Here is a 60,948-nt window from a genome sequence, read left to right as displayed (position 1 = left end):
GCTCCATGCTGCCTTCTCTAAACAGTTTACGCTAGGCATCCCCAGCACACACACACACACACACACACACACACACACACACACACACACACACACACACACACACACACGTTCTCTATAAAACTCACGCAGACATGCTGACAAGCAAACTCAGACATGTTGACAAAAATGTGAAAACTTGCTGTAATAAATGGGACATATTACATAATGGACTTTGTTATGTACACAGAAACCTACTCAGCACACACACTTCTTTTTACTGATGCAGATCGCCTCTCTAGTCCCTCTTGTGGTGATTAGAAATATCAGTACACCATGGTGTACCTTATGTGTGTACCATGAGACTTCAGCTGTTCCAGCAAAATCTGAATATATAAAACAATGAAGACTAGACCTCAGGAGCATGACCTCGCTGGGTCAAACCATTTGGATGGAAGTCAGTACCTGCTTAAAACATCTCATGTCTTTTTATTCAAGCTTGTATGTGACGAAACATCAGACAGCAACCGCAGCACCATCAGCTGTTTGCTCTCACAACATTTATGGAGGACGTTTGGACTAAATTGGGTGACTCAGCACTTCTTTGGGATTATGACCCAACGAGCTGCTGGCCAGTTTCTTCAAAGGTCCGGCCCAAAGTAAACCATCTCAAGTACCAGAGAAACCAAGAAGGCAAATCCTAAAAGATTTTGTAACATTTATCAGACTCCATATTTGTATTTGCTTCCAGCTTTTTGACAAAGCTGATAGCTGTAACGTTGATAAATTAAGAGTTGTTTTCATTTTTAAAAAGAAGAGAATGTACTACCCTTTTCATGAAGTTTTGTGATTAATATGTGAATTATTACATTACAATTTGATGACTTTGTCATTTTAAAATTTGTATTATTCTTAACGTATATTGGAATCTGTGCTGGCCCATATAACAGTCTCCTTCCATACTCACTTTCTGTGACCCACATATTAAATACAGATATGCTAAAGACTTTTATTTGTAAGCAATAAAAAGTAAAACAACATTTACATTTTAATCAAGAATAAGAAAATATAGTACATCAACAAATTTCATATATGAAAGATTTTCAAACCAAATCACAAAGATATGAAACACCCTATATAGCATATATATATATATATATATATATATATATATATATATATATATATGTGTGTGTGTGTGTGTGTGTGTGTGTGTGTGTGTGTGTGTGTGTGTGTGTGTGTGTGTGTGTGTATATATATATAAATACATGTATATATATGTATATTTGACTAGTGTCAGTGACTTTACAGCAATCTTCATACTAAGCAAGCATTTTGTGACAGTGGAAAGAAAAACTCCCTTTTAACAGGAAGAAACCTCCAGAGGATCCTGACTCAGTACAAGCAGCCAACACACACACACACACACACACACACACGAAAGCACGCATGCACGCGCACACACACACACACACACACACACACACACACACACACACACACACACACACACACACACACACACACACACTAATTCAAAGATGAACAATACCATTTAAGAATTCTTTGTACATGTAATCATGCTGTTGTTTTTTATCTCCTACTTTCTTTTTCATTCTTTTTTAGACTACATAACAGTTATCAGTGTCATGCCTGTATTTGTTATCTGTTGTCTACTTGTTGTGCACTGTTGTCCCTCCACTCCTCCCTCCCTCTCTTTGTCTATTTGTTTTGTAGCTCCCTTTTCTCCCTGCCTGTCCACTCTGGCATAAGCGAATACAATCTGACATGCCACTAATATAATAAAGGCTACTGTGCAACAGGAGTAATATCACACATCCCTCTTGCTGCAGGGTAAAACTGCTCTGGTACAACCATTCTGTCTTCACTGCCAGGACAGGACAGGGTAAAAAAAAAAAAAAAAAAAGAAAAAAAAAAGGAAATTAAAGGGCCTGCCCATTTCTTTATTTATGCAGCTCAAACAGCAGTGTGCACCCCCACAAATGTTATAACAAAATGACCGGCTTGACCGTAGGAGGTGTGGTGTATCACTTGATCACATCATATAATTTGATCATCAGATGGTTTTGATTTGCTTACCCCAGTGTCACCTTAAAATCATGATTTTGGGCCTTTTAATCACACGGCTACTAACTTGTGCTAGCCGGCAGGCCCCTTTCAAAACTTCCCCAGGTATTTTCTAGTTATTATTAATGTAGGTTCTTCATTAATACAACCCATGCTTCATTTTAATGAAACCATCATGTTTTTGAGAAGAGATTTAAGACAATTCTTGTCAAATGGAAAAGAAGTTAGTAAGCCTAGTATCTCTTGAGAGTTTTTGTTTTGACAACGAACAAATATTTGTGTATATATTTGGAATTTATTGACAAAAAAATAACAATTTTCACCTGAAACCTTTTTCATCTTATAAGCCGATGAGAAACCAACAACTAAAGCTAAGAAACAAACTCTTAACGAAAAACAGTTACAATAAGAATGCCTGAAAGTGGAATCGAAACTTTACCAGAAATGATAAACATCCATAATTTAAAGTGACTCTGTGTGGAATTAGTTCGTTCTAGCACGATAGTAAAAAAAAAAAAGTTAAATGTTAGATTATCAGACCACTGGGCATCTATTCTGATTTGCCTGCATCTTTTCTAACTCTGTAAAAACAGTCAGGAGTTCATTGCTTTTGTAAATCTAAATATGTTGCAGGGGAAATAAACTGAAACTCAACATGCCACTGATGAAAATAACATATTAAAAAGGCATATTGGCAAAATAATGGTGAACCTGAGCTCATTTCTGGGTGTGATTTTGGTAACACTTTAGTTTAGAGAACACAAATTAACCATTAATTAGCTGCCAATTAACATGCATATCAGTGGACTACTAAGTCTGAACTAGTCATTATTAAGCACTTATTAACAGCGTATTAGTAGTGACATAATTCTAACATTAACATGCCATAAATTAAGAGTTTTATCAAAATAAGTCATTCATAATACTTTGTTAACTGAAAGTAAATGGTTTGTTGCTGATTAACGCACATACTAATTAGCTCAAATCAAAATTCTTAATTTCTGGCCTGTTAATATTAGAAATACAACACTGGTAATCAGCACCTAACAATAGCTTACAATAATGACTAATTCAGACTTAGTAGTCCACTAATATGCATATTAATTGGCAGCTAATTAATGGTTAATTTGTGTTCACTAAACCAAAGTGTTCCCATGATTTCTAAAGCAGACACTGCGTAGAGCCTTGCTTAAGCAGAGCTTTGAAAGACAGAAAATCATTTTTGCATAAACAAAAAGGGATTCCACACAAAGTTTTGTTAATTATTCAGCTGGTATTTTTTTGTGTGGGGCCTTCTGACAACCCTGCAGTGCCCCTCCCCATAGCCACGCTCACATCAAGGGTAGAGGGTAAAAAATGAGGACATTATCTAACTTGACCACATCATCAGAGTCCAGTAGACGTAAATGTGTTCAGTCATGAAAGTCATTAAAATACTTTTTCCAGACATCAAGTTTTTCAGGTGTTTTTTTTTTCTGTTGAAATAGCAGTAAAGTTCAGCAGTCAGCCTCAGTATCTGTAGTCACATTAAGGCTGTTTTGATGCATTCTCTCCAGAATCCGATATATGCTGCTGAAGCTCGGTCTGTCCGATGGGTGTGTGCTCCAACAAAGCCTCATCAGGTTGTACAGCTCCATCGGACAGTTTTCTGGACAAGACAGGATGTGACCATCCCTCACATAGTAAATGACTTCCTCGTGACCCATTCCGTAGTATGGCTGCATGCCGTGGGAGAAAATCTCCCATAACACCACACCATAAGCCCACACGTCGGATTCTGTGGTGTAGCGGTTGTAGAAAATGGACTCAGGAGGCATCCAGCGAATGGGGATAGCATCATTCTCATTTGCTTTGTAATAGTCAGCTGAGTAGATATTTCTAGAAAGGCCAAAATCTGCAATTTTCACCACCATTTCCTCTCTGACCAGGCAGTTACGCGTTGCCAGGTCACGGTGGACAAACTTGCGCTCTGATAAGTAGGCCATTCCTGCAGCAATCTGCTTGGAGATGGATAACTGTTCTGCACAGGAGAGAGGTCCCACTTCCACATCGGAGGAGAAGCTCCGACCTGAGAGGCTCGCACAACTCAGTGTGCGCACAGATTGGGTTGGAGATCTGCGACGCAGGAACTCATTGAGGTCGCCGTGAGCCATGAACTCAAACAACAGACACATTGGTTTTCCCACAGCACACACACCTGAGGAAACACACACAAATGGGTTATGTCTGTCTTGTAAAGCAATGCTTTTCTGACACATCTAAAATGAAGAAAACAAAATAAACAGTAGTGGTCGCTTAACACCTTAACTTTACGAGTGTGTGTATACACAATGTTCTCGTCTGTTCTCTCAACCATGATATATTTAAGTTCCAGTTTTGTTTTTGTACTCAGAAGCTCAGTGACCTGCTGGCTGCCTCCCAAATGTCTTTAACCCTCTGGAGGCAGGTGTTGCAGATTTGCAACGTTAAAACCTACCTACCTGGTTACTCCACATATGTATTTCATGAGCATTTTTTAGCTCAGCAGTACCCCAGAAGGACTTAGTTGTTCGTCCTTTTATCAAAACTTATTTTGAGCCTGAGAGGGTTAAATGAGTGTCCAACCCTTGAAATAATTATTCTAATTTCTTGTGGAGATTCCAGTATCTTTGAAAATAAGAACATGGCAAGCTGAATTGGCAGCTTCAGACCAGATATATAAAAGTCTGAGTATGTTTGTGACTAAAACAGCATAAAGTTAATGTGAGAATATAATAAACTTGGTAATAAATCATCTTAACATATACAAACTGACAAAAATAAGTTTAGATTATTACTCATTGGTGTTTAAATATTTATTAAGGTTAAAGTAAATTTTATTAGCACATTTAAAACAGCTGTTGCTGACCAAAGTGCTTCACAGCATGAGGCAAAAGATCACAATACAAAATAAAAATTAAATAAAACAAAGCAAATAACTTCAAATATAAAAACAAAGTTAAAATAGGTGAGACAAAATGTAATGATGACTGAAGACGGTTTTAGAACCAATAAATCTTCAGGAACTATATCAGACGGGTAAGAGATGGATTGATGGTGATGATGGTTTGGGTCAAGACGGCCTCAGAAAATGAGAGTCAATGTGAGGCCCATTTTAGGAAAAATCTGTGTGTGTGTGTGTGTGTGTGTGTGTGTGTGTGTGTGTCTGTGTGTGTGCGTGCGTGCGTGCGTGCGTGTGTGTGTGTGTGTGTGTGTGTGTGTGAGAGAGAGAGAGAGAGAGAGAGAGAGTGAGAGAGAGAAAGTGGGAGGGAGTCAATATCAAGGAGTAACTCAACAGTAGCAACCTTGACTGGAGGTCAGAAGGTGGATTAAGGTGCTTCACTCAGACGCTAAATATACGAGATAACCCACTCATGCAACAAAGCCGTGCAGACAAATGGAATCCCTAAATTTGACATGTTCAAATTACAGACACCTATTTTTGCACTTCAAAAGCAGCACTTTATTATTATTAGTGTTTGAGGGTAATTAGATGTTAAGAAAATAATCTAGTCCACACTGGTCCCATGTGCACCAAACATTTAGACACTAACGCTTCAAAGGGCTGGTTGAATGTTAAAAATATTAGACACTGGAGTTCTTTGAGCTGTGAGTGAGAGGATGTTGATTTTAGAGATATTTCATAACTCTGTGTGTGTGTGTGTGTTTGTGTGTGTGTGTGTGTGTGTGTGGGTGTGTGTGTGTGTGTGTGTGTGTGTGTGTGTGGGTGTGTGTGTGTGTGTGTGTGTGTGTGTGTGGGTGTGTGTGTGTGTGTGTGTGTACGTGGATTGCACTACAGTTTGGGGACATTTCTTCATGTTTTCCTTGTAATGTAGGGACATTTTGAAATTGAGGGGGCATTTGGCTGGTCCCTACTTGGGTTTAGGTGAATTAACTTTTAGTTAGGGTTAGGGACAGATCAGTATTGGGTATGGTTAGGGTTAAGCTTAGGCATAATCAAGTTACTATAACAAATGGAAGTCAATGACAGGTCCCCACAAGTGTATCAGTCCAAATGTGTGTGTGTGTGTGAGAAAGGGGGCTTCCCTCATCACAGCCAATGACCGATGGCTCTGTTTACTTTCTGCCAGAGCCAAAAAGAGCATGCTGTCCTGAGTATATTTGGATTTGAACTGTTTGTGTAAGATAAGATAGGCAGCATTAGTGGAGATAAACTTACATAGAGAGCATTTGTTTTACTTGGGCCAACAACAGTAAATAAGTTGCCAAGCTGCTTTTGCTTACTGGCAAGGCAATCTATCTGGAGTTGGTTTATAGTACTTAAAGTCTTTAAAACGTTTTTCTCATTCATTACTGTAGTAGAAACTATAGGAGATAAAACAAGCAGGAAAAAAATCCGTCTACTGTTCTAGGCAGGGTTAAATCTTTTTCAATGCTGACTTTTAGGACTGACAAGAGGGACTGTTGACATTACTGGCAAGTGTATTTGCAAGGGTTTTAGTTGAAAATCATAATAGCTGTAAATGCAGAAAACAACACAAGTACCTGTTCTGATTGTTGCTGATTTCATTCCATGAATGGTAAAGGTAAATGACTTGTATTGTGTAGCACACTGGGAACATCAGCAGTGCAAGCGGCAGCGGAACATCACTGCTTCAAATAGAATAGCAGGCAAGGTGGGTTAAGTGTCTTGCCCAAGGACACAACAGCAGAATTCTTTGGTGGGAGCCAGGATCAAACCTGCAACCTTCCAATTACTGGACAACATGCTGTACCTCCTGAGCTACCGCTGTGCCCAAGTCCTATATTTTAGGTTGGAAAGAGATAGATTTGAGTTCTACGCCACAGCACAATAATACTCACCTAGGAGTCGAACAATGTTGGGATGGTCGAATTCAGCCATGAGTGCTGCCTCTCTCTGGAAGTCGTTCTGCATGTCAGCTGATGCTTCCTCCTTTAGCATCTTCACAGCTACCATAGTAAAAGGCTCTGTGGGCAGCAGGCCTGGTGCTCTGCAGATACCAGAAAATACACAGAAAATCATCATAAACTTTCAAACTACTTATATCAACATACTGAACCTTTTTGTTTTTACTTAAGGTTTCAAAGCTATGACAAAAGACACACATCATTTTCTATTTTAAATTCACACCTGCTGATGTTCACTTATCTAGAGTTCAAGTTCAAGTGTATCTGTAAAGTGTTAAAAACAAAAACCAGGATCGTGAAGAGAACACAACATTTCACTGGTAACCAGTCCAACGCAGCCAGAAGGGGAGTGACATGGTCCCTCTTTCATTCTCCAAATAGAAACCAGCAACAGCATTCAGGACCAGCAGCAGCTGAGTCAATAAGGACTGGCTCAGGCCAGCATACAAGGAGCTGCAATAATCTAATCTAGAGATAATAAAAGCATTGGTCACAATTTTTAATTCCTATTGTGTGCGGATCGACTTAATCTTAGATAAGCGCCTCAACTGGTAAAAACACAAATGGACAACAGAATTTAACTGTCTATCAAATCATAGACTAGAATCTATTTTAACACCCAAATCTGTAATTACAGACTTCTCATAGGGTAGCAGCGATAAAAGGTCCAATCAATGGGGCTGGTGGCTATTCGGGGTAAAAACTACTATTTCAGTTTTGCCCTTGTTCAGAGTCAATAACAAGTGTGTGTGTGTACACACACACACACACACACACACACACACACACACACACACACACACACACACACACACACACACACACACACACACACACACACACACACACACACACACACACAGACACACAGTTATGAAATTACCACACCATCCCATCTTTGACAAAGATTTTGCCAGACAGAGTAGTTTGTTACACGTTAACCAATTCCTTAAAAAGCAGAGTTCATTGATTGTGTTGGTAGAAATGTATTCTAGCGGCACATGGGACAGCGTTGCACCCCTCGGTTGGTCAGAAACAGCACTTGACAGATATAAAAAGTGGGTAGGCACTCTATACCTGCTTATTGGCTGGTAGCTGCTTTCTGTGCCAGTAGCTAATATAATAGCTAGCAGTTAGCTTGTTCAGTTTGCTGACTGTCAATAAAAAACACAAGAAGAAGTTTGCTTTTCAGTCCTGGTGGAGCCTGGAAGTAAAAGTCAGACTAATGTTTTGTCGGTGAAGTAAAGAGCTAAAACCAGAGTGAACATCGACACGGCCTACACTCTTTTGAGGAAGCTTAAAGAGGCTCTGAAATCATGGGCTGATGGTGCCATAGAATTTTTGCCTCAAACATATTTGCTTGCTTCAACCTTTATAAATACACTGCACTGCAAGTCATTGTAACCAGCTCAGTGACCTAGTGGTAGAGGGTCCGCCCTGAGACTGGGAGATCAGGGTTTGATTCCTGGTCGGGTCATACCAAAGACTGAAAAAAATGGGACCCAATGCCTCCCTGCTTGACACTCAGCATTAAGGGGTTGGATTGGGGGGTTAAACCACCAAATGGTTCCTGAGCGTGGCTGTGTCTGCAGCTCACCGCTCCCCCAGGGGATGGGTCAAATGCGGAGAACAAATTTTGCACACACAACAGTGTGTGTGACAACTAATGGGACTTTAACTGTATGCTGTTCTTGTGTGCTAAAATTGTAATATTCTGTAATTTATTTGAAAATTGCTGGTGAAGGTTTTCAGTCATCCAGGTCATGGTAATCCAAAAGGGTTGGAATAAAGGCAACTGAACTTGTTTGGTTTCTTGAAGACGTGACTCTTCTCCCATGAGAAGCGAAACGTCTTCAAGAAACCAAAGAATTCCAGTTGCCTTTATTTGAACCTTTTTGGGTTATTTGAAAACTAGTAGAGTTCAGTGTTTGCACTGGGGGACACCTTTAAATTTATTTAAAGTTCCAAATCTACTCAGGCAAACCTTGAACACTGCTGGGAATCCAGCTGTTGACAGATTAATGACATTTTAACAATAAAATATCCCTATTACCCAGGTTTGCTTTTTATTCAGATGAAAGAATTCAGTGTGTGGCATTTGTGTCCTGCTGTGAGAAGGGTCAAGGGCGTCTGGAATTGACTGCCGTTACAGCTTTCCCTGTGAATTTGTTAATTAGCTCTCAACATGACCAGAGGTCTTGTTTAGCTATGATGTCCTCTCCCCTGTCCTAGGCTTGCCTCTCTTCTCATCATCAGCCCCATCATCATGTTGGCCTTTGACAGAGAATGAAACAGCCTCAATGAACATATTTTTTGAAGGCAGTAAAAATCTCTTCTCCACATCTTGTTTCCCAATGGGACAGATACAGGGCATGTGTAACTTTTTCCATCCAATATTTTCTACGTTCTTTCTCACCTGGCTTGGAAAACCCGTCCAAAGGCACCCTCTCCAATGTCTCTGACATACTGGATGTTATTCCGAGGGTACTCCAGAGCCAGCAGCTTTGAGTTCAACAGCAGGGGAACTCTCTGGTACATGGGATTGGGGTGAAGGCGGTCCAGCAGGAGCTCTGATGGGAGAGCACTCATTGTTGGGGTCTCCATCTCTCTTCTGATGAATAAAACAGTGAAGGGTAGAATGATAAAATTTATATTTAAAAAATGTGTTGCGAATATCTAGCAGTTTTCCTTTTCTATACCTTTTCCGGTTTCTCCACTGCTTCCTCCTCCTAAGGCAGCCAAGGATGATGATAGTGAGGAAGACTGCAGTTGCCATTGAAGTCAGGACAACAACAATTACAGACATCGAGTAACCAGGTGATGAAACTGAGGTTTTGGGAGGGTAATGAGGAACCTGACGATGCACTGTCAACACCGGGTTTGGCACTGGCAGAAACAGTAACAGGAAGTCACCATGTCAAATGCAAAGGCTGGTTTGTCAGTGCAATACTTGAACTTGTTTGTAACAACATTTTCACCTCATCTCATGACTGGCATACCACCACTCATCATATCTAATCTCAACTGAATTATTTCGCCTTCAGCCATCTCATGTCTTTTCACCTCATCCTGCCTTGCCTCATCTCATTTTAAGTAATTTTCTCTACACATCTCAGATTAATACATATACCGTAAATCCTCTAATACAGGCCTGTATTCAATTAACGGACGGGTATCATATTTTGGCCGGTGCCGTAGTCGATGGAGGTGAATAATGGCCGGTCTCTTATTGTGGCCGGGTGGAATGTGGTAACAAGCAAGTAGGGGGGGCGGTTGTGTCATCGTCTCTCTTTTGATTTGCCAGTGATAGACCGCGAGGGTAACTTTAACCGTGCGGAGACGATGAGGAGGCGAGAACGTGCGCTGCAGAACACTGGGGAGCAATAGGGGCTGTATGAACTAGTCGACTTCACTATAGTGACTTTTTATGCCTGTCATCGACTAGTCGCTGTCACGTGATAATGACCGGCAAGATGCAGCCCTCGGAAAAGACAGCAGCCTGCTGTCAGCAGGTGACAAGCTCCTGCGCTCAGGGGGGCAACGCGCTGTGCCAGAGCGTCGGTACTGACACCCGATCGTTCATGTCGGCTCATTTCCTTTAATGTTTTCTGTCTTTTATTTGCGCCTGATGCATTTCGCTGTGGAGCGGGGCGCATCACCTTGTCATCCGGTGACGCACCGATCACTGATGCGGCCACCAAGCAGCGAGCACTCCGCTGTTTTTGCGGTCGGTAGATCTTTTACAACTGCAGTTCAAAGGTAACTCATAAGGTGAATATATATGAACCCAGGTAGCAGTTTTTTCTTTAGGACTGAGAGGAGATGCAGGAAGATAATAAACAGGCAGGACAGAAAAATAGTCAAATAAAAACAAGTTAGTTTTTGTACCTGGTGGTTGCAACAAACAGACACCATTGAAGGTAATCAGAAGTGAGGAACAGAAAATGAAATAATTATTTTAATGTTTAGAGCAGCAGGAACTCCGAGAGGCTGCAGGCGCATCAGTGAGTTTGCGGCCGCTGCGCAGGGGGAGGGGGGAGATGGCTGAAACAGAAACTACCGTTGTTAAAAGAAATGTGTTTAACTTTGAAAATGTGGCGCAATTTTAATTGTCAAAAACTTCAGCGAGCCATTAGTTCATTTTGCTCAAATAGAAATAGAGGCCTGCCTCTAATTCTGGCCCTCCTTCCAATAAAGGCCTGGAGCTTGATGAGCTTGAGTCAAATACAGGCCCGGGCCTGTATTAGAGGATTTACTGTAATCTCACCTCCCCTGACCTTACATTGTCTTGTTCATTCTCATCTCCATCCCTATCTCATCTCATCTCATCTCATCTCTTCTCAATCTCATCTCACCCTATCCCTTCTTATTTCACCTCATCCTGCCCGGATTCATTTAATATAATTGTACTTCTCATAATTGCATCTGAGCCCAACCTTCATTCAATTTGTGAATTAACCGAAATAACAATTCTATAAAAGTTCCAAAAGTCTGTGTTTAGTCATTTGAATGGTGGGTCACACATTTCATTCAATTCCCTGTGCCTTTCTCTGAAATCTATTTACATAATAAATGATTCCCATAAATTTGAATTAAACACAACAAACAAGAACACATAGCACTTGATGCTGCACCTGTTTCCCCACATTGAGGCACAGCACAGTACTCCCAGCGTATGTTGGGATCAGAAGTGTAACACCAGGGCTTGTCACTGATTCCTCCAGGGTTCCTGCAGTGATTCTCCGAGTTCATCAGCTCTGGAATGACATCCACAGAGAGCCGGTGCTGATGAGGAACCTACAGGAGCATGATGGTGATGAGAACCATTGTTTCTCATGAAAAAAGCATGTATATGTATGAGCGTTTAAAAAAAAATTCAGACGACATGTTGGAAAAAAGTCACGTCATGGAACGTGCTCAGTTTTACAGTGTAGTTTGAGCCTAATAGCGAGGTGTGATAAAATGTTCTGTTGTGGACATTAGGGAATTTCTCAACTCAGTCTGCAATTTAGACTGCCAACTTAAATATCCTCTTGTGCCATAATAATCCAAAAGTGATGATCAAATCCATCCTGGGACACATGAGCTGAGAGGGCTGGGTTCAACATGTGTTACTTCAGCTGAGGGTGTCAGGCAAACAGCTCACAGAGCAAACGTCTGATGGATCCCAGACAGCCTGTTGTTAATAACAACAAGTGATCAAAAGAAGATGAAGGGAGTCAGCCTTTTGTCACTGCTTATTAGAATTCACATACTCCTGGGAGGAAGTTAGATTCAAATCTCCTTTTTCACATTTAGCATCCAGCCATGCATTTAACTTGTCTACCTCCAAAGGTTTGGCAGAACCATAAAAATGTTAGAATAATACATATTTACCACATTTCCAAACATTTAGCATATTATCAAAAACTAGAAAGTTGCTTTTGAAGAAAAAAGGAAGTTACAGCTGCTTAAATAAATATTAAATGGGCCAAAAAAAAATCATAGATGATGTAACAAACTAATCTAAAACACTTTGTCACCTTATTACATTAACCAGCTTGGGTTACCTCACCAAAGCTGTAACTAAACTTGATGAGTCACACCTAATGCTGACTCAAACTGAACACTGATAGGACGAGAAACGTGTAAATAAATGTGTCAGCCTCTTTGAAGCAGGATCTGGTGGCTGTTTGACTCATTTGATGAACTTCCTGAATGCAGCTGTGATCTGGGTGGGTCATAAACACATCAAGCTCAGGAATTACTCGTGTAATATTTTCCATTTCTGTGCAGTAAAGCATACATTATCTCATACCAGTTTGTCTTTGTGAGTCAACCTAAAACAGCAAGTCACACTGGACATAAAACATTTGTTTCAACTGTCTTTATTATATATGTGCATTTATGTTTTTAATGTTACAATATAAAAGAAAATTGATAAATAGTATTCAATTAAATCATCCTCTTCTACTCTGTTTCATAGTAATTGTGTCTGCCCTGTCCTCTCAAACCCCAGTGAGTCGTGACAGATGGCTGCTCAGTAGAGGTGTGAATCTTCACTAGTCTCCCAATTTGATTCAATAGCAATTATTGGGTCAACAATTTGATTTCATGTGTCAAAGCATCGCAATTATTTCAACTACATGTTTTCATCGATAAAGAGAAGATGTCAGATATTTTCTTTTAGAATTAAAAATGTGTCTGGCACAACATGCCGTCTCCCCAAAGCTATTAACTCACAACAGTCCATATAGGACAATGTGTAAAAGGGCAAAACATTTTAAACATGTAGGAAGATTTATCAAAGTAAAAAGAACCGTGTCCTCATTTAACAGTCGCACAGGCTGTGAAAAACTCTGCAGATGCTAACAAAATCTTAAAACATACTGAAAACCTACAGGACATGTCCAATAAATCCATAAATTAGCTTTTAATGTATTTGAGCAGCTTTAGAGTCAAATACTTATACCACAGTTCAAGGGTGTAAGAAAATATAACATGAAATGAAATGTTTGGCTTAGTTTTTTTTAGTTTGAACCCAATGGTCTCATGTTAGAAATGTTGGAGAATCAAATGCTCCCTTTAGTCTACCCAGCTAATGGATCTCCTTCGGATAACTACCAACCTTTCCACTAACCTGCCCTGTGGGGCTTTTATCATCTCCTCATGTCATGGTGTCTCTGGAGGAGCAGATGGGAAACAAGACAACTTACAATGAACCAAAGCTTCCTTCAAGTTTTTTTTAAGTTGATTAACATATATTTGTCATTATGAGAGAAAATAATAAAGTGTTAAGTGTCATTTTCTCTTTGACTCTTTCTCTCCTGTTAACTTCTCTGCAACCCTAAATAAACAGATGACTAGATGCTGCAGCCGCTGTCACTCATCCCCACCCCCTCCCCAACACTCAGTCTGACTTAGTTCGACTGAAACTGACCATTTTAAGCACTTCAAAGAGAAATAATAACTCTTGTTTAGAGGTATGTCCTGTGCTCCTCTCTGTGATGTGAGCAGAAACTCTATGCATGTCTCTCTCACTTTTCGAGTGCGCTGTGCAACCCAACCTGCTCTTTTAACATAATTCATCGGCCCAAATCCGACTGAACCCATCGGGCTTGCTCAGTTCAGGTTCATTCTCAGGTAGGAACTCCACATGAAGGCAGACCAATATTTCCTACTCGGTAAATGTGGAGGACACGTCCCAATTTGACAAATTTGGATGCGATGGTGGAGCTGTGGTTAAAAAAAAAATTGCATTCCACTATAATCGATTATGGCATTCTTCTTCTATGATGAGGAGTCATTTATGTCCGCATCTCAATGCATTGATTATTTGATTATATCCACTGGAGGTTTCTTCCTATTAAAGGGAGTTTTACTCTCCACTGTTGCTATGTGCTTTTTTTTAGAATGAGGATTGCTTTAAAGACGCTGGCACTAGTCAGTGACTTGATGCAATCTACTGGGTTTCGTTTTATAGGAACTAAATCACTAATTGGCTTAATGAACTAAACTCAAGTGGAATGTTGGTGTTGTGAAGAGTAGAGACGACTCCTGTCATGATTTGGTGCTATATTAATAAACCGAGTTGAATTTGAAAATAAATGTTTCAGGTTAGCAGATACATTTCAAGTACAAAACACAGCTTACAAATGATTTTATTCCTGAAGAGAAAATCTGTTAAACCAAACTGGAAAAAGTAATTGCCTTCTTAACTTAATAACTGGTTGTAACTCTCCTGGCAGCAAAATTAGCAATGGAGAGTTTGAGAGAACGGGTAATGAGCGTCTCACGTCACCACTGAAGAATTTTTTTGCCTTTTCTTTTTTGTAGAATTGTTTTAATTCAGCCACCCTGACGGTCTTTCCAGCATGAACGGCCTTTTTAAGGCTGAACATTCTCAGAGAGAGCAAAATTAATGTTTCTATTAACTAAAGCAAGTGGTCCAGGTCTCCAGACCACCACACTGCCACCACCATGTCTGCCTGTTAGTATGATGATCTTTCTGAAAAAATGCATTCAAAACATTACACATTTGTCTCCTCGGGGCATTAGGATGAGGTGTTGCTTTTTGAGAGATGTTATAACTGAATTTATGTTTTCAGATCAGTTCTATTGAAATTATTCTAAATCCTCCAGATCTGGTGTTAATCAGGTCTGGGTGCAGCTAGTGAAACCGAACGTAGCTTTCCAAATGAAAATCACTGTTTATTCATGATTTTATTAAAAGAAAGTATTGTTTTTTGTAGAATTGGATTAGTTTATATAGATTTATTTTATCATAATTTTAAAACTGCAGTTTGGAATCATCTATGTTTCTGTAATATGTTTGCTGGCATTAACTACTCAATTGTGACAAAAAACAATAACAGAATGAAATGGGGGTGGGGGGGCATTTACTTTTTCACAGCTCTTTAGAGTTTAGTTTGACTCATCAAGATATGAAATAGATAAATACTGAAGTTTAAGCAAAAATGCCCGCTTGTGGTTGGCTGCTGTTTGAAGTCTGTAAATTAATAAATGGCCATTGTCCTGAATAAATATATAAACATAATTTTTTTGGGTTGTTTTGTTTTCAAAATCAAGTTACGAGTGACAGAATTCAGACTCAGAAGAATGTCAGCCTTTTCTGTCTCACATCAACTCTAACTCACATCTAGTATAGAGTCCGCCAACATCTGAGTTGTGTTAGAGGGCAGTTATTTCCTCAGTTGAGTGAATGTACACCTATAGTGGTGAACTAAATAGTGTTCTCTGGAGTGTGTGCCTGTCTAACATATGCGTGTGAGAGCTAATTGCTTCCAGAGGCAGGATGTGACATGAGGAGCTCCTCCCACTCTGCTGACCTGGCATTAACACACACACACACACACACACACACACACACACACACACACACACACACACACACACACACACACACACACACACACACACACACACACACACACACACTCTGCACAGGAGAGTAGTAACAGCTCACCCAAAAAGACCTTCTCTCTGAGCACAGCCATAAAAACACGAAGAGGCTGTTGGGCAGCAGCAAATGTTTGTTTCTCTCTGTGTGTGTGTGTGTGTGTGTGTGTGTGTGTGTGTGTGTGTGTGTGTGTGTGTGTGTGCGTGCGTGCGTGCATGCGTGCGTGCGCGCGCGCGTGTGTGTGTGTGTGTGTGCGTGTGTGTTCACTTGTCAGCACTTCTACTGTGTGTTTTAGTGGCTGAGTTTGAAGTCAGGGATAGCTGATGAACAGTTTATCATATTTATTTATTTCTAGGATGGCGGCACCGTTTTTATTCATTCCTCAAAGCCAAACACAAACGTTTTAACATCATCTGCATTTCTTTTCAAATGGGTTCATAGATACTGACAAAAAATCAGTTGCCATTTGTGCTTGGGACTTTCTGCTAGCCCTTAACCTTGACATATTTGTAGAAATCTTTATTTTCAGTGCTGATGAAAAAATCAGAAGTAATTTTAAAACTGACATGAGACTTGGGTGATAGTTGGGTGCTGTTACCGCCCACCTAATGCAGAAGTGAAATATGTTAATTTAATATGCGAAATGATTGACAGAGTGTGTGATGTGGGTAATGGGAGATTTTAATATTGACTGGAATAAAACATCATGTGCCATCAGAAGTATATTGTTAGCTAGTACACAAACTTGTAATTTGAAGCAGATGATCAGCAGCCCAACTAGGATAAGTTGCAGGGCTGATGGATCAGTATCAGCCACTTGTATTGATTTAATTTTTACAAACGCACCAGCGAAGTGTTCAAAAGCAATAACAGTACCGGTAGGCTATGGTGATCATAATTTAGTAGCAATAGGCCAAAAGACAAAAATGCCAAAATCTGGTCAGAAGATCATTTTCAAGCGGATCTTAAAGAACTTGAAATGGAATAAGTATTACATGGATGTAAGCTGCATTGATTGGTTGATAATTTTGAAAGAGATTGATCCTAATGAGGATAAGAGTTTTCTGTAAATTATTAACACCTGTCATTGAGAGACATGCACCAATGAGAAAATTAACTGTATTAACCATGAGGAACTCTAAGGCACCCTGGTTGGATGAAGAACTTAGAGAGAAAATGACATTAAGAGAGAAGGCAAAGGCAGAAGTGATAAAATCAGGAGACACAATGAGGTGGGAATCTTATAAGAAACTGAGGAATCAAGTCACCAAATTAAATAGAATAAAAAGAAGAGTGTTTATCAAAGTAAAATTGATTCTGTAAAAGGGGATAATGAAAAAATGTGGAATACGATTAATGAATTAATGGGAAGAAAGGGAAGGCTAACAACATCTTTTTTAGAAGCGGACGGGAAAGTTCTCACCAAGCTGAGAAAAATTGCGAGGAACTTTAGCAACTATTTTAGCAATACAATTCAAAAATATAAGGGAAGGACTTGGTTTTGTGGATAAAGATTCATTTATCTGGTGAATTATTAAGAGAGAAAATTATGGCAAACAAGACACGTAAATTTTCTTTTGTGACTGTAGATGCAGATAAAATAGCAAAATTACTTCAGGATGGTAAAGAAAAAACAGCTGGAGTTGATGAATTGGAGATGAAGTTGTTAAAGTCGGTAGCTGATTTAATTGCAATACCTGTAGCTCACATTATTAATACAAGTCTAGGAGCAGGTGTTTGTCCATTGGAATGGAAAATAGCCTAAATAATTCCCATACCAAAAGAACAATAAAGAACCAGTTTCTGGAGAAAATAGCAGACCCATTAGTTTACTACCAGCTCTTGGTAAGATAATGGAGCAAGTAATATGTGAACAAATTCAAGAATATTTCTGTATAAATGTACTGAATTCATTTATATCAACATGCATACAGGAAAGGGCACTCCATGGCTACTGCTCTTGCACAGATGACTGATGATTGGAAGACAGAAATAGATAATAAAAAATTAGTTGGTGCATTGCTTTTAGACTTAAGTACAGATTTCGATGTACTTGATCATGATGTGTTTTTGGATATGTTGCAGTGCTATGGATTTGAATCGACTGCCAAAACATGGATGAACAGCTTTCTAACAGATAGGAAAAATATAGTATATTTCAATGGAAGTTATTCTGATCAAGTAGTGGTGAGCTGTGGGGTGCCACAAGGGAGCGCTCTGGGACCATTGTTGTTTTCAATCTTCATCAATGACTTACCTCTTAAGTTTACATCAAGCTACTATTACAATGTATGCAGACGACTCCACAATTCATACCTCTGCAGATACAGATATGGATTTAAACAGGATTCTAAATGAGGAGTTAGCAGTAATGGACACATGGATGACAAGAAATAAATTAGTTTTGAATTTAGAAAAAAACAAAGTGTATTATTTTAGGATCTAAATATTCCTTAAAAGAAAACTCAAGGTTAGTGCTGATGGTAGGTGACACAAAAATGGAGCAAGTCACGGATGTTAATTTATTGGGGGTAATAGTAGATAACCAAATGTCATGGAATAATCATGTCGACCAGGTATTGATGAAAATGGGAAGAGGGACTGCTGTAGTTAGATACTGTAGGAAGTCTATGTCTAATCAACTGCTAAAGCAAGTAGTCCAAGTTTTAGTATTGGCATATCTGGATTATGGTTCTGTAGTCTGGTCGAGTACATCGATGGGTAACTTGGCCAGATTACAGGTAGCTCAGAATAAAGTGGCTCGTCTGGCTTTGCAGTGTTCCTATAGTACTAGTATAATTGTAATGAATTCTTGTCTATCATGGTTGTATGTGGAAAATATTATGAAGTATTCACTTTTGTGTTTTGTTAAGAGAGTGGTGATGACCAAAGTACCAGAGTTATTTTACAGAAAATTTCTATTCTTCTCAGATATACATCATCATTCCACTAGGCAAACGTCACTCTATAGGTTTGTGTTACCAAGGTGTCGAACAACTTTAAAACAAAAAACTTTGAGTAACAGAGCAATGGTGGCTTGGAACACGTTACCTAACTTTCTAGTATTGGAGGGTAATTTAATTACTTACAAAAATAAGTTAAATATATTTTTGTTGACACACAAGAGCGTTAGATTTATGTATTAGTTATGGGAATTGTGATTGAACATGTGAAGGAAATGTCCAAAATGGCTGAGGAAGCTTTTGCCATGGTTTGTAATTATTGTGTAATTTGAGCAGATGTTTTTTTGTGTTTTTTGTTTTTGTGATGTGAGAATGTTTGAGTGTATTTTATTGTAAATATTGGTTGCTGTATAGTGGTGTAACGTCACGTAATGGCCTGGTTTTAAGACTCACAGGTCAGATACACAGCCTGGGTCACCTTGCCCTGGCTACTACTCCAATCTGCAATAGAGTCCTTCACAGGAGATTTAAAGTCTGCTACCACCCCTTTAATCTATGCAGCTGTCTGCTTATCTGACTGCTATTCCATCCACAGCAAGAAGAGGACATTTCATGAAAAAAACCATTTAAATAAACTCTCTTTACTACTAATCATCAAGGTTCATTATAACTGTGTTTACTTACTGAAATGAATTATTATTCTTTGGTTAATAATTATTAATGATAATCAGTAATGTGACAAGAATCATGTGCACGTCGTCAGCTCACACAGGTCACAGTAACTAAGTTAAAGGTAACTTGCAATCACATGACTTTTCCCATAACTCCTGAACTTTCTGTCTTCAGGGAGGCGTGTTTCTGAGGGTTTGTTAAATCTTCCTTCTACATGTCAAAACCTGATTCATTAGAAATGATAATAGCCATCTTTTAAACAGAACTCTCGTCATTTGCGAGTGAGTTCTAGAGAAGTTGGGACGGCCACCCACACTCTCTTTAACCAAACAAGTGATTTCTGTCACGGTGGCAAAATTGCTCCAACACAACATAACGATACCTGCAGAACAAAGCTGTTTCTACGAGATTCCTTAAGAATCTGCAGACGCAAACCAATTCCACCTGTGTGCCTGCGGCATCTCTAGGACCGGAACGAGTCGGTACCATCGGTCTTCCCTACCGGACCCAGTACCCTGAGGCTGCTCAACATCCTCCCCTGACCTCCGGATCCACGACGTGGGTCGCCTGACGGTGAGGTAGAACACAGATTACGTCTGAATGCTCTTTAACAAGAACAACTTAGCTTATTGACAAAACCAAATTCTTTCTTCACCCGGAACGCGTCCTCTCTTTAAGATACACGTTCTAATACATGCATCCACCCGCAAACAAACACACTTCACCTTAGATTCATCCAAATAAACAGGGTTGTTTTTATTACCAAAGCTTTTATCAATTGTCTTTTATAAATTGCCTTTTAAATTGTCATGTTTAAATTGTTTAGTAATAAATTTCTTAACCTTTTTAAACTTGACTCTTTCTTGAAATAAACACCGAGTGGGTGTATATTGATCACTGAACAAGTAAAGATCTTTAGATCTTCTGAATTAAAAAATAACTTTTGCTAATATTTAAATCTTTAAAAATAAATAGTATAATCTTTTGATTAACATAGACCAGGCAAGTTGGTGTATTAATTTATATCTATTTCATATATATATATATATATATATATATATGTGTGTGTGTGTGTGTGTGTGTGTGTGTGTGTGTGTGTGTGTGTGTGTGTGTGTGTGTGTGTGTGTAGATTTCATTCGTTAATTTGTTTGATCTTCTTAGGAATTAAAACATAAGCTGATAGCAACAGCCTTTAATTCCTAGATATGTAGCTTATTAACCCTACAGTGGTGTCGGACCCCAGGAAGAATAGTTGCTGTACGAAGCAGCAGCTGATGGGGATCTAATAAATAAATGGAATGAAATGACTCAGTCCTTTTTGTTGAATCTGAAAGTTGTTTTTGACCCAAGGTGCAGTAATAGGGTGAATAAAGTGAAGCCAACAAGGAAGAACAAAACAGAGCTAACTCTCATTGACTTCCATGATAAAAAAGCCAATTTCACAGCAGCAATTAACATGTTTACAGCCTGGTTCAAAAAACCATTTTAGGTTTAATGGATCTAGTTTACGGTCATGACAACTCTGGGGAAGGTGGGTTTTTTGTAACACTTCTGTTTAGGTGTAAATAAATGCTTGAAATTATGAATAATAAGGTTTAATTGGCAGGTAGCATGAGCCGTCAGAGTTAGCGCAAGTAGCTACCTCCGGGAAAAGCCTCAGCCTCATTCTTGCGTTAAAAGTGTTCAGCCATTTCCATTCTCTGAACTTTAGTTGTGTCCTCTGTGTGTTTATGTTTGACGCCCAGCTCCGCCACCCCACCTCTGCCAGAGCCCCATTAATCTCGGACTGTGGAGAAGGAGCAGATCAAGCCTGGGCTCACTCATCCCAGCTTCGATCGATGAGGTCTGAGGCTGTGCTTGTAGTCTGTGGAGCTCTCTGACGGATACCTCAAAAATGCTGGAACTTAGTGAGTTGATGTGTGCTTCACGTTAAAGGTCTCCAATCACTTTTTTGGACTGAAAGCACCCACAAACCTCAGTTAGCTTCGGTTAGCTCAATTAGCTTGGAGCTTGGAGCAAAACTCATATCTTAAGAGCTTCGCTCACAGCTCCAAATCATTGCCCATTTTTGTATTGTCCAGGTGTGTCCAGATGTGTGATCTGGCCAAGATACTTAGCTTCAATTTCAAGCCTCAGACACCTGTAAGTGATGTCACGGAGACTCAGGGGTTAGTAGTTTGCCTTGTAACATCATGTGTGGGTTGCTAGTTGGAAACAAGGTTCCATCAGTCATGTCTTTGGGATAGACACCACTGGTGGTGGTCAAGGAGACCGGTGGCATCGTGTACGACTGCTTCGCCTCGGTCAGTGTGCCCAACTGTGGCTACAATGTGCTCATGTCCATTTTACCTGCTGACTCCAGGGTTGGCATGGTTTCCCAGACCTGGTGTGATTCACACTGCCTTGGTAGAAACGCCCTCGATCATTGTAACAAGTTGCTGTTAAAAACAAAAACAAGAACTTAGATACATTTTATAACGGTCACTGTTGGGTTAATGATTATTAAATCGATGTGTGATATTTGGACCATATTGTTAGGCTTCATTCTACACTTACTTGTTATTTGATCTTTCTTTAAATCTGAAAAAAAAAACAGAGACACTTATAGATATCCATAAGCAGGGTAATAGAGAAATTTGAACAGGTAAGTTTTTCTGTACAACCATATTATCGGTTCTTTCCAAACCAGGAAAAGTTCTTTCAGTTGTTCAATTTTGAGTCAATTATGGTTCAAACAGTGCACATGTATGGTTTAAAATAACTAAAATAACTTCCTCAGTATGATGCAGCTTACCAACAAAAGGAATATACGTGCAAGCACTCGGGCTCGAGCGAAGACTTGGTAAAACCTGACAGCTGGGCAGCAGTGAAACAGACGAGTGGGACCTCGTTACAGAACTCAAGAGCCCAGCATGAATGGATCCAGTTCCCTCCAGAACCAACCACTCCTTATGGCAGTATAGCTCCTTCACTGCCAAGCAATGTTCCCTGTTTAACAAAGGAAAAATCAAAATCATTGAACCCTTGGTTTCTTTGTCATTTCTCCAAAAACTATGGGAATTGTGGTACCTGCAGACGGGTTTAGGGGCAGGTCCTAAACCTGATGGATTGCAGTCAGGAAAAGAGGAGTGACACAGCAGTGAGCGAACAGCAGGGCTGCAAAGCCCACTGAGTCCTTCAAGCTCCGCCCACCAGCTCTGAACCAGGTACTCCTGCATGTCCTCGGGGTCCGAGAGGGAGGAGTTAAAGAAAACTAGAGCATCGTCTCGCAGGATTGTGCGACAAACGTCTCCACGATACGCACTACAGTAGCCAGTAACGTCTTTGTAAAGCCTGTGGAAAGGAGACACACATTAATCGCTCTTAGAACAAGAAGATATTAATTGTTACTTGATAATTAATTTGGTATTTTGATTCAGGTTGTAGTTTGCATTTTATGCAATAGATAAACTAAAAGCTGGAAGGACAAACAAAGCAAAACAAGTCATTTCACCTGAAGTAACCTCTTTAACATGGGCCAGATGTTGATCATGATGACATGGGCTACATCCTGTCCATTGGACTTCCTCTCTGCCTCTTGAATGACCATCTATCCAACAATTTGCATAAACCTGCCTGTTTGTGTAGCGGACTGTGTATTTTTGCCCCTTGGTTTGTCTGCTTCTTTGATTTCCCTTATGTTGCCCGTTTTTCCTCAAGCACGGACAAGCTTTGCATTTTCCCTGTCTGTCATTTTGAAATCATTGTCTACCTTTTTGTTGTACTTCCAGACCAACCTTCTGTGTTGCAACTTTTACAAACTCCAGATGTCACCTCTTGGGGAGACTAATACTTCAAAAGTCAAACCCTTAAACTAAACCTCTGGATGTAATGTTTGCTCTTTCTTTCATTGCCTGTCACTGCGATTGTGCAGCCCAGATGTACTCGTAATATGATGAAATACTGTTAAAGCTAACATTTAAACCTTTGCACGACTTGTAGTGAGTTGTAGTTCACTTTTCATCCAGCATCCAGATGCAAATTTCTTCTGTCCCTCACTCTCTGTGTCTCGTAGATGTCTCTTTTTTATGTTACATAGTCCGGATGTGGTAAATTGAATTGTGTTGTGGTTCACATTCATCATACAGGTCAGTAAAGGACCTGTCTCATTTACAATGTTTCAAGTTTAAAGGCATGACTGTAATGTTTAAATTCAGCAGAACCAGTGAAGGCAGCACAAGTGTGTTTCTTTAAAGTTAAAGAAAAGTAATCGAACCAGACAAACTGGAAATATTTTTTGATTCAGCAAATTTGACTTCACAGAAAAAAGCAACACAAGTGTTTCTGCTTACCTCCACTCTACAGGAAAGTGGCAATCCCCCGAGTAGACCGTGTGAATGAGCACCGGCAGAACATGCAAAAAAAAGAAGAAAGAAAGTTGACACATAAGAATATGTCCGTTAAACAACAGGAAAACAGCCATGGTGCTTCTGTTTGAAGGCACAGACTGTGAGGGGACTGAAGCTCAGTGTACGTGGCCTTTAACGGGTGGCGTGTGTCTGATTGGTCTTTTTGTGTTGTTTTTTGAAAAGACTGTAATTGGGGTGGGTAAGGACCAGCCAACTGGGGATGGCTACAAACAGTTGAAACAGCACAAAAGCTAAACTAAACAACAGCTGGCACAACACAAAGAACGGGTCAAAACAAGTCACCAAGTAAAGAAGCGTGACTATCCTTTAAACATTTGATTCTTATGAGAGAAACAGAATTAAAATTCCACGCTACCTGCAACAGTGACTCTAGCACTTGCTTTAACAGTGTTGGCCCCGGCGCTGTGTTTATTAGAGGCCACACATGTAAACAAAGTTGGTTTGTTTACTTTCACTGTCAAAATGGACAGAATCACCTCTCCTACCAAGGTTTCTTCTACTGAGGCTCCAGAGATCTGAAAACAAAATTACACAAAGATGAAATAAACTTAAGGTACTACATCATTTCAAGTACAAGAACTTTCCCATACAAAGTATTGATGTAAGTACTGATAAATGCACTTTTTTTAAACATTGATTTACCTCTAAGTAGCTGTGATATGTAACTTTCACAGCTGTGTTTGTATCTTATGTTGGATCCAGAAGCACCACTAGATGGCACCTCTCTATTTTATGTCATGTTAATCTTCTGAAGAGTGAAAACACAGAATAATGCTCTGGTATGACACAGTCAAGCACGGATGGCTTCAGTAACGACGTGCAGTCCTATAGAGATAAAACAAATCATCCTTGTGGAATTTACTGGCTTAGTGTCCTTTGACTTTCTCAACAACCCAACTTTTCAACTGAGGAGTGTATTTCTCTTAGTTGCCTCTGTTGCTTCTAACACTCAGATCAGACTGTTATGGCAAAAAAAAAAACATGCTCATGTCTCAACTAGCGTAGGATTCAAAGAATGACATTTTCTATAAGGTGCACTAATTCTTGTTTCCAGGTCTGATACTGACTGTTAGCTAATTTAATTGAAAAACAATATTTAACAGGATGAAAAAATGTTTCACTTGGGTTACTTTATTTTGGTTTAACTTGAAAATTAGTGATCTGGAAGTAAATACTTCTTCATGGAAGATCTGTTACTGATAGGTTTAGGATTAGTTTGAATAAAACCTTAAGTTGCTGAATATTGGCCAAGTCTAGTCACTAATTTTGAAAAGAAATGTTCAGGCAGAAACGGCAACACATTTAAACACAACTGCTACATAACTAAAAAAGTGCCTGGAAGCCTAAAATGTGGGCAAATGTTCTTACGAGAGATAATATTAGCTGTCTACTGTCAATGTCGGCATTTAAATATGATATCGGAGAATATCTGTATTGGTTTTCAGTCTTTTTTATGACACAACTTTTACATATACACATTATACATGAAACTATTCAGCTACTTCTCTCTCTCAACATGTTAAAATACAACAGATCTGAGGTAAATACTCTGAGATGTCTTAGTTTATTTGGCACAACTTGTGAAACAGAAATGTGCCCTGTGTAGTGAACATACGCTATCCTCGCAGCACATAGCTATTAGTAGACGGGTAACAAACAACAAAAGAATCTTCCCTCAAGGCTTGATTTTCTTATCTAAAGATCTTTATAAATGTTTTAACATCATAAATATATTATTAACTAATAAACACATTTTAGCATCATGCTCAGGGAGAACGGCATTCAGCTGCTGTTGGAGATAAAATAAATATGGCACTTTTTCTATTACTAACTTAAATTGAAGTAGTTGTCATTTTGCACAGAAAAGGATTAAAACGTAAACATACATGTTAGGAGATGTGTGCTGTTAGGAACCTCACATGTTTTAGTTAGAGAGGGGGACACAGCATATATCAGTGTTCAAGATCAAGATTCAGACAGTGTATCGGTATATCTGTTATAGGTAAAAACGACAATTAGGAGCATTATTTTACATGAAATTTAGCTTAAAGCATTTAAAAAGAGAGCCCAGTAGAATTTATGGGAACTATCTTGCATCAAGCCTAATATCAAACTAATAAATGAGTGTCTAATATTTAACTTTAAATTTTGATGACATGATAAACTCTAATCCTTTGAAGGACATCAACATTCCCTGACATTCACAGGGTGTAAGTACATCCTATTTAGTTAGTTGTTTTTGGATCCTGGATTCACACTTACATGTATTTATTTATAACAATGAGATATGTGAGCGTCTGAAGTGTGTGTGTGTGTGTGAATGAGTGAGCTAGGCTAGGTGCCGACATGTGACTATGTCTAAATTTGAAGTTGTGTTTCACACAGCCTGTTTTTAGGATGTGCTCACTCCTGCCCCGCTGAAATTAATGACCTTAACAAGCTGTCAGAAAATCAGCTCCCACAGTCATTTTAATCAGCACACACACAGATACAAAAAGCATTTACAAACGATGTGGGCCTGTGATCACATTGTAGCGCTATAAAGCACCAGACATTATGTAGCAAAAATCCACCAAAATAATCATTATAACAACTGTCTGTTTTCTCTATTCTTCCAAAGTTCTAACCAAATACATAGACATGTTGTGCGTTTGTACCAATTCTGTTTTAAGAATTTGAATTAGAATACCTCTGTTGTCCCTCAGTGGGGAAAACCGCATTATTGCAACAGCTCAAGGACAGAGGATAGCAGAGTAACACACAAAAGATATTACACAAGAGAATAATTGTAAATTAAGATAAACAAGATAATTATTGCACATAATAACAATGTCTAGTTATCAATTAGCACTTCATACCCTGGACATAGTTCTGACTTTTTACTAGTGGGGGGACACAACCGGCATGAAGACCTGGGGGGATCTTCACAATAAGTAGGCTATACAAAAATGTAATATGAACTGGGAAACAGGCTTCAACACAAGCAGTTGTTTTCCGCTTGGTTCTAGTGCTCAACCACTGTCTATTTAATTTAGTGCAATATTGCTTTTGGACAGTGCAGGGGACAAAAATTGACTTTGGAAAAAGTAGGGGGACATGTCCCCTCTGTTCTCCCTCAAAACTACGTCCACTACAGCATAGTGGTCATCTTTGGGTTTTCTTTGGTAAAATGATAACGCCAGTCCCCCATTAAATAAAAATAATCCCACTGAGCCTGATAACAATGTGTATTGTGAGCTAATTGCAAAACAATCCTTTCCGTCCTCTCTCACCATGATGAGAGTTCCCTGCTGTTTATGACGCTGACCCCACAGCCAGTCTGAAATCACTTTAACTGGTGTGTGTGTGTGTGTGTGTGTGTGTGTGTGTGTGTGTGTGTGTGTGTGTGTGGATGTGGGGGGGGGGGGGGGGGGGGGTCTGAGTGAAAACAACAGACAGACATAGACAGCTTTGGATGAAGGAGTCACTTCTTTCACCATTATTACAAGATAATGAGGTCATACATTTCAGCCGAAGTAAGTTTCCGAGTGTTTCATATTTTCTGTTCAGGCGCCTTTAACAAACAATCTCTCAACTGGCTAAATCCATGTAATCTTTCTTAGTTAATTTATTTCAGTTTATTAGATTTAGGCATTTCACTCAATATTCAGGCTGCCACAAACAATTATTGTGATAGGCGTGTGATAATCACCAATTATTTTGGCGAGTATTTAACTAATTGGATCATGCATGATTTGTAGCTTATAATACCAGCATACAACTACTTTAATAACTTACCATCATTAGCTTCTAACTTGAAGTGTTATTTCTAAGTGTTATGTGCTGTCTAAAAGTCAAGACAATTAGGATAATAGCTAATTCAACAACTTTAATGAGCTTTCCAACTTGTAGAAAATAAGGGAAGGAAAACAAAGGCTTAAGAAAACAAAAGATAAATGCTAGTGTTGACTTAAGAGAAACAGTTTTTTTTAACAAATGTAACTAATGTAATAAATTAGTTTGAAACGATACAGCAAACAGTACTGCTGTTACAATTATCATTACAAGTAGCTGAATGTTAATGTTAATGTAAGCCGCTAACTAGCAAATTTGCTGAGCAGCAGTTCAGGAGGTCAAGCGGGTTGTCCAGTAATTGGAGGGTTGTAGGACTGATCCTGGTTCCTGCAGAGAATGCTACTGTGTCCTTGGGCAAGACACTTAATCCACCTTGCCTGCTGGTAGTGGTCAGAGGGACCGGTGGCGCCAGTACTCGGCAGCGTTGCCTCTGTCAGTGTGCCCGAGGGCACCTGTGGCTACGATGTAGCTCATCATCACCAGAGTGTGAATGTGTGTGTGAACGGATGAATGATACAGTGTAGTGTATAGTGCCTTGGAGTCTTCTGCCTCTGAAAGGCGTTATACAATTGTGGTTCATTTATCATTACTGTGCTTAAAACAATTCTATCCTGAGATAGTGAGAGTTGTCTTTTTCATAATTACAGTGCCTCCTTGCAGAGGACATGGGTGTCAATGAGCAAATTTGTGATCAATTAAAGATTGTGTTTCAAAGCTATGATGTTGATGGTAACTAGATATCATCCCAGGGGAACCTCCTCAGGGAATATTTACTCATATGATAAATGACCTGTATCTGATTAAGCACCTTCTAAGTTTATTACCCCACCCCAAAAGGTGATTAACAACACAAAGAGTCATCCACCCATGCACACACACATTCACTCACTGCTAGTGATGAGCTACAATGTAGCCACAACTGCCCTGAGGTACACTGACAGAAGCGAGGCTGCCGAGCACTGGCGCCACTGGTCCCTCCGACCACCACCAGGAGTAAGACAGATAAAACCCAAGGAAACTGCAACAGATGGGGCTTTAACCTGCAACCCTCCAGTTATGGGCCAGGCACTTAACTCCTCTTTACTCTTCAGCTTTTCAGTCTTGTCACCAAACCTGCAAGAATTGTATTTTTCAGACCAATAGAGATCCTAAGACTAAAATTAATTTTAATGTGTACAGCTTGTCCATATCTGTCCACTCATACATGTGGTTGCTGGGGGGGGGGGGGGGGGGGTGCTTTTCTCTGGCAGTCCTTGGGCATTTAAGCATGGTACACCCTGGACAGATTGCCAGTCCATCGCAGGACAACACAGAGACACACAGGACAAACAACCAAGTAAAAACAAAATTTAGAAAGACCTATCAACCTGACAGTCATGGGAGGAAGCCGGAGTTCCTGGAGATAACTGGTGCATGCACAGGAAGAACATGCAAACTCTTTGCAGAAAGATATATATATATATATATATATATATATATATATATATATATATATAATTTTTTTCCCAAACCAAAACTACATCTATTGTAGTTAAGTAGGTTTATTTTAGTAGTTGAGTAATGTACTTGGATGCTCACAGTATTTCCATTTTCCAGCCAGGTGATGGTGGGGATTGGATTCCCAGTGGCATTACACTCCAAAGATATCTGACTTCCATATTCTACCCTCTTTTCCTTTGGGACTCGCAGGATTCGAGCTGGAGCTGAGCAAGATACAAAACCACACACAAGCGCAAATAAAACTCAGAGACTGAAACTGCAGTTGGTTAAAATAAAATGAACATGTACGTTTCGAAAATAAACACCTTGCACTTCAATGGTGACAGGTTTGGAAAAGGCTAAACCAAAGCTGTTCCTGGCCACACAGCGGTACTGCCCGGCGTCGTCCTTTTGTATGTTGTTGATTTTCAGCGCCCCATAATCAAGAATGGTAACACGGGCACTGATCTGGAAGACATGTTTTCATAAACGTAAATCTGATTTCAGAACTGGAAATCACCAAACTTTTCTAACTGTGTAAAAAACTAAAGGATACAGCATTTACACATACCTTTATTAGTTCATCATCTTTAAGCCAGGTGACATCTGGTTTGGGGTTGCCAAGGGTAACGCAGGGCAGCACTGCTTTGGAGTCTATCAGGAGTGTTACGTTAGTAGGATGTCGTTTAATTTGAGGTTCTGAGAAAAATACAAAAATAAAAACTCAATTTATGTTTTATGTCTGAGAACCACTTGTCATTCACAATAATAATCTGGCCAAGGGAGACTAAAGAAAATGCCTCAGTTTATCCACTAATACCAATTCTTTTAATAGTCTACATTTCAAAAGAAAAGTTTGGAATAAAACTAAGTAACTCACTCATTTTAAGTTGAAGTGCGCCGCAGCTCTTTGCTGGCTCTCCAACGCCATTCCTGGCAATGCAGCAGTACTCCCCATTGTCTGATTCTCTCACATGAGGGATGAGCAGCAACTGACCCTGCTCCCGCGTTAAGTACCGGGTGTCATAGTACCTGGAATATTCAAACACAAGGAGGAGGATTTAAAATTTGTAAGGAGGTTTGTATATGTGTGCATGCCACTGGAAAGAAACATTTGCCATCCCAGAGTTTCCCGATCTAGATCCGTGACCCTCAAGGGGGTCCTCACAATTTTGCCTGTGTTGATGTTGTGATGTTGCCAAGATTATATTAGTAAAAAATACATTTATAAAATCCCAATAGCACACCCAATACTAAAATCAAAGCTCTGTAAGAGCCACAACTGTGTATGTCTGTATAAAGTTTATAATAATCAACTTTTATCTGTGTAGGAGTTGGGGCTGGGGACCCTGGTTTGCCTTGGACACAGGAAAGAGGGTCGTCATGAACAAAGATTGGGATCCATGGATTAAGAGTCCAAAAGTAGGCTGAAAAAAGATCCATGTGTTTTGTGAACTTACATGATTGGTTGGTTATTCTTGGTCCAGGTGATGTCAGCTGGAGGTCTTGATTCAACCTCACAGATGAACGTGGCATTGTGATCCAGCAGGACATCCATGGTTTCTAACAAGGTGATAATTTGAGGTGCTAAATAAACAAATAAACAAAGTGAAAAAATAGTTTTAAAAATCTGCTGTTGGTAGTGAAAATTATGGGATGGGATCAACCAAAACATGTTATTGTGTTCATACAGGGTTTTGTGTTTTCTTTGTAGCCTGAACTTGCAGTTTTTCTCTGAAATGTGTAAAATACTATAGTCTAGAAATCTAGACATACTGTAGCAGCACCCAGGGAGTTATTCAATGTAGCAAAAATTTCAAAGAAAATTATAACAAGTTTGAAGCAAAATAGATAACTACAACAATCAGATCAACCACTTAGTAAATAGCATATATTAAATATTTATATTAATGACTAAAAGAACTGAATATCGATTTGAAAGAAATACTAAAATAAAATGCCTACAAATCTAAACCAACCATAGCAGTAGCAAAAGATTTCGCTCTGCAAGTCGAGGCTCCATTGTACCCTCAGCAGGCCGTCCGCTGGACCGAACAGCTTTGTTTCTAGCCAATCACAGTTTGTAGAGACGTTGGGCAGGCTTAGCACCAGAGCTGCCATGGAGAAATGTTTACAACAGTTTTGGCATCAACTTTGATGCTCGCGAGGAGTGCAAGTGTGTAGGGTGTCCCGATTCTCAAGTGTGGAAGTTGACCACACCCCATTGCACCCTTAATCTGCACTTCACCCAAGTCCACAGCGATGCGGATCTCGAGCAAGGGAATTGCCCACAAGTCATTGCTGCGGGAGAAAAGGCTCAAGTTCCTTTTCTGAAAATATGTATTTTCTAATGAAATTAGTTCACTTTAGGATTATTAGTTGATGCTCTGAATGTTTTAGACAAAGCAGCAATGAAGTTAAATGTATTTCAAATGATTGCTTTACTGTTTGTTTGAAAGTTGTTAATAAAGATTTTTGAAAAAACCTTTTAAAGTGACCAGCATCCCGGCACGCGTTGCGATCGATGACACAATGCTCCCTATCTCAATTCGGCAATTATTTGCACACTTGTGCACTACGCACTCGAACCTTACTGCACACTTTCTCCAAGTGCACATTGCTGAAGACCGCAGTGCGAGTACTGGGATTGGGTCTTAGACTTGAATTTTCTTTGAGTCAAGAGCAAACAGGGGTACTTAACATTTTCACTTTTCTCCAAAACTGTAAAAATGATTTAAAAATCAGTAAAAAGTGCATCAACAGGTTGAGCGAGTTGTCCAGTAATCGGAAGGTTGCAGGTTCGATCCTGGCTCTGGACAGAGAATTCTGCTGTTGTGTCCTTGGGCAAGACACTTAACCCACCTTGCCTGCTGGTGGTGGTCGGAGGGACCGGTGGCGCCTGTGCTCGGCAGCCTCACCTCTGTCAGTTCACCCCAGGGCAGCTGTGGCTACATTGTAGCTCATCACCATCAGTGTGTGAATGTGTGTGTGAATGGATGAATGATACTCTGTAGTGTAAAGCGCTTTGGAGTCCTTACTCTGAGAAGCACTATACAAGTGCGGGTCATTTATCATTTATAATTGCACCAATGTTTGTTCAGATCATTCCCGGGCCAGTGCACGTACTGCTCTTCACTATCACCTTTCTGCAGTTTATTTTATTTGAGTAGAGCTAATTTATTAGCCTGGCCTGCCAGACTCCTTCTCTGTTTAATTCTGCACAGAGAAAGAGTCTGGGAACTTTCCTGTTCAAATAACCCCACCCCGCGAGAATTCTAACCGAGCCAATCAGCGTGGAGTATCGTACACACACCATAACGCCGAGTTTGTCATAAACACGGTGACTGAAGTGGAGTTCGCTGCGGCTCTTTCCTTTGTCCTAAATGATTTGAACGTGTCTTTAAAACCACAAGTAGAAGCGCTAAAAGCCTTTCTTCTAAACAAAGATGTTTGCGCTGTTGCCAGACGCCATTTTTACTACAGCTAAAAAAAAATACAGCGTCGCGGACGTCACACACAGCGATGCTCAGTTTCTCATAAACAACGAAGACAGCGGCTGAGTTCGCTGCGACTCTTTCCTCTGTTCTAAATGACTGAGAGGTCTTTAAAACCACAAGCAGAAGAGCTAAAAGCATTTCTTCTAAAACAATAAAAGATGTTTGCGCCGTTGCCAGATGCATTTTTTTTTATTACTACAACTAGAAATCTACCGCGTCACGCGGTACAGTTGGGATTTCTGTCTTTTTTCTTATTGGTCATTTTTGAGCTTCCTAGTCCCGCCCCTCAAGTGCCTCTCTGCCTGTGAGTTATCAGACTCATTCTCTGTGCAGAATTAAACAGAGGACGAGTCTGGCAGGCCAGGCTACTAATTTATTACAAGTTTTGAGTAAAATTTAAAAAAAAGTGTTCAAGGAGAAAAATCAAGCGAATAATTCTCTGTATGCTGTCTGAATGATGGTCAGAAAAGCAAAATACTTTTGGAAAGAGAAAAAACTTGGATGAAATGATTCCAGCATGAGGGCAAGATCAAAGGTTTTTATTTGGAGTTAGATCAGAGACATCAGGATCTCTTTCAGCTTAGTGGGAACCAGGAGAGAAACAAAGGAGTGGAGGGGAAGTAAAGTAAAACCAGGAGGAGAAATAAAAGCTCAAGCCTAAAAAAAGAAGTTTTATGGTTTAGAGGACATCGTTTTGTCTCTTGTGAAACAAACCTTTTTCAGTTACAAAATGTGAAGAATGTCCCCTCTTACCCTTGGGTCACTGCTGCAATTTCACCAATGAACAGTTGGTTTGTGTATGTGCGTGTGTGTGTGTGTGTGTGTGTGTGTGTGTGTGTGTGTGTGTGTGTGTGTGTGTGTGTGTGTGTGTGTGTGTGTGTGTGTGTGTGTGTGTGTGTGTGGTGGTGGTGGTGGTGTGTGTGTGGGGGGGGGGGGGTCTGCCATAAATCATTATGAAAATCTAAAAAGAGGCTAAACTTTATCAGTAGAAGTCTGAAAAGGTCTGAAATATCAGTTTCAGATTACTGATGTATATTCTCTGTTGTAGACTGCTATAGAACTCGTCCTTTGCCTCTCCTGACCGTCTGTGTTTTGTCTGAACAGATGAGAAACATCTGCACTCATGTCTCATTTTTCAGAGGCTCGTCCAGCTTGACCTTTAGGAAGTTCTTGTTTGGAACAAAAGTTCCTGCATGCTGTGTTGACACCAGAGATGATATAAAGCTGTTTGGGCTAAAGGATGAGGGTATTTGCTGCAACTACATTCAACCTTTACTTTGTGTCAATAGAGCAGAGGTTTCACTTGATTACTGGGTTGTCCTGGAAGGTTTTCTTGTGTTTTCATCATCACCCATATTTCTAGTGGTTCACAAAACCTCTTAACTGAGGTTAAGTCTTCTTTAATAGATGTGATATTTAACAATACTTTCCAATTTTCCTTCCCATTTTGATTCCAGTACCTATGAGGGCTCTACCAGTTTTTCCAAACTGAATTTCTTTCCCATGAAATCTGTTTGTTATTCTAAAGCCTGTAAATTCGAACCTCTGGTTTCTTGTTGGTGCTCCTGTTGATTTACAGTTCATTCTCCTGTTTTGTTCCATGTGGACAGACTCTGTCTCTTGTTCAGCTGTCATATGGTATACTCACTCACACACACATACACACACAGGGTTTTAATTTCTATTGTGGACAAATGAGCCACTCTGTTCCCATGGCAAGTCTTGGGGCAAAGGTCAGAAACAATTAAAGCATTATTCATTCATCGTTAGTTATCAGGAACATTCTTGAAATCATGACCTTTAAAGTGATGACCTCTTTCTGTGGAGAAAGGTTAAAACGTTTAATATCTTGTCTGCTGTAGATAGCTCTTTGATAGACCTCGGTTTGAAGAAATAAATTTTTGACCTGAGGAAACATAATGGCTAAACTACATGGGTTCATTCCAGTCCCTAAAGCAACACTAAAGTGTTTTAACACTAAGCTACTGCTTCCATACTGCTTTCAACGATTCTTCAGCCATAAACATGTGCAACTTCATAATGGACAGCTGTCTGTAGCCCTCCGCTGATCAGAAACTACAGTTAACACTTAACAGTTTTGTGGTTTGGGTACGAACACCAGCAGGAGATTTCTACCTACTTATGGAAGCAGCTGTTCACTGTAGTTCATATCAAAGCTTGCAGTTAACTTTCTCAGTTTGCCGATTGTTACCAAAAGCACATGAATAAGATGATAATAAAATGTTTTCCTCTAATAGGCACTAGAATTAAAATATTTTTATATTCACTGAGGCATTGTGAACTTCATGACCAAGAAGAAGAAGAATTTTGCTTATGTTGTTGTTGGCCGTGTGGCAAAGATTAAACAGAGAATATCTTAGGAGGCAAAGTAAAGACCCAAAACTAAAGGTAACACTGGCATGGCTTACACGTGTTTAATGGAGCTGAAGGAGGCTACAACATCATGGACTGATGGTGGCCTGGCTTTGTTATAATAACATCTGTTCCAAAGTGTGGCTCTTTTTACTTTGTGGCTTATTTTAGAATTAACTGGTTTCAGTTAGTGTTAGTTCATTGTTAGCACCAATTACAGCAGGCAGCAGCAGGGTTAGTTCCAGTTTCAGCTAGTGGGAAGCAGATGGGGGAAAATATTAAAGCTTCAGTCACCCCTTGGAGTAAGACTCCACCCACACATCCTGTTTGAAAAATGCGAACCAAGATAGGGCTGCTGAGGCAGTGGGTTGACAGCATCCCCCCTTAAACCCTGCACCTCACCACATGCACAATTTTCACCACACGCCAGTGTGTGTGACAACTATAGGACTTTAACTTTAATTTAACTTAACACCTATGATGGTCCATGCTGTTTTTTCAGCAAGGTTTAGGGGTAACGTGCTCTTTCAGTGTTGCTTTAAAAATCTAACCTCCAAAGTTCCATAGTGTTTCATGTAGACATTATCTTCTACAACCTTTGCATCAATATCAGCTTTTCATGTCAAGGTAACTTACAAGAATTTCTGTAGGCATTTGGTAATAGTTGCAGCAGCTAGCTGTATCTCCTCGTGTGCATCTGAGGGTACTTCATGCAGAACTAGCATAACATTTTTGCCTAAATGCAAAAGCTCAACTTAATGTCCAAGTTCAATATTCTGTAACTTGAGCTTTCACTGACCAAGCTGCTACACCAACCAGCTCCTGCTCACTAAAGCATGACAAATGGCCACATCACGAGCTGCTACCAGCGTTTCTAAAGATGCATTCAGTTTGCATTTGGAAGTTCTGTGTCAGAAATGAAGATGTCCCCAAAGGTCAGAAATCCAACTCAGAAAGTCAGAGACTGCTAACCAGCACTGGGCTCAAAATCATGCAAGAGCATTAAAAATAACGAGACTTTTGTAGCTATCCACGCAAATACTCAATACAACATTTGGATTTATTTTTTATTTTGTGTGTGTGTTTCCTTTGAGCTAGATTACATAAGTTAAGAAAAGACATTTGGAAAATAATTAAAAATGTTACAAAGAAGATATTTCTCAGAGGAAATACTTTAAAAGTAGCTGAGATTACCTTAAAAAGACAGTACAACGTAGAAGTGGGCTTACTTGTTGTAAATTTCTCTTTTAACAACTTTACTATGGAGAAACGGATTTGTCAGACGTGTTAGGGAACTGTGTTGTTGGTTCACTGATGGTGTGGTTACTGGTCACAACAACCACTAAATCCTATGGTTTTCCAACACTGACAGTTTTAGGCAGAAATTTTAAAATTGAACTAAGATGCACTAAAGTGCCAAATTATTGACTACACATGTCTACAGCACGATTAGATACTCTTTAATATATTTTATCAGCAAGAAGAGTCGATGTGGAGGTGACTTAACACATCCAATCCACTTCAGGTTGGGATTCTATTAACTCAGCTCAGCCAATCAAATTAAGTACAATATAAAATGTCAAATGCTAACTGTCTACCATGGCCAGGCAGTTAGCATCAAACCTTTAATTCAGATCAAATGTCCATCCTAGGCAAACACAGCACAGAGGGTTAGGGTCAGGGTTAGCTTTCCAGTGGACAGGAAAACTCCCCTTTAACAGGAAGTGGCTTCCAGCAGTATCTGAATGAGCGGCCCTCTCCAAGGACAGGATCACCCAGCTAAATGGTTTCTAATCATAACGCTTACATTTCAGACTGCTTCTCTGATTTTTTTAACTTTTATTTTACCTTAATTAATTAATAATAATTTAGCACACCTCTATTTCAATAAAAGAACAAATAAAAGATAAAAGATCAGAGGCTATCTTGAAAGAAAAGCTAGATGCAGTTCTAACTGAAAACATCCTGCAGCGCGTTTCGAGGCTCTGCTCATACACTGTTTGTTCCAGCATTTAATACGTTCCTCATATCACATGTCCTGATCCACAGCTGCACTAAGATCTGCTCACGTCTGTGGGTCAGCTTGCCCGAGATGGAGTTGTTCTGGTCCTGTTAGAACGTGTAACACAGCTGAAGCTCTAAACATCTCCCGTCACAAGATGTGCTGACCTGGAGGAAGGCTAAACTGGATTGTTTTGTTTGTATTGTCAATCAGGGGAACCTTCTTTGTTTTAAGGTTGACTAAATCAAAACTGAAACTTAGAAACAAATTATGCTCTTCTTCCTTTGTATCTAGTTTATTTCTGGATCTCTCATCATATTATTTTCTTGGTGTTTTGGTTTCTCTCTGTGTTTGAATTAGTTTTGGCATTTTCATCAGTTTTCCAGACAAGACAACAACCCAGTAATAAAGATGGACATCAATCATGCAGAAGCTCTGCGTGGTTCCAAAGCCCTTATTGTAATAACCCAAGTTTCTCTCACCTCTCTGTACGCTGGAAGCCGAGAGGACAAAAATTAGCTGAAAGACCACTACGCGTTCCAAAATCTTCATTATGCTTCTGTGATGACTGATCCAAACAAAGGTTAGGGACAGGAAAACTTAAATAATCTCGTATCCTCAGGTTAGATGTTCTTGTTGGACCGCTGTCCGCGCACGTTGTAGTCAGGCACAGCCATGAGCTCTGTGAGATCAACACCAGCTAGCTGGTGTGTGTGTGTGTGTGTGTGTGTGTGTGTGTGTGTGTGTGTGTGTGTGTGTGTGTGTGTGTGTGTGTGTGTGTGTGTGTGTGTGTGCGTGTGTGTTCCAACTTTGTGATGGACAACAGCAGCTGCTCCAGTACAGTCAGTCAGATTTTGCAGCTCTGCTCTAAGCTCCACAGGCTCCAGGTCTAAAGAGCCATCTGCATGCACGGCGGTCAACAACAGCAACAGCAGCTGGTCAGGACTCAGCTGTTAGTATGAGTCAGATTTAACCCTCTCAGGCTCAAAATAAGTTCTGATAAAAGGACAAACAAGTCCTTCAGGGGTACTTCTGAGTTAAAAAATGCTCATGACATACGTATGTGGAGTAAACAGGTAGGTAGGTTTTAACTGTTGCAAATCTGCAACGCCTGCCTCCAGAGGGTTAACGTTATCGGTAATGCAACATCGTATTTGTCATCCTTATGCAGGTAGATGTCACAGCGGTGTAAAAGCAGCCTGTATTTTTTAAATGTTGACCAGCATCTATGCACACAGTAGCTCATGGCATGACAATGTGACAAACACACAATCCAGGAGGTAGTCTTTATGTCCACCTGTTGCCTGCCAGCCTGAACATCCTGTTTTATTTTAGGAAAGGAATGGCATTTCACTGTATTTGCCCCTTATTCGTTCTGCTTTAAAAGGACTCAACTATTGTCGGCAGTCAACAGCAATGCTCATTCTTTAAAACCAACATGTCACCTTTTGTTAATCAAAAACTGTTGTGTGTATTTTTTTTCCTTTTTCCTTAAAAGTGATGACTATCTTTCTTTATTCTATAATTTGTGTCAGTTTATTCAAACAGAATGTTGAACAACCAGAGGAGGTCAAATAAAGTTGGTTTTCTTTGTTTTGTTGTATATTCATTTGACAGTCTTGCTTTTACATATTGTTTTGGTGATTTTCCTCTTTTTTACATGTATTTTGTCTTAGGATCTTTGCATTGCAACTCTTTGTTGTTTGTCATCTTTACGGATAATTCATGCTCCTTTGTGAAGCACTTTGGTCAGCTGTATTGCTGTTTTTAAAAGTGCTATATCAATACATTTGGTTTTGGTTTTAGGGTTTTTGTTTCTTTCAGTCTTTGTTTCTGTGTTGATGCGTTTTTGTTCTCAGACACATAACAGCTATTCTACACCTCCATCTTTTTCAGACGTCTGCAGAATAATGACTCACCAGTCTCTTTAAACAAAAAGGCTTTGATTAATTCAACGAGAAGGAAAACATCAATGACTTTTCTCATAAATATGAAAAGTAAAAACACAGAAGAAAAGGCTACCAGAAAATCTGTGTCCAAATCCTCTGACCCAAATCTAGTTTTGATTTTGAACACTTATCCCCTGCCTCCCCCTGCTGACCGAATCACAACCACACTTACGATCAAGGTTTATCTATGCTTGGTAAATTAAATTAGATTATCATAAAACATTTTAGATTTACAGTATTTTTCAAATTTCTCTGCGTCTGAGCATCAGGTCGACCTCTTCACTGTCTGGTTTTAAATCTCTTTTGAAAACCTATTTTCATGATTTGGCTTTTAAATCAGCATGAGAGTCTTTTTAGTGTTTTATCAGTGTTAGTTATTAAGCTTTAGTTTTTATGCATTTTTATGTTGTGTATATTTTTTATCTGTGAAGCACTTTGGTCGGTTTTATACCGTTGTAAGGTGCTATACAAATAATGTTCCCTTGCCGTTATTCAGGCACAACTTTTTTAAGCCGTTTATTTTGCCCCAAAGACTTTCAAAATACATATTCCTGTTGCTTCAAAGTGGTTTGTGATCCAACTTATACATTATTATTGTTATTATTATTATTATTATTGTTGTTGTTGTTGTTGCTGTTAATTATTATTATTTAATTATTAACAGTGTAGCCAATCGCTATGTTTCACATGACATTGCATCTACATCACCAAATGCAGATGGGGGTCAGGAAGTAGCCACAGGTGTTGTGCCATAAATCGACTCGCTGCCAAAAAATGATTAGCCACTAAAGAAAGGAAGGGGAAAAAATCAAATCGCTGGAGAATTGTTTATTTACATTTATACAACGTTTACATTCAATACAGGGCGCCATTTTACATTGTTTATTTATTTTTTAGTATCAAGGCTGTAACATAAAGAAAGCCAGTTCTTACCACAAACCATCTTTCAATCGCAAATATTGCAAAAAGGATTAATATATCCTCATTGTGAACGTTTAAGACAAATAGCAACACTTAAAACAACTTCCGAACTGGACAAAACTAAGCTAATCATTTTTTGGCAGTGAGTCGATTTATGGCACAACACCGGCACTGCAGAACACTATTTACTTTGGTGACACAGTGTTAAAAAGCCAAATTTCTAAGCGGTCTATGGTTATTACAGTCACTCTAATCGGGACAAAGACAAACATTTTTTTCAAGTCCCAAATGTAGGGCGCCACAAAGGACTCGATTAAAAAAAAGACATACTGAAAGAAGACAGCAGAAGTGGATCAGTCATCAATGGCTTAAAACAGGAGCTGAAACGGAAAATGCTGGAGTTTACAGCAATCCCTTTCTAACAGGTAAGAGATTGTGGAGTGTTTTATTAAACGGTTGCTTAGAAACAGCCACAAAACGACAGCTTAACCGTTTTATAATGTTTTTGTGTGTCCTCACTGCAAATAGCAGAGTGCTAATGCTCTAGGCAGTTAATTGAGTGTTGTAACGTGGCATTTATACTTTATTGAAATCAAACAAATGTACCAGAAATTTGGATTTAAAAAGGTATAAAAAGTTAGTTACAAGTAGATCCTAGCACATACTGATTGTTAGCATTAGCGATAGCATTATTATCATGAAATAATGAAAAAATCAGCTGTGAAAATCCAAAAACCTTTTACACCTGAGACTGTAATACTTTTTACACATGCTATTCAAATAAAATTTGGCCAATATCTTTAAGAATGTGAATAGGTGTAGCTGTTGTTGTGTACCTGTGAAAGATAGACATTTTCTCTGTGACTTCATAAAATGGCACAGATAATGTATAAAGCACAAAATAACTTGCTTTGCTGCAGTACTCAGAAGCTGTTCAAAGTCAGACAGAGTCAATATGACTTAAGGGGAACAGAATTCTTTAACAAAAATAAGATAAGGACAACTGTAAAGCAGAGATGTGTTTCTGTTAGATGAGTCAACCTGTGGAATAGCTATGACAGTGATTTAAAAAGATGTAGTTCATTGTCCTTGTTTAAAAATATGTTTAAAAATAGAATATTAGAAAAATATATAAACCAAGAATGAAAAGAGCAAAAATAATACTGAACCTCTTGATTGTTTTGCTTTGATGTAGTTACTTATCTAAGGTGTACATTTTTTGTTTTGTTTGTTTGTTTTGCTTGTTTGTTTGTTTGTTTTGTTTTGTTTTATTCTCAGCATGCAGCTCCAGGAGCTTCATGCAAAAAGATCTTTCTTAAAAGGGTTGGCGTAATAAGCAAATGCTTCAGCCAATACCTTTTGATTAGCCTTGTTTTGTGTTTCTTGCTTTGTGGTAATCTTTATTCTGTATTCATTGGAATATTTGAATGCTAATCAATAAAAATCAAATCAATCAAATCAAATCAACCAAGTTCCCGGTGAAAAAAACACAAAGACATTTGCACCACATAAATATCCATTTTGTGGTATGTAGTGCTCTATGTTGGCTATGTGAGCCCTTTTTCTACCTCTAATTTTGCAGCTGAATGCACACCAGCATGCTTCTGTCATGTGTGGCTCATAATGTCTTTCTTTCTTCACACACACACACACACACACACACACACACACACACACACACACACACACACACACACACACACACACACACACACACACACACACACACACACACACACACACATTCTGAAGGCAAGTCATATCTGGTGTCAGTCAGCCACTCCCTCTAAACGCTGTCTCAACGTGTTTTGCAATAATTAACCAGCTGCTGCGGTGTTGCTGCAAAGGCTCACCTCCCGCCACACGAACTATACACCAGACCTTTGAACACAGTCACTCAGATTCATAAACAAGACTCGAAACATGTAATGGACCTGCAACAATTTAATAGGAGATCTAAAGGCTGAACTGCACAGGTAGGAAGAAGCGTTCCTCTGACAATCAAATTAGAAGGCTTTAGCTGGAGCTACTACCACTACGTACACCTATTGTTTTCTATAAAAAAGAATCAAACATTTTCATCTTAAACTACTGACAAATGTTTGCCAAATTCATTGTCAATGTGTCATTTATTTTGTAATTTTAAAAGTTTATCTCACAATTGACATTTATTATGGCTGGAGTTCCATCGTGATTTTGTTCCCTCGGACAAAGTGTCTAGGTTTGAAACCTGTAGACCCAAATAAAATCAGATCAGAATGTGCAATCAAGAAATCGTAAATGTGCCATGAGGACGGGGTATAACAGAAAGACAAATCTATGAAGAAGGGAAAAGGAAGGTCATAAAGTCAGAGACTGGGTGCGTACTGGTTGAGTGTGTCATTATCCACGTAAAGACTTGAACATCATCTTTAAAAGGCAACAACAAAGCACCATAGGACCAGTTAGTGCAACATCAACAACTGCTTTCTGAAATGTTTGCTTTAAAATAACTTCTAAAATCAGTTTAAATTAGCAGAAAGTTGAAGTATTTGGTTGGTTAATTATTTATTGTAATAATTAATGCATTAATACTTCTAATTACTAATTAACTGACACTTTTGACAGCGAATCTAATTCTGTTTAATTCCTTTTGAACGGAGCCAGAAAATGTATTTATTGTTTGAGCAGAACAGTTGAGTTTGTGGGTTTTAACCAACAACGATAATGCCAAAAATTCTCTGCCAAACAATGTTTTCTGCTTGTTTGGTGTCATTTATTTGATTGTATGGCTGAAGTTCCAGGAGACAAGATTTACTTGTAATCTAACAGCATGTGGAAGAGCCGAGTGCAGCCACAACAGGCCTGGTACCATTTCCTCATGCTGGTCACCAGTTTAAATTTGCATTTGCTACCAAAACACAAAAATGTTCTTGCATGAATGGTCCAGTGGCAAACCAAAATGTGGGGGTTTTGTTTGCTTTTCATAAAAGAGCTTGAGATCTTTTCAGTCAGTGTTCTAAAAATGAACACACCTCAGTGAGTATGTTGATTGGCTACATTTAGAGCTCAAGGTGTTTCCTTTATCAAAAGGCTTTTCTGACGTCATGACTCAGGTAGCCATTTTTCTCATGCATGATATGGAAATCTGAAGCGCACACGCACACACACACACACACACACACACACACACACACACACACACACACACACACACGCACAAAGGCTAAGTACATTAACTCGATGTTAGGTGTGCATCAATCCAAGTCTCAAGACTCAAGACTCAAGACAACTTTATTAGTCCCCGAGGGGCAATTCGAGACAGCATTGTGAAGCAGCCGGCACTAAAATCTCTAAATTCTAAAAACACATCCAAATTACACATTTGTAAAACCCATAAAAACCTATATACACAATCATGTCATAAACTCACATGTGAATGACCAACAATGATTAAAACTTTGGCTCACACACACACACACACACACACACACACACACACACACACACACACACACACACACACACGTAACTACATGCACACACACATACAAGTAATGCACACTCCCCCTATCTGCACTGAGAATTAAGAAGAAGCACAGCTCTGGGAACAAAGGAACTTCTCCTCTGTGTTTTACAGCATGGGCATCGAAGTCGGCGTTTGGAGGGCAGCCACTCGAAAACAGTATGAAGAGGGTGTGATGGGTCTTTAATGATTTTCTGTATGACCGTCTGTATGACCGGGACAGGTCTGTTCAGGAATCCACTTACAGGAAGTTGTTCCACAGAACAACCAGTTTGAACAGCTGCAGATATGGAATGCAGCTCTCAATAATTCATCTGAGCTTCTCTTTCAAATCTGACTGTTAGTTCCTAAAAAAGCCCACAGTGCTCATTGTGTTTGGCCTGTCGTATTTTGTTTGGCAGATTACCAAAGGAGATGAATAACAAATAAAAAATAGATTAATGTCAACTAAAATAATGTAAATATACAGATGACTTGGTGCCTCAGCAGTTATTCATATTGTGAGTTTGTATCTTGAGGAATGTCTTTAAATCTTAATATGTAGGGCAAAATAAACATTTTAATAAACTTAAAAATAACTAAAAAGTAAAACAATACAGTGGTAAATGTTTTGCAGATTTTAAAAGGGAAAAAAAATACTTAATTTGAAATTACATTAAAAGCAGTATTTTTGTGTTGGAGTAAGACCTTATCAACAGATGCCCATTAGGGTCAAAAAGCTCTGAGGAGTGCAAACTTTAGCAAAATAACAAGAACATCAGACTCCCCTTCACCACTGGCAACATGTGAGCAGGTGAATGTGTAAAACAATAACATTGAGTGATGCAAGTTTTGTAACCATTTGTATAGTAATATGGCGTCGCCCAGACCAGATTTTTATGGTTATATGTTACAAAGCCGCCAATTTTTTTCTGCAACTGGGCACCAATTCATTAATTTTCAACAACATTTTGATGGATATTTGCAGAAAGTAATGGTAGAAACTACATATTGTCTCTTTAAACTAGCAACAGTCACGGTGATGTGGTGTAAAACTATACCCTTAAATGTATGGACTGCTCCCTAGTGCCAGGAAACTACACACTGCCGCTGGACACTTAATTAACAATAATGGCAACTTTAACAAAAGGATCCTTTGTTTATTAATGCTTAATAATGCACTGTGTAACATTAATAAAATGATTCTTATTGTAAAATGTCAAATAAACCTTTAATTTCCATGTACTGACTTGCAAATTTGGTTCCTTAAAGGGTGACTTAAACATGCTTATGTCAATATAGCACACTGTATATAATTTTATTGATGCAATATTGATCTAAAATGTTGCTTTCTTTCAAAAAACATGTTGCTTTTTCTACATTATCTAAGAATTGCTGCACTGAAATCTGTATTTTGCACTTTTCTGCACTTCTTTATTCATCCTATTAAACAAAAGAAACGTCAGTCAAAGGGGAGTGGAGAAGGTTTTATAATTATGACTGTTGAATATTTGAGATGTTTTTAACCAGCAAACAGGCTGAGGCAAAACAAGATGAAAGAAACTGTCAGTCATGTGGACTGCTTGTTTTCAGACGGCTGCCACATTCACAACAATTCAGAAATACCAATGATCAGTCGAACACAGAATAGAGAGCAGCGATTTCCAGTCACAGCTTTCAGCGACTCTGACCATAATGTAAACAAATCTACGCTGTCATCACTGGTTACTGGGTGGAGTACTGTTATTAAATCTCTTGGAGACGAGCAGGGGAAAAAAAAGAAAGTGAAAGAGAGAAGCAACGGCTGCAGAGAGAAGAATAAATATAACAAAAACTTCAGAAGCACAGAAGGAATGAAGGTATTTAAAGCTTAGAAGAAAGAAATAGACAAAGACGCTGAATTCACAGGAAAATCTTCACGTTTGAGCTGGTAAGACTCTTATTTCCGTGGTTATGTTTGGAAGTAGTAACACCGTGTTGGTGATAAATCCATTTTCAGTGGCCGTCTTTGTTTGCGGTTATGCAGGAGAGTCTTTATTTAGCAGCGTGAGCAGCAGCATGGCCTTTGGACTCATCTGCTCAAGGCTGCAGTGTTTGTGTTCTGGCTTCATTGTTTCATGACTAGCCATGCCTGCTTTCCTTTTGTAGCTATGTGTACTAAAAAGAGGTGTTTACTCCTTAATTGTTGTCTTTTCCTCTGCAGTAGCAGAACAGAGATGAACGCAGCATTCATCCAAACAGGAAATGGGAGGATCCTCACCAGGTTTTGATTTTTTCTTTTGCCAATGCTTTTAGCTCTTATCTGAATTAAAAGTTTATGTTTCATCTTGCTTCTTTGTTGTTGCCTTGTTTAACATTTCTGTATTTTAGAGCAACGTTTCTGTCTCTGGTGAACACCTACAACTGCTTCCTAAAGGACCAGACTCAGCTGCATCTCACCTATTCTCAGGTATGCCTGAGATTTCTTTCAAATCTGTTTTTCATTTATTATCCAGTACTGTAGAAGGGCACAAGGTGGGCCATATTTGTTGTGTTGATGTCAGTGTGGGTGTGCTTGTTTGTTAAATATCCCATGAACAACTGTTTAACTCCAACTGGTTACCTTTTGATGTCAGTCTGATTCAAGATGGCCACCACAGCTAATCAGCATTCCCAAACACAAAATGGCTGCAAGAGTATTACAAGTGTTAAGCTAAAATTTCACACCTTGAGAGTCTTCCACATGTTCTCTAAGAGCTATATGTTTTACGTATTATTTACCTAAAGGTGTGGAACACTGACAAACCAATTTTTAATGATTATTTCTGATACTAATCGGCCACGCTGAGGTTTTCATGCACGCTGAGCATGAAAATAGTCTCCTACACATATTACCTGCATTAGCTTCTGATAGAAAATAGTCGATGAAACCCCAGAATTGGAAAAGCCCGACCTATCTACTTCAAGCAGTCGCTTGGACTTGCCCATTTTGGCTCGTGACGGGGATTGCTGTCGTTGTTTTAGCATCCAGGAGACAGCAGAATGCGTCTCAGCTAGCAAAAGTTAATCGTTAGCATTAGCAACTCAGAAGCTTCTCCAGGCTTGTGTTATTGGTGGAGATAAAACATCCATGTCGCAGAGCAAACAGAGTCAGTGTTAGAATTCCATTGCTGTTATCCAATCCAAGGCAAGATGTCCAAATATCAGGAAATAAACCTCCACATCCTGCCGTGTTGTACCACTCTGCTGCAGCAGAGCGATTCAGGTATTTCTGGGCTTTTCGGACCCTGAGTACAGCTTGCAAGGCATTCATTCCTACCAGAGACCACTGCAAATATGTTGATTAAACAAGTGTTCTACACCTTTAAGATCTTTGCATTCACTCATTTGGAGTTACCCTTCCTCTTCTTCCGTCACTCGCAGAGTACAGACGCTTCTGCTTTTGCTCCCTTATCTTTTTTCCCAAGGCTCTTTGTCGTGTCTGCCTACAGAGCGCTTCTCTGCATTTCTTCTGGAAATCCCTATTTTTTCAGAAATGGATTTAATTAAATGGTCATTCAACGCGATTGATAAGATTTTTTCTACGATGAGAACGGAGGAGGGGGCTCCCACTTGCCAGCAAGGGACACACGCAGCGGGATATGCGCTCGATTCCTGGAAGGTGTGGAGGATCGTATGTCTCTCTCAGCTGTCCATTGAGGATGTTGAAGATATGTGGATATTTGGCCTGATGATCACTGGATTTCTTCTGATTGGAGTGGGAGAATATCTGGTTTTCTGGAAATTTGGGAAGACGGGAGCGATTGGAGGGCGACCCGCACCCACAGGAAGCACCGCCCGGGCGGAGACCTCACAGACTGGGACGTTACTCGAGGTGATTCGTAAGCTGGGCAATGTCCTAGCTGCGTTACCGGTGTTAGTGCGCAAAATGGATGTCATCTCGGAGAGGGTCACCGGTGTGGAGATGTTTAACACCTAAATTGGCTTCACTGAAGGACTGGAATGACCAGTTACAGACTGAAGGCAGAGAGGAAAATTATCTCTGCCTGACCCAAACAAAGTCTTGTTATCCAAATCTGATGCCAAGACAGCCTTCAAGATGCCAACAACAACAACCCCCACGAAGGAAGGAATGCAGACAGATGCTGTGAAAAACCTGACACCCCCCCCCCCCCCCCCCCCGCCTTCAGATTGTGGACTTCTGCCTAGTGAGGTCATCAACCTGCAGGGTCAATGTGCTCTGCGTTCCTCCCAAGATCTCCCTCCCACCTGTGGTCTACAGTGGTTGAGCCGTACATGCCGTACATGGCTGCTCTCGCTGGGGGAAACAGGATCCCAGCCCCCCCTGCCTTCCTATTGTGATGTTGTGTTTTGTTATCTGTTGCTTATCTGTTGAGGTGTTTGTTTGTTTTTTCGCAGAGCAAAGCTGCCCTCCTGGGGGGAGAGCAGCTGTGAAGTGCCTTTTTTCCCCCTCCTCCCGAATCCATTCCTCATGTTATCCTTTTCTCTCTCTATTAAGGTAGCGCAACTCGGTTGCAAATGTCCACAGTCACCAATTCTTGTCATGTGTCTTGCCCAGTATGTATGATCTCTGAATTGTGTGTACTGAAACTCTAATTTCCCTTCCCTGGGACAAATAACGCTTTTCATTTCATTTCATTTTTTTCATTTCATTTTCATTTCTTTATTGCAGTTGAGTTTCTCAAGTTTCTCAAGAACCACTGAAACCATTTTGAAAGTGATAATTTAAAGTGTTAAAGTTTTTGGGGTAACCTTTTAATGCATTAAAGCAGTTTTTGCATGTATCTTACATAAACATGTGATGCAGCACAGCATAAAGAGCTCTTTGGGTTTGTTTGTAACAGTGTGCAGACGGACAGGTGATAGTGGACGGCTACTTGAATATCTCCTGGGGAGTACGGCGACCAATTAGGTTGAAAATACAGGATGACAAACAGATTCTACCCTTTGCACCTCTGCTCCCACCTGATCCTACCAGTCCTGTCAGCCCAGTGGCAAGCAAGAGGTTAGACTTCAGGTTTTCAGCAGCTTGTGCTGCACATGAGTTTCCATATCAACAGTTAAATATATGCATGGTTTCAGGATATCTGGTCTCAAGGTGTGTGTCTGTCTCTCTGTCTCTGCAGCAGTATGTCACGATGGGGAGAATACAATAATCTTCACCAGATAGACGAAGTGGCAGAGTCAGAGGCTGCACATGAAACAGTGGTCAAAGATCCTCTACCAGGTCAATTTCAAAAGTTCCCTTTATTTTGTTTTTTCTAGCCTAGAAATCTAGACGAACTATAGCAGTAGCAGGATTTTGCTCTGCAGGTTTGTCTAGCCACACTCTGTTGTAGCCTCAGCAGGTCTACTGTTGGGCTGAACAGTTTTAGATCCGGTCAATCACATTGTTTCGATGTTTGGGCGGGCTTAGTGACAGCGCTTTCACAGAGAAAAACTATTAAAAAAAACGGTTCTGATTTGAAATGGCTTTGACATCAACTTTAGATGATTTAGACTTGAGCTTTTCTTTGAGACAGGAGCAGATATAAGGACATAAGTCCTTTATATCCCAAATGGATGCATTTGCTTCATTGTCTTCTTCTTTGACAGGCTTACCTGTTTCTGATTTCCTTAGCAATGAACACGTGACATTGTTCATTGCTCTGATTGGTCCTAGCGCTGTCCAATTGCAATGCGGAGAAAGACTGAAAGACAAACGTAGACTCCGCCCCAAGACTAAGCTCTGTCTGAGTCATAGCCAGACTATATTTATACACTTGCCAGGCTATGTTTTCTCAGCAAAACTGTCAAATGAAGTTCCGTCTTTTACATTGAACTGAGTTGAATGCAGCAGAAAAAAACGAAAATCCTTAAATTTGATCCAAGACAGTACAGTAAATGAGAGTTTTGTTTATTCATCCGTTTAATCCGTTTAATCTTTTAGAAACCGATGCAGTTATTGAAGCGTGGACTCATCTGACAACAGAAGAATTTATTGTCCTCAATCATCATCTGTTCAGTATTATGTTCCTGGGGGACTCTGTTGCGTTTCTGTGTCGGGAGATAATTAGAACTCCTTGTTGCACAATAACAGTTCCTGGCTGCATTTTATAACGAAGCCGCAGGCTGTCGTAACAAACAATGGTTATAAAGTCATCTGTAGCCATTTTGATGAAGGTGTTATTGATACACAGAGATGAAAAGCAGTGCCACCTTAAGTTTTGAAGATGTTTTAGGCCCTGTCCCCACGTAGCCGGGGATATGCCAAAACGTAGATATTTTTCTACGTTTTGGCCTGTCATCCACAGGAAAACTGAGTTTTTTCACACGAAAACAGATCTTTTTTAAAACTCCGGCCAAAGTGAAGATCTGCGTTTTCTCCGTTTTGGGTGTCTGCGTGTGGACAGACAAAACCGGAGTTTTAAGGTCCGCAACGTCACTTTCCGCGACAAAAAAATGCTGACATCACGTGTGCGACCTGTGTTTACACTAGCCGACATCATGGATGCCCTCAGAGCTGCGCTCGCTTTATCAATTGTCCAAGCGCTTTTTGCTTGTTTGTTTTTGCAAGCGGAATTACTGCTCCTTGAGGAAGACCACAGACGAAGAACGAGGTTAAGAACGGGGGAAGTACTGCCGCCTACAGGTCTGGCATGTCCTTAACAACGTATTTATTCGGGTACGTGTGGACAGAGATTTTTTTTTAAACGAGGTGGTGTGGATGCAAGTTTTTGGAGGGGCGGATATTCGTTTTTTAAAAAAACCCGGCTACGTGTGGACTAGGCCTTAGTCGCTTAGTGAGATTTTCCTGAATTCTTGAATTTATCTTTATTTACTAACAGACACTTTTATCCAAATCACCTTATAATTGTGGGTATAGTAATGTGGTACATTTCCTGACATGTTTGGTAATGAGAGGAAACCAGAGCACAGGGAGACAAACCAAGCATGCACACAGAGAACATGCAAACATTTTACCATTTTGCTGGTAAGCAGCAGTGCTGCCAACTGCACCACCACGGCTGTGGCATTGGGAGTTTCCATTGAAGAAATGTAGGATTTCAATTCATTGGTGTTCTCTTTGGTGGTCACTGATTTTGAAGGCTAATTTCAAATTCCAAGTACAGTGTAGTTGAACACTTGAGCACAATTTAAACATTGGTTTGCTGCCAATAAAAGAAACCTGAATATAATGAAAATGACACGAAATACAAAGTTTGGCTTTTTTTTTGTTAAGAGTTAAAAACGTATCTTTAAAGTTTAAAAATTAAACTAAAAGTTGGTTGAATAAAATAAGTAGCTCGGTTTTCATATCATCCTTAAAAGTAAAAGAATTTAAAAGTTTTGATGGAAAAACAAAAAAGATGTGAAACTTAAACTGAAAAAGTAAAGTATAAAGAGTAAAATAAAAATTTTACCTGAGAAAATGAGGATACGTGGCTTCTATATTGTAAAAGTTTTTATAAAAAAAGATAGTAGTGTGGAAAAAATGAACAAAGTAAAACATTTTGGAAAGTAAAGCAAACATGAATAAAAATATTTTTTCAAATCATAATATTAAGTAAAAAATTTGGCTGATGGCCCTTGACAAAAATGTATTGGTTTAAAAGTGTTTCAGCAGCTTTAAAGAGTGAGCCACAGAATAAAAACTATCTTAAACTTAAGTTTTTTGTTGCATTTTTTAATTTCTTTTCTTCTAATTAGGTTTGCAAATCAAATGTTTTATAGCCAGAAAGTCTGTCACATTTCTATGGTTTGTTGTGGAATTTTTGGTTAATAATTCCAAATATATTTTGGCCCACATTTTTTATTTAAAGTGATTTCTTTATGCTGTGTGTGTTTCTTTATGACCCACAGGCCCTCCCGTGTATGAAACGGCCACCCTGCGTCCGATGAGGCAGAAGAATCCAGAGCTGGAGGCAGAGACTAACCTGTTTCGCTGTATGAGCGACGCCTCGTTGGTCAAAAGGAGGAGGAGCAAAGGGAAGCCAGCAGCACAACAAGAGGAAGAAAGACAGCATCGTTTCTCAATCAACGGACACTTTTATAATTATAAAGTAAATTCACAACATTTATTTTTGTCCTTTTGTGCTTTTATAATTTTCATAAATAAACCTTTTGTTTTCCTTTACTTGGACCAGTCCACAAAAACATCCCATTTTTTTCTGCAGACTTCAATATTCACTCCATCTTTTGGTACTTCAACTAAAGTTCGTATCTCCAGCAACATGACCACAGATCAAGTCATCGTGCAGCTCCTACACAAATTCAAGGTTAGCTTTGCTTAGTTAGTGCTATATATAAAAAAATCTAGATTCACCACTCAAAGGTTTAAAGTTGATATTTCTGTTTGGCTCCACCAGATAGAAAACGATCCCCAGGAGTTTGCGTTGTACTGCATTCACCAGAGTGGAGGTGTGGTTGATCCATTCAAATGTTTAATATAAATAAATCATCATACTGCATGAAAACTACGTGTAATGTTATGGATGTGGGTGTTTGGTTCAGAGAAGAAGAAGCTGAATAACAGGGACTACCCGCTGTGGGAGCGCATACTGCAGGGACCCTCTGATGACATCATGAAGATCTTTCTGATGGACATGTACGAAGAGGAAGTTAGCAATGATGTGAGTGTGCTGACTTAATAACTACACTTTTTATTTAGATGTATTTCAGTTTTTATTTGGGTTTTTATGTAGACTTTTTTATTTGCATGTTTTATTTTACTAAAATGGCATGATAAAATAAATAGCATCAGTGTCAGCCCCTAAAGAACACAGAGAGGCCCTGTCGGTGTTGACAGATGTTGTTAAAATGCTGCAATGAAATAATTTAATCGTGTAACCTGGCAGATTTAACTTCTGATAGAGGAAATGTTGTAACACAATAATGTTTCAAAAGAGAGGCAATTAACTTTCTTTTTTCAGCCAGGTAGAGTAAAAGCAGAACGGGGTTAGAAATTACTCCCAATATTAGCTTTTTTAAGGAAGTGGTCTCAGAATGCTTTTATTATTTTATTATTATATATCCATTTACACCACATCATTAAAAATATTTCACCTTTCTCCTCAGGTTGCTCAGTATCTGAACTTGGAGCTTCCGATCTTGAAGCAAGTTTTAATTCAACTTAAAGAGGCAGAAAACAGAGAGATTCAAAGGGTCATTAACAAGTAAGTTAGCAGTTTTAGGTTATTTTCTTCTGAAAAGCTTATTTGAAATGATTTATGTAGCACACTTTGCAAAAAAACATTTTTTTATAACAGGCTTTTCAATTTGTATGGAAGCCCATTCCTGTCATTCTGATTAAAAATAAACATTTATCTCATAATTATGACTTAGCAAAAAAGAAATATTTATTTATTTATTTATTTATTTATTTATTTATTTATTATTTTTGTTTTGTTTGTTTGTTTGTTTTTATCGAAGTGGCGGAGATGGGCTTCCAAGTTAATGAATTCATTATTAAGATAATTTAGTCTGAGGTCTTGCCATGGATTTATTTTGCATGATTTAATTTTCTGCACTTAAAGTAAAAATGTAAAATTAACATCTAACAACAGTTGTTTGACCTGAGGAGGGTGCTAGAATTCATGTGTTTCCTTTGGTGTGTGTGTGTGTGTGTGTGTGTGTGTGTGTGTGTGTGTGTGTGTGTGTGTGTGTGTGTGTGTGTGTGTGTGTGTGTGTGTGTGTGTGTGTGTGTGTGTGTGTGTGTGTGTGTGTAAGGTACCACCAACAGCACAGGCTCCTGTCCAACATGCTAAACTGCAGGACATCTCCTCACATCGAGACCAGCGTCTGACAGAGTTGAACTGAGTCACTAAAGGATAAAAGAACATCTGAGGAACTTTGAGCCTAGCTTTTCTCCTTGTCTTGGTGATTTTGCTAACCTGTAAATAAAAATGCACACAAGCTGTGAGATATGTGGACATTATGTATAAATGGGTGGGTTTGTCAATAAAAAGGGGACCAGTTAATCAGACGCTTCATTTCTTCCTCTTCCGAGGTGAGTGTCGGACCTGGAATGGGGATGTCCAGATCCCAGCCTGCATTGCATCATGGGACACATGTTCATGAGTTAACCCTTTTCATGATTCAGTGTTCTGACAAGCAAAATCATAGTTTTACAATGAAGACATTACTCTAAAAGTTTGAGGTGTTTGTTATTTTTTTTACTGTGGGAAACCAAAGAATGAATCAGGATCAAAGATTCTAAAGAGCTACATGGATTTCCTCTTAAGTTTTTCTTCCTGTCTCTTTCAAATCGTTCAAGAAATGCTTTACGCGGTGGAGGCGATCCAACAAAAAGGAGCCTAAATGACTCACAACAAGATTCATTAAAAAAAACTGTGGCGTCATCAGCTAGAAGTGATCTTTGGACACAAACCTGCTGTTTGTTTATGATTGGATGCATCCAGTCACTGCCTCAGAACCATCCTGAAAGTTGTGCCAAGTTCAAATCTGTTTGACTGCACCCAGCAAGAGTATGTGTAAGAGAAGTGACAGTGTTGACCAAGAATTACACAGTATTTCACAAATGTATGCTTTTAGAGGCAAACATTTTAATAATTTATTATAAAAAGTTGTAAAAAAAATAATAGGCTGCTTGAAATTTTGTCAATTTTTAGGGTTGTTTTAGGTTTTAAAATAGAATGAAATGTTAAAATAAAACACATGTAGTGTGAAATGGTTGAAGATCTAACAACTGCTAGTTCAGGCAGCCTCTAATTATTAAATGATGAGTCGAATTTTCCTCTGACATTATAAGTAGGTGGATTAAAATAAATCTGGATGTTTTACTGAGAGATAAAGTTTCCAAGTGAAATCTGCCAAGAAGACTGAAGTAACAGTCTTATTAGAAATGGAAAGAGTGTGTGGCTCAGTCGCTGTGGCTTTGTATCCTGGTAGAGATCCAGGGATGATAGTCTGGGTGATGAGCTTGTCAAGAGCAAATTCCATCTCTATGAGAGAATATTAACTTAGTTTCTGAACCTTCAAACCAACCAAGAGGATGTACATACATGTACAGTATGTATGTATGTGTGTCGTTTAATAATATTTAGTTTTATTTCAGTTAGCAAGATGATGATGTATGGGTCATTATGATGATGGAGTATCTTACATTGAAGTTGTCTGGCTACAATGTTGGATCTTTATTTTTTGATGTTATAACTTGCTAGCCAAGTCGTCCTCCGCTGATTTATGCATGCTAAACCAACAACAGCCATTCCCGTCCTAAGACAAGATGAGTGAGTCCATGAATGTTAAGTGATAGTGTGGATTCACGCAGTCAAGGTTTTCAAATCCTAGTCCATCAGTCTTTCCATCCATCCATGTTTGGCCACTTATCCGGGGTTGGGTCGCGGGTACAGTAGCCTAAGCAGGAAAGCCCAGACTTCCCTCTCCCCAGCCACTTGGGCCAGCTCCTCTGGGGAAATCTAAGGCGTTCCCTGACCAGCTGTGAGACATAGTCTCTCAAGCGTGTCCTAGGCCTTCTCCCTTTTGGACGTGCCCAGAAAACCTCACCAGGCAGGGAGGTGTCCAGGAGGCATCCTAACTAGATACCCCAGCCACCTCAACTGGCTCCTCTCGATCTGGAGGAGCAGCGGGTCTACTCCAAGCTCTCCCAGATGATCAAGCTTCTCACTCTATCTCTAAAGCCCAATTTATACTTTTCCGTCTGCGTCGAGACGGACGCACGCAACGCCATTATCCGTCCTTGTGAGCCTGCTGGAGAGCCATCACAAGGACAGTCAAGAGTTGAGCTCTCTTTTTTAAACATCTGTCCATCGAAACTGAGAGCGCAAGCTTGTGATTGGTCAGGACGCCGCTGCTGTCTACAGCTCCTCAAAGACATAAGTAGAGCCAAAGATATCTGGTGGCAGACATGGAGCAGCTTGAAAAATATCTTGCAGAAAAACTCTAAAATACGAACGTTTTATTCTGGAGGAGTGACTGGAGGGGTAAAAATATGCGCAAGCATTTTATTTGTGGACGGAAACGACGGGAAACGTGGGTTTAGAGGTGGCGAGTGCATGAAGAGGTGAAGGAGACTGAGGGACAAATTTGTCTGTGTTAAAAAGTCTCTTAAATGCAAAAAAAAAAAAAAAAAAAATATATATATATATATATATATATATATATATATATATATATATATATATATAAACACAATATCTTGGACCGGATACATGGCAGGATACCACAGAACAGCGCAACACCCTCTAATGTCCTGGCGGGGAATTGCTTTGCAACAGAGGGACGGAAAAGTATGATGGCAAATTGTCTCCATCCGTGTGTGCGTGTCTCTCCTTCGTGGAGCTGACAGAGGAGTAACTAGGCTTGAGGGAGAGCCCAGAAACCCTGCAGAGAAAACTCTTTTCAGCTTCTTGTCACTACCCAAAGCTCGTGACCATCGTGAGGGTTGGAACCAAGGGAGTAGGAACGAGTTTAATATTGGGGGGGACACATTTTGGAAATCTAACAAATCTGTTGTAGTTCAATATTTAGGTCAACTTCACTGAAAAAAATACATTTAATGATTATTTCTGATTCTAACGTGTCACTGAGTGTTTCATGCAGGCTGAACATGAACATAGTCTCCTACCGCTATCTCCTGCATTAGCTTCTGATAGAAAATCTGATAGACGGTGAAACTCCAGGATTAGAAAAGCCTGACAGATGTGACTCAGGGCATAAGACAAAGCCCAGAAAGACAAGAAAATAACTTTTATGGCCCAGTTCACTAACATTGTTTTTCTTTTTTTTTTTGATCGGGGACCCATGAGCCAGCCAGAAGGGGAGGAGACTTAGGCTCCCCATCAGCCAGATCCAAGTGATTACCGGCCAACGTGGACGTTTTAATGATAAAAAAGCTGTTTATGTGTCAGTACTGTTTTATTTTTATTTAATAGTATGAATGTAGGATATATTATCTTATATATTCAGTCTGAATTGATCTGACTCTCATCAGAATATTTTAAACTACATCAGCCACCAATGCTGACCAACAATCAGAAAAATCTGTTTGTTTCTGACACTTACAACAACAGCTGGAACTATGTTAATTTTCAGGCGGGCAAAAGAAAAAACAGTGGCCACAACTGCAGTCTAAATGCACCAGAAAGCTGAGTTTAACACTTATTTTTCTAATATTTCTAAGGAAGCATTTATTTTATTCTTAAACCGTACTGCCCAGCCCTACTTGTTATGGGATTACATACAGTATATTTAACTGTGTTCACTTATTATTACATTCAAATCTTCCTCTCATCAGCAACCTAAAACCATCTCATTCTTCACTGTAGCACCTACCTGCACCTCAGCAGGTCTGGCTCTCACTGTCTCACCCTCAGCAGGTCTGGCTCTACCTGCCTCACCCTCAGCAGCTCTGGCTCTACCTGCCTCACCCTCAGTAGCTCTGGCTCTCCCTGTCTCACCCTCAGCAGGTACGGCTCTCCCTGCCTCACCCTCAGCAGGTATGGCTCTCACTGTCTCACCCTCAGCAGGTCTGGCTCTACCTGCCTCACCCTCAGCAGCTCTGGCTCTACCTGCCTCACCCTCAGTAGCTCTGGCTCTCCCTGTCTCACCCTCAGCAGGTACGGCTCTCCCTGCCTCACCCTCAGCAGGTATGGCTCTCCCTGTCTCACCCTCAGCAGGTATGGCTCTCCCTGTCTCACCCTCAGCAGGTCTGGCTCTACCTGCCTCACCCTCAGCAGCTCTGGCTCTCCCTGTCTCACCCTCAGCAGGTCTGGCTCTACCTGCCTCACCCTCAGCAGCTCTGGCTCTCCCTGTCTCACCCTCAGCAGGTCTGGCTCTCCCTGTCTCACCCTCAGCAGGTATGGCTCTACCTGCCTCACCCTCAGCAGCTCTGGCTCTCCCTGTCTCACCCTCAGCAGGTATGGCTCTACCTGCCTCACCCTCAGCAGCTCTGGCTCTCCCTGTCTCACCCTCAGCAGGTCTGGCTCTCCCTGTCTCACCCTCAGCAGGTATGGCTCTACCTGCCTCACCCTCAGCAGCTCTGGCTCTCCCTGTCTCACCCTCAGCAGGTACGGCTCCAGGGTATATACAGCAATCCTTAAGTAAAATTTACTACTTTTTAATACTTTTTTTACTACCTTCAGAATTTTTTTAAAACCATCACAACACAAAATTGCAAGTGTTAATCAGCGACCTATTTACACATATTTTAACATATATAACATACAAAAAGAATAGACTTAGAGACTCACTGATGTTGACAACGTATTGCACATATTTATTTTACTTAGAAAATAAGCCAGGCACAACTGTTCAGCGATCCAGACAGTTGACCACGAGGCTTGAAATGATGCACAACGACCACTGAATATGACGTCATCATTATGTGACCGGATATGCTAAAGTAGGGCTGCTCGATTATGGCAAAAGCAATAATCACGATTATTGTGACTGAAATTGAGATCTCGATTATTTAAGACGATTTTTCAATTTATGTAGATTTTTATTTTTTTATCTTTATTCAGTCATAAAACTGCTCAGGGCACAATCAGGGCAAAAATAAACAAGAAACAAGATGATCACTAAAATAACTCCTGATTCCCAGTATAAAAAGACCAATATACTTATAGCTCATAGTTTATGACCCAAGGGCTATAGACCTTGGTTTAAGTCATTTCAGTCTAACCAGTGCAGACCCAAATACCAGTATCTTGCAAATACTGACAGCAAGAATTATACAGTGGTATTTATAACAAATACATGCAAATTGCTGTTCACTAAATGTTGCATAGCATGTATTTAGTCATGTCAAGGTGCTGTAGGAGAGTGAACTAGCACCATGTCCTCAGAGAGATTAGTTATTATTTATCAGCGTGAGGAACTTATTTCTACCTTGTTTATAAACTATTTATTTATAAGTCCATCAGTTAATGTAATAATTGCCCCAACCACAGCTGCACCCCCACCCCCAACCCGGTCTCACAGCAATCAGGGGCACACTGCATGTGTGTTTAGCGCGCCGCACGCGCACATTAACCGTTTTTATCGGCTCAGGAGTCCGCAGGTGCGGTGTGTGTGTGTCACTCACTCTGGTTAATCCAACAGAGAGCCGGCTCCGAGAGCTGTCTTTAGCGACTGACACATCACTGCATCATTCCCTTTCCTAATGTCCTGAAGAACGGTCCGGAGCGCAGGCGGAGTGTTTAGCTAACCTGCAGGAAATGTCGACGACAGTTATCCAGAAAGTAGCTAAGGGTTACCAGAGATGTTTCTGAGGTGTTCGCTAGGTACTTTTACGATTTAAAAAGTCAAGAAGGGGGTCTGAGAAGCTGTTAGAAATAGCGTCAAAGTCGCTAAGTTAACTTGGCAACACTGGGAGGAGCGCTTCATTTGCAACTCAGGGCAGCGCAAGCGGGAGGAGCAAATAATCGGCTTGTTTTGTTTTTATAATCGTTCAAAACATTTCATTCGGAATATATTTCTATGTCGATGTTCAGAATACGACATCTGATAGTCTGAAAAAAATAATACCTAATTTGGAAAAAATAATACCTCTGAGACCAAATTTAACACTTTTAATGGCCTTAAATTTGACTATTTTTATTTATCACTTTTAATACTTTTTAAAACCCCGCGGACACCCTGGGCTCTCCCTGCCTCACCCTCAGCAGGTATGGCTCTCCCTGCCTCACCCTCAGCAGCTCTGGCTCTCCCTGTCTCACCCTCAGCAGGTATGGCTCTCCCTGCCTCACCCTCAGCAGCTCTGGCTCTCCCTGTCTCACCCTCAGCAGCTCTGGCTCTCCCTGCCTCACCCTCAGCAGCTCTGGCTCTCCCTGTCTCACCCTCAGCAGCTCTGGCTCTCCCTGTCTCACCCTCAGCAGGTACGGCTCTCCCTGCCTCACCCTCAGCAGCTCTGGCTCTCCCTGTCTCACCCTCAGCAGGTCTGGCTCTTCCTGTCTCACCCTCAGCAGCTCTGGCTCTCCCTGTCTCACCCTCAGCAGGTCTGGCTCTTCCTGTCTCACCCTCAGCAGCTCTGGCTCTCCCTGTCTCACCCTCAGCAGGTCTGGCTCTTCCTGTCTCACCCTCAGCAGGTCTGGCTCTCCCTGTTTCACCCTCAGCAGGTTCCTGCTGAACTTCCTCTGATCTCTAATATAAAACAGTGGACATGAATAAGGAGTAAAAACACTGTTGGACGACTAGTGCAACATTAAAATCATGGTTGTTATAGATTATTTAGTCGTGTTCACTTGTTATCATACTCGAATCTCCTCTCATCATCAACCATCTAAAATCTCACTCCACTGTAGCACCTACCTGCACCTCAGCAGGTCTGGCGCTGCCTGTCTCACCCTCTTCATCATTTTCCTGCTGAACTTCCTCTGGTCTCTTATATGAAAAAAGTGACATGAATAAGGTTTACAAATGAAATGTGATGAGAATGTCACAAACAAGCAACAGTCACACAAACTCCATTTTTATGTGGAGATTCTACATTTTTATTTATTTCGTGTCAAATGGTTTTTGTCTATTACTGTAAAATTCGCTATTTTTTGTTGACTAGTAGTGTTGTTTAATGTTTAATGCTAACTAGCAAGATGTTTACGCTAGTCAGCCATTTTAGCGTTTGACCAGAAATACAATTATACTCTTGGACTAAATTATTACCAACTCACAATTCCTTTCTTTCTTTTTTTGCCCATGAGAAGAACTCGCTGAGCTGCTGCCGTCTCTCTGAACCTGTGTCTGCCCCGGCTCTTACTCTTGCTTCACTCACTCAGCCAGCCTGTCTGAGGGGAGGGGCTGTGTCGGAGAGAAGTCCGCGGTGTCTTTCAAAATAAAAGCTCGCGAGTCAAATATTTCAAAATCAATCTTTTTCTTCTCCATGTTATTGGGGGGGACAAATGCGCATTTGTCCAATATTGGAGGGGACACGTCCCACCCGTCCCCCCCGGTTCCTACGCCCTTGGTTGGAACGTTGATTTATTGGTAAATCGAGATCTTAGGTGTGTTCTTGCTGTGTCGTGGTTCTAATTCCATGCTGTCGTTCTATTTTTAAAACACAGAAACAGTTTCGTTACCTGTTTTTTGCTACGTTTCGTCTGCGGCTGCAGACTTCCTCAGGCTGACGCTGATGGTGGCGTCACTTCCTTCTCAAAAGTAAAAGAAAGACACATAAAGAAGTAAAACAAACTCATAAACAAGAAAAAGAGGGAGGAAATACAAGATAACTCCATACCAAACTCATGGGTATGTAACTTTTCACAGTACGAACAAACAGAAGCAGAAGAGAGCATTTTAAAGTAAGGTTTAAACTTTGCAGTCACACCAAAAGAAATACCATATGATGAATTCATTGTAGCAACAGAACTAACATGTCAGCAGATCACAGATGAGGGAAAGAAAGCAGAACTTAGAAATAATGTAGTTGGGATATTAAAAAACAGCCAAATTCAACACAGCAATATTACAAAAGAAGAACAATCAGCCATGGCAGCATTATCCAAAAATGAACAGATAATTATTCTACCGGCAGACAAAGGAAGAACCACAGTGGTAATGGACAGAGAAAAATATAAACAACAGATGAAAC

General features: G+C 39.8%; 2 protein-coding genes across 5 annotated transcripts; one reads left to right on the top strand and one right to left on the bottom strand.

Moving 5' to 3' along the window:
* Positions 1 to 2,758: 2,758 nt before the first annotated feature.
* Positions 2,759 to 37,764, bottom strand: musk (muscle, skeletal, receptor tyrosine kinase). 2 transcript variants are annotated; one of them, XM_054744206.2, is made up of 18 exons: positions 37,526 to 37,764; positions 30,632 to 30,758; positions 30,052 to 30,203; positions 29,743 to 29,870; positions 29,498 to 29,639; positions 29,271 to 29,395; positions 24,218 to 24,373; positions 23,488 to 23,507; positions 23,095 to 23,112; positions 22,519 to 22,782; positions 22,244 to 22,437; positions 22,006 to 22,029; positions 21,799 to 21,887; positions 11,610 to 11,772; positions 9,675 to 9,861; positions 9,392 to 9,586; positions 6,910 to 7,058; positions 2,759 to 4,264 (listed from the first exon to the last, which is right to left on the bottom strand). In XM_054744206.2, the coding sequence occupies exons 1-18, from the start codon at positions 37,593 to 37,595 to the stop codon at positions 3,564 to 3,566; spliced, it is 2,904 nt and encodes a 967-aa protein (XP_054600181.2). In that variant the 5' UTR covers positions 37,596 to 37,764; the 3' UTR covers positions 2,759 to 3,563. The 2 variants fall into 2 exon arrangements, with proteins under 2 accessions (XP_054600181.2, XP_015831958.3); XM_015976472.3 differs by lacking the exons at positions 23,095 to 23,112; positions 23,488 to 23,507; positions 24,218 to 24,373; ... (4 more) ...; positions 30,632 to 30,758; positions 37,526 to 37,764 and adding an exon at positions 23,781 to 24,112.
* A 3,963-nt stretch (positions 37,765 to 41,727) lies between these two features.
* Positions 41,728 to 53,356, top strand: rassf6 (Ras association domain family member 6). 3 transcript variants are annotated; one of them, XM_015976436.3, is made up of 12 exons: positions 41,755 to 41,889; positions 43,533 to 43,577; positions 45,601 to 45,660; positions 45,768 to 45,846; positions 48,242 to 48,402; positions 48,524 to 48,624; positions 51,240 to 51,439; positions 51,554 to 51,655; positions 51,746 to 51,797; positions 51,891 to 52,009; positions 52,455 to 52,552; positions 53,106 to 53,356. In XM_015976436.3, the coding sequence occupies exons 2-12, from the start codon at positions 43,534 to 43,536 to the stop codon at positions 53,179 to 53,181; spliced, it is 1,092 nt and encodes a 363-aa protein (XP_015831922.1). In that variant the 5' UTR covers positions 41,755 to 41,889; position 43,533; the 3' UTR covers positions 53,182 to 53,356. The 3 variants fall into 3 exon arrangements, with proteins under 3 accessions (XP_015831932.1, XP_015831922.1, XP_015831940.3); XM_015976446.3 differs by lacking the exon at positions 43,533 to 43,577 and having other exon boundaries at positions 41,728 to 41,889; XM_015976454.3 differs by lacking the exons at positions 41,755 to 41,889; positions 43,533 to 43,577 and adding an exon at positions 45,197 to 45,327.
* Positions 53,357 to 60,948: the final 7,592 nt, after the last annotated feature.

This window comes from Nothobranchius furzeri, chromosome 6 (genome assembly GCF_043380555.1).
Source record: "Nothobranchius furzeri strain GRZ-AD chromosome 6, NfurGRZ-RIMD1, whole genome shotgun sequence".
NCBI lineage: Eukaryota > Metazoa > Chordata > Actinopteri > Cyprinodontiformes > Nothobranchiidae > Nothobranchius > Nothobranchius furzeri.
The sequence above is the reverse complement of the archived record's forward strand: the minus strand, read 5'-3'. Positions and strand labels throughout refer to the sequence as shown.

Bases quoted from the DNA above. Each gene is read 5' to 3' on its own strand.
- rassf6 (XM_015976436.3), top strand. From the start codon at position 43,534: ATGGGCATCGAAGTCGGCGTTTGGAGGGCAGCCACTCGAAAACA. The intron at 51,656-51,745 runs GTTAGCTTTGCT...TGGCTCCACCAG, and splicing joins AGCTCCTACACAAATTCAAG to ATAGAAAACGATCCCCAGGA. The intron at 51,798-51,890 runs GTGTGGTTGATC...TGTTTGGTTCAG, and splicing joins CTGCATTCACCAGAGTGGAG to AGAAGAAGAAGCTGAATAAC.
- musk (XM_054744206.2), bottom strand. From the start codon at position 37,595: ATGAAGATTTTGGAACGCGTAGTGGTCTTTCAGCTAATTTTTGTCCTC. The intron at 24,374-29,270 runs GTGAGCATCCAA...TTTTGTTTTCAG, and splicing joins GGCTGGAAAATGGAAATACT to ATCTCTGGAGCCTCAGTAGA. The intron at 22,030-22,243 runs GTAAGCTGCATC...TTTTTTTTTCAG, and splicing joins CACGTATATTCCTTTTGTTG to ATTTAAAGAAAGATCAAATA.